The sequence below is a fragment of the Haemorhous mexicanus genome, chromosome 19 (genome assembly GCF_027477595.1).
Source record: "Haemorhous mexicanus isolate bHaeMex1 chromosome 19, bHaeMex1.pri, whole genome shotgun sequence".
NCBI lineage: Eukaryota > Metazoa > Chordata > Aves > Passeriformes > Fringillidae > Haemorhous > Haemorhous mexicanus.
The window spans coordinates 72,907-143,635 of record NC_082359.1 but is presented as its reverse complement, the minus strand read 5'-3'; the positions used below and the strand labels follow the sequence as shown (position 1 = coordinate 143,635).

Sequence of the window (70,729 nt, the reverse complement as noted above, 5' to 3'; positions counted from 1 at the left end):
ATGAGCACCCTTTGGGGTAATTGCCATTGCTTGGACTTTCCCAATTCCACTTACATGGACTACAAATACCCCTGTAATGGTTAAGCAATGGCCTTTAAAAAGGGAAAGTTTGCTACAAGCACATAAACTAGTGGAGGAGCAATTTCAACAAGGACATTTACAACTATCCACTAGTCCATGGAACACTCCTATTTTTGTGATTAAAAAGAAGTCAGGGAAATATCGCCTACTACATGACCTTCGAGCGGTTAATAAACAGATGGAAGCCATGGGGGCGCTACAACCTGGGCTTCCCAATCCCGCCATGCTTCCGCAAGATTGGCCATTATTAATTATTGACTTAAAGGATTGCTTTTTTACCATCGAATTGCACCCCCAAGATACTAAGAGATTTGCATTTACCCTGCCAGCCATTAATAGGGGCGGCCCAGACCAGCGGTTTGAATGGCGAGTTTTGCCCCAGGGAATGCGGAACTCACCTACGCTGTGCCAATTATATGTTGATGCAGCACTCCAGCCCTTGCGGGCGAGATGGCCTGATACCATTATTTACCATTATATGGACGATATCTTGTTCGCGCAAGCAACACCCTTTACACCACAGCAGCTGCAACAAATTCAGGCCACGTTAGCAGAATCGTCTCTTGTAATTGCTCAAGAGAAGATGCAACAGTCATCCCCTTGGAAATACCTGGGCTGGTCTATTACAAATCAAGCAGTACGTCCACAAAAGCTGCAATTGGCAACAAAACTTTCAACCCTTAATGAGGCTCAACGCCTTTTAGGGGACCTTCAATGGTTAAAACCTATAGTTGGAATCCCTAATTCATTGTTGGACTCTTTGCGGCCATTACTAAAGGGTACTGATCCAGCTACCCCAGTGACTGTTACTCCGTTGCAGGGTGCCGCCTTACGGGATATCTTGCGATGTGTTGAGAGTGGTTTTGTGTCTCGTCGTGAGCCCACCTTGAACATTGATCTTACGATATGGACCACACCTGATCATTTACTTGGGGCACTTACTCAACTTCAAAAGAAAACGGGGGAGCTAAGGGTATTGGAGTGGTTGTCCCTGCCCCTACAAGCCAAAAGGACAATTAGTACAAAAATTGAGCAAATAGCAACATTGCTTAAGAAGGGGCGCACTAGAATAGTGGAAGTTACTGGAGTAGAACCTGCTACCATTTATTTGCCAATAAAATAGGAGGTCCCTGTTACCTTGGCAAACTAACACTTTTTGCTCCCAGTATCACAATAGTTCAGAATAAGACACAGAGGGCCAGACGAGCTAGGCGTGCTGTACACCAACTGGGGCAGGAATGTGATGACGGGGTAGAACTGTGGGACAGACCAACAACTATCATTGCCTCATTATTGACACCAGGGGTAACTGCAGCACATGCAATCACACAATTGAAAAAATTGGCCTGTTGGACAGGAAAACAAATTAATATTACTTCTGAAATATTGGGTGAACTGGTGACTGATGTCGACAATGTGAGACATCAGCTACTACAAAATCGTGCCGCAATAGATTTTTTGCTTTTGGCCCATGGACACGGGTGCGAGGATTTTGAGGGCATGTGTTGCCTTAACTTATCCAGTCATTCAGAGTCAATTCATAAAAAGTTACAACTGTTGCACGACAACATGAAGAAACTTACTGTTAATTCAAATCCTTTTGACGCTTGGCTGAGCTCTTTAGGAATTGCTGGCTGGCTTAAGAGCTTAATTATGATGTTTGCAGGACCTTTGCTTATTATAATATGTGTTTTGCTTTTTGGGCCTTGTATATTGCAGTGCATATCAGCACGGATGAGAACACTCGCAGACAACCTTTTTGAAAAACATGCAACCCTTCTTGCCCAAAAAGAAAACGGGGGAAGTGTGGAGAGTTTTGTGCAGGGCTGGCTTGAAGAGAAGGGCCATAGCCAGGCTGACTTGATAGTGCTGAGAGATATTTAGGCCAAGGGTAGCTCCAAGGGCAAAGTTTCCCTTGAGAACAAAGAAGCTTTATAAGAATGTGCAAAAAGAGATGCGAACGCGGAACAGAAATTGTTACTTAACTACAGGAATGTAGAAGTTGTTAGTGATAACTCGCAATGACGAAAAATGCAGCCTAACCAATAAGGAGCTATGATTTTGCAATATGTATGAGCTGATTAACTAGTATATTTAATCATGAGAATAATGATAATAAATTGAGACTTGCTGATGGCCACCTGGTGTCCGAGTCTCCCTTCTCCGACACACCACAGCCTTGGCTTGTAGGAGTTAAAGCCCAGAAAAGTGAATCCATTTCCCTCTACTGACCTTTGGCTCCTGTCCTGCACAGAATCCCCCAAGGATCCTGAGAAGCGAGCACAGTCTGTCCCATTCCCTGCCCTGCCACAGGAGTCAGTGGGTCTATCCTTCAGCACCACATCCGCCACAGGAGCCTGGATATGCTCTTGCAGCAGTACCTCTGACACAGCCTGTTCCTACCTGGGCACCTCTTGGCCAAGAGTTTGCCTTGCCTGTGATGCAGGAAGGAGGGGAGAGGGAAACACTCTCAGTACCAGAACTGCAGAAGCCCAGGAGCCCAGGGCACTGCATAGCACCCCACAGTGCAGGATGCAGCCACAAGCCATGTCCACCAGAAACAGAGGGAGCTCACAGGCAGAGGCTGCCATGGAACTAGCATCTGGTCAGGACATGACTCCCCAGGCTGCAGCCTGTTCCCTGGCAGTGGGCCCAGATGACTAGAGTGCTTGAAAATTGTCAGGGCCTTGGTATCAGCATCTCCAGCAACCACAGGGCTGCCCGTCTGCAAAGAAGAGTGGGAACCTTCCTTCTCTGCTGTATGCTGGCATTTCCAGATGGATCTGTGCATGGCAACGTGTACCCAGGCTGAGCGCATGGTCCCTGTCCTGCTGCACGGCCACTGCTGCCAGGGCCTGCAGAGGCGCTCTGTGGCATCTGAACTTCCCATGGAACTGTGCCCCTGCTTAGATGGCACTGGTAGGCTGCAGAAGTTCCCCTCCAGCCTGCACAGACCTCCAAATGTCCCTTGTCTGACTGTCCTTCCTCTGAGGGGTTGTAACCCTCCCACCATGCTGACCCACAGGACTCTCATCCTGCTTTTCTCTGCACCTTGAGCAGTGGTAAGCAACAGGGTCCCAGGGGGACCTTAGCTCCTGGCCATGTCAGACACTCCACCTGACGCTGGAGAGAAATATCTTTGTGCTATCAGAACCAAGGGAGGCTCCAGCTCAGCTGCAGCTCTGGGATCTCACATGAAGCCCTGGCTGTGTGCTACGCGGGGGGAGGCTGCTTCAGTATTTCCACAGACAAGACATTCCTGACAGGTGACCTGACAGCAATCTTCCCTCCTGCCTTTCCAATTTCTCTGTCATACTGAATGAACGCAGCTCTTTTTTTTCCCTTTTTGAGACACCTCAAAAGCCCATAAATCAGTTGTTGAGATCTGCTGTGGCCAAGAAAGGAAGGATTTGAAAAAAGAACAGGGGTTCAGGAAAGATGCCACTACTGGTCACTTATCCCTAAAACCCAGGCTCCAGACATCTCCAAATACTGCTCAGCCTGAAGAAGAGAAGGCTCTAGGGAGACTTTCCAGTACTTAGTGGAGGCAGGTAGTGATAGGATAAGGGGAAATGGTTTAAAACTGACAGAGGAAAGATTTAGATAAGATATTAGGAAGAAATTTTTCCCTCTCAGGATGGTAAAGCACTGCACATTGCCCAGAGAAGCTGTGGCTACCCCATCTCTGTAGTTCTGGGCCAGGTTGGACAGGTCTTGGAGCAACATGAGATAATGGAAGATGCTTCTGCCCATGGCAGGGGAATGAAATGAAATGAGCTTTGAGGTCCCTTCCATACAGAACTATTTTGTGAAACACACCAACCCTTTCAGGGCTTTCTCAGAAGACTAGAGTAGGCATCTGCATCTCCAAGAATCCTGCCTGTCAGTTAGGAGTTAGGGGTTTTGACCACCAATACACTGGGAGGCAATCAAGGAATTTTTTTCCAGATTGCTCTAAAAAATGGCTTTATTTACAAGCTGTATATGAACAGCAAGATGACTCTTCTTGCAGGGATGGGTTTGGGGAAGGTCACCCAAATCACTGGGACTAGAGGCCAAAGTAGCACTACTGTGCCACAGGCAAGTGCCACTTGCCATAAATAAGGCCAAACAGACCTGGGTAGAGGTGGCCAAACCCCCTGGACTGCCCAAGTCTTCTCTGCAGCCTTGTGCCAAGGCAAACAGGGTGTCCTGGAGCTGTGACACTGCCTGCATGGAGGGAGACACAGCCTCAAGTGCAGGGTTCAGCATGGTCCACACTCACAGGCTGGCTGCAGGCAGCCCTGGCTACAGACACAATTTCACCTCCAGGACTGAGGATCTGGGGACAAATCTGCCTCAGCACTCAGAAGTTGCTCTCTTGTGGTCATTGGCAGCATTGAAACTGCATCACAGGCACCAGTGCTATATGACCCCAAGAAACCTGAAAGCTGTAATGTTATGGAGCACCTGTACATGACCAGACCTGCTATTTGCTAATGAGCCACATCACATGCTGACACAAGACAGCTGGGTGTGCTGCTCCCAATGGGTCATGTCCTACCAACAGGTGGAGGGCCTGGCTGTGTGTCACACCTCTGGGCTTTCTGCTGCCTGTGATGGCTGCCCCATGCTCCAGGACTACCATGTCCTAATGGATCAAGAGGATGAGGTTTCATCTGTTATTCTCTGGTGACAGGTCTATTTGCCTCTGCACCTGTCTCAGGCAGGGGCCCATTTACCATGTAAACTATTTCAAGACCAGACTCTTTTCTGAACATATTTTCTCCTTGTAGATGCTTGATCCTCCCCAGAACAATCACAAGGAATTAAGAAGACTTGGAAAAATATTCCTGAGTATATTCTTCAGGGCTGCTCCTCCCCAGGACCATCCTTCTCCTTTCCTGCAGCTCCATGCTGTGTCCTCTTGCACTACTCGAGTTTTGTGGGCTCACCATGAGGAGATATTTCTTGGCAATGCTGCACCTTCTGCGTGCAAAACATCAGATGTTTTCCTAGCTGTAATAAATCTCACTAGTTACTGTTATTTTCCATTATTTTTATAGTGGTTTGCAGACTTTTCTCTGGTGCATAGCTGGCTGCACTACCAACATCCTTTTTCTGTTCCCTCCCTGCTATGCACAAGCTCAGATATGAAAGCTGTAGACTGGAGACCATCTGTGTAGGGAGCAATACTCTCACACCAGGGCATTGCTTCTTCTTGTCTTTTTGTCTAGATGGCTTATGTAAGAAAGAACCCCCACCTGGTTGGGAGTCTTCCCTGCCCAGCTGTGATTCTGCCAACACTTGCATTGGACTCCTAATCCTTGCTGGTATGCCTAATATACAGCAGGCAAGCTGAGCTGTTGCATTAAAATGCCCTATCCATACACAATGAGATTCACAGAGCTTTTCACAGAATCACAGAATAGTCTGAGATGGAAGGGACCCAGAAGGATCACCAAGTCCAACTCTTAAGTGAATGGCCCATAGGAGGATCAAACCCACAGCCTTGGAGTTACTAGCACCATGCTAGTAACTGATCAACTGAGATTGCTAGTACTCTTTTCAGCATTTCATAGGTGGTCTCCAATTAATTTTGGAGATAGAGGATTAATTTATCCACTGCAAAGCCAGTATGAACAAGTATGCAGCAAAAACTCCCACCAGCATCCCATGATGCTCTGCGGGCTCCCCATGAAGTGCTTTCCCACCCTTCCGTTTTCTGAAGGTCATTCTCTTAAGTCCCAACTTCAGTCAGTCACTGAACTATGGTTAACTGCAGTTAGTATGGTGGTTAAAAACCAGCACTTTGCTCCTTTTGACTAATTTACAGCTGTCAGGTGCATTCCAATCCAGCTATCTCCTTCTTCAGTGCAATGATGGCACACAGAGAAATCTTAAAATAACCTTTCACAAAAATTCTGCCATTCCTCGCAAGTTGTGTCCGCATTTCAATGTCTCTTATGCTGTGTTTGGTTCCTCAAGAAGCTGCTCTGCCTGCCACCCAAACCATGCCCCATTCCTGTCCCTACTCCAGCAGCTATGATGCAGGACACAAAAACCAGCTGTCACAAAGCAAAGCTTCTTTTAATCACCTCACAGCATTTATGTTTTATTCTTAATGCCACACACCTTTAACATCCTGCATATCAGCAGATGGTGTTACAAGGCTCCTTCTCTTCTCCCAGTACCTGTTAAGATGTTCCTGCCCCCAGGTACACATGGTAAAGTGAACCAGCAGAATAATGAAAGATATCATCAACATCCACCAAGTTCATAAAATGGATCTCCATCTGATGTTACAAAAATTCCTCACATAATTCTTAAGATGCTCCTACAGTGGACTTCTCAACACACCCCATGGAAACACAGCAGGTACTGCCAGACTGGTCACTGAGGAAACACCACAGAACAAACTGTAACTGCCAAACTTCCCACCGAAAGCAAAAAGAGCAGGCAGCTTGTCCCACCAACTACCATGATTGACAGACAGCATTGCTTCAGGTTCCCTTGAACCCACATCCTATGCCTACTCTTGCGGCTCAGCCTCAGTGGCAGCAGGAGCATCCAGCTGGTCCAAAACCCATCAGCTACACCTCAGCATGAGGCTGGGGTGGTGGGCTCCCAGCTGAATGTGCTTCCCCGTGCTGGGCAGAACTTGCACCAACATGCTGCATGCTGTTACTTCTCTTGAATACCTTTGGCCTCCAGTCATCTCATTTTTCTCCATGTTTCAGGGAAGCACTTGCTCAAGAGACACCCAGCTCCTATCAGTTACTGGCATCCCAAAAGGAAGTTGGGCTTCACACATCTGCATACCTGGAAGCTGGTGCCTGCTCATTCCAACAGCTACAGCCCAGCAGCCTGACGTCAGCTCTGCCACAAATCTGAGAGAGGGGAGAGCGTGGCCAACCACTTGTGTGGTCCAATGGCAGTCATGCCAAGGTGCATCCCTCAGTGTAGGCTCACACTCCTTGCGGAATACAACTCCTCTCTGCCTAGTACTCTCCAGACCATGAATCCAGCAGACACTTGTGAACACTGCAGAGCCTTGGGTGCAGGGCAGGATGTTTCTCCACAGCAGGGACCATGTGGTGTGCCTAAAACCCTTTCCACACTATGAAACTGGGCAGCACCTTTGCCATGCAGTGGGAAGGCAAGTCCCTCAACAAGCAAAGGCTTTGGAGAACCTCAAGGAGGAGCAGGCAGGGACAAATTCCAGTTGTGGCACTTGACCCACACTGCCTGCTTTTCATCATGCTGTGAGCTCCAGGGATCTCACATGCTCTGAGATCCCATGGCCTCTCTTTCAAGGGCTCCCTATTCCTGGCAAGTGACCCCTTCTCTGCACAGCTGATGCAGGGGGGCAGGGAGGCTTGGTTTCTGCCTCCTAATTCTCCCATCCTCTTCCGATGTGCATTCTTTCATACTCCACATTCTAAGTGCATAAGTCAGATGGAAAACTCTTCCCAGGATTAACTAAGGATAAATTCTTTTCTCCCCCTTGCTATGACAGTGACTGGATTAAGACCTTACCTATATGTGAACAGTGGAGGGAAGCCCTCATCATGGCCAGAACCTGAGCCACACAATCAGCAAAGGATTAAATCTCTATGAGTCAGGGAAAGGAAGTACTGTCTTAGAGCAAAATATTTAGATTCTGTGGAATATTGGCTAATTACAATATTTTTCTTCAAAAAGAACATTTATAAGAACACTGAAACAAATATTTGAGAACACTACCAAAGACTCGAGTAATTCCTGATGCAAAAGTGCTCCCTCATTTTTCAGGCAGCTTCCCCATTTAGTGTTTGGAGTTGGGATGACTTCAGGTGGGACTGAGCTGCACTGACAGGTCTGGTGGCATGTATCCCTGCGGCCTGGAAATGGTGAATCCCTCCTGGCAAGGGTCACCTCCCAGTTTGAACCAAATGGTTGGGTGTGCTGGAGTGTGGGGTGTGCTGGAGTGTGAGATGTGCTGTCGACTTCAAAGACCCTGCCAGCCACAGCTTGGGAAAGGGCCTGCAGAACTCTTCCTGGGAAGTGGGAGGGCAGTTTATCACCTTCCTCTGTCTTTCAGTCCTGTCTGGAGAGCTGCAGAGGGATGTGGACACAAATGAGATTTCTTAAATGGCCTTTTCTGAGATTCTGATGAACTGAGCTACTAATTTAAGTCACAGCTGCCATGTCAGGAGAATCGTTCAGTGATGCTGGGGGTCACATACCATTACCATGGCTGCAGAAGCAAGGCAAACCCACCCACAGAACCCTAGCAGTTTTGGTGTCATGCTCCCAAGCTGATGCCCACCCTGGCCCCCAAGCAGCCCCATCACATGCTTTGCCTTCTATTTTGCCCCCGTTACCCCTACCTTATGAACAACCTAGCCCAGTTCTTTCTCTCTCAGGCTCAATTTCTCCTGATTTTGCACCCTTGTTCTGTGATTGTAGCCTTGGTGAGTGATCCCAGTCAGGCAGCACTGCTGATACTCACCCCTTTGTCTGGCTACTTCTTTCTCTTTGCTCAGCCTTTGGACAGGGCAGGCACCTCTTTGGCCTAGCAGTCATCTCTCCATTTGACCTCAGCCCAGAGCCAGACACCTCCTTTAAATTTTGCACTACTGTCATTAATGCTGGTATTTTCCTACATTTTAGCCAGTGCCACCTGATGCAACACCAAAACTGACTTTCAACAGAGGCTGGAGTCTCTTCATTGGCTTTCACATACCCATTAACCCACATGCCAGTAGGAAACAAGCCACCACGATACTCCTGGGAGCCTATGGATATTCTGCTCCTCCTTACATTAGGTGCAGCACGGTTAGGGAAGGAGTTTAGGAGAGGCACACAGGCAAAACCACTTTCACAAAACAAAATCCTTTGTCTTTTCAAAATATTATGCAGATTATGTATTATGCAGATCACCAACGCAGGACAAAGAAACAAGGCTTAAGATGTATTGAACAAGCAAGATGATATTACACATCTTCCAAATGGATGGGATTATAGGATTGATGAGGACTGGTCAAACCATCATGAGATGATCCAACTGTGCTGATAAAACATTTCCCGAGTTTGTTTCTCTTAAAGAAAATAACTAGGTTTGGATGGATAATCTGAGTGACAAGAACTAACTTCAGGGTGAAGCTGCTAAAAAAATGATACTGCCTCACAGATACTTTTTTTCGCCTCCCAACAACTTCCCAACTTCCTGATAGTCCTAGCTCAGGCTAGGGACCGTCACCAGAGCTGTCTACTGACAGAGTGCTGACAGCTTTTTCCTGCAGTACTTCTGCTCCTCACACCATCTCTTGACTGCCAGACTGACCAGCTTCTCACAAACCATGACATTCCAGGGAATATATTACACATCTGCAAAGTTCCCCTCATTCTCTCCCACCAAGACAGTCAGCTCTTCATGTTGATGTCAGATTCCTATGAGGCAGAAGGGCAGCCTGGGGTTCTTGTGCACCTAGCACTTGTCTAGAGCTAAAGCTAGGAGAGATGAATGCCTTTAGAGATGACAAAAGAAATTTGATCCATGGTGGCATTCCCAGCAAATGCTAGAAGAGCAGTTATCTAGTCACCACTCAGAGATGCTTTGATGGGAATGACTGGTAAAGCCCTCTCTGTAGCACTCCCCATGTGGGTTCTGTACCAGATGTAGTGATACATCTGTTCATCTCTTCATTGGTACCACAGCTCAATCTACTTGGATGCTGCTTCCATGAGATATCCAAGAGATTTCCATAAGCTTTTCATTATAAGAGTATATTTTTGGTTGCTTTCAAGTTGCCAGACTGAAATTACCTGAACTACCCATGTCAGGCACACATCCATCAGCCTGGGTTAAACAGACACTCTGAGTTGGACCAAACCCACAAGAAACACAGTCCACATATTTCAAATAATGAGAGAGGAAAAACTATTCATAAAAAGAATTGTACTAGTTAGTTACCTTGTTCAGAAGCCTGCACACCTTACATTGGTCAAAGCCACTACAAACATCATAGTTACAGTTCAGAGCAGAAAGCCTCTGGGCTCAGGTCCTTTGCAGCATCCCTGTGGACCAACATCGACCAAACTATTAATTTCTGACAATGACTTCATGCCATCCATAACTCAAGTTTGTGAGGAAAAGTCTTGTAAGACATCACGATCGCTCCTTTTCTACCATCTTCTCATAGGCTCTTCTGCCTGTCTTTCCTGCCAAGGCACAGAATGTTTTCTGCAGTAGGACTGAGGTGGTGACATAATGCTGTAACAGCTGTGACATTTTTTTTCATGTTATTATTTTATTATTCAAACCTGGGCTCAGGACACTGGGAGACTGACTGGCAGTAGAAGATCCTCTCTGTTCACCATCCTGCTGACAATTTACTCCAAGATGTCTCCCTACTCTCAATCACTCTCTTTCTACTCTTCAGCAAACTCATTTACAAAGTAATTTCTGACAAACAGTGTCTCCCTGAGAATGGTACCTAGAGTGAACTAACGAATTTAAATCCATGATGCGACATTCCCTGAAAACAAAACATCGAGAGAGTGACACCTGGCACTACAGAAAAGGTCTCTGAACTGCTATGCCAGTACATGTTTAGGTGCTCATCTTTGAACATCTTGCTCTGCATGTCTTGTAAGGACAGATACACAAGATACACAGACTGTTCATAGAACTACTGTTCCAGAGAAGAACTGCAGGATTTAGGCTTCCCAACATAGAGAGAAAGACACTTCAATGAAGAGAGGTCCAACTTCATGATACTTACATTTAGTCAGCAAATTGCTCTGTTACTTGATACAAACGATGGAGAAGCTGGGCAGCTTCTTGTGTATGACTCTGTTACTTGATGCAAATGATGGAGAAGCTGGGCAGCTTCTTGTGCAGCTTCTTGCCCTATATGACCTGGGGCAGCCCTGTTTCTTGTGTTAACTATGAACACAAGAAACAGGGCTGCCCCAGGCCATACAGGGAGTAAGTCCTTACTAGGAGAAGTCAGGAGGAAAACACTTCCTTCTAAACGTTTGACTTCAGGGTTGTATTCTTGGATTGTATTGAATTGACATGGAGATACAACTCATGCCCAAGAAAAGGAATGCTTCTGATGCTTTTTGACATAGCTCTTCTCTGTGAGTGAGACTGGCATACTCTGTCTAAAGGAGAACACCCCACGTTGGAAGGAGCAGCATTCTGTTTTCACGGCAGAAGTTCCCATTCTGTACTGGAAGACAATGAGAACTCATCACACAGCAGAGGCAGCATACGGCATGACATGAAAGAATGAACCAAAAAGCTGTGAGGCAACATGACTTCAGGCTCATTACAGGAAACTGCTTTGAAATTCTTTCTACAAACTCAGGGCAATGGAAAAGAGGTCCATGCCAATCTGATTACTGGGGCTTGCAACTGCCCCCAGTCTTCTTAGACGTACCAAGGTGATGTTCAGTAGAACAGCACTGACCTAGAACTTCAGCAGCTTCCGTCATGAGGTAGAGAGAGGACTTTGCATCCAAAGGCAATGCCATTTTTTCCTTCCAGAAAAACAAAGGATAAAGGCAGGACCAGTAAACACCTGGGGATTACTTGTGATGTCTCAGATTTATTTTTCACTGCCTGCTTATTTCACTCAGACACTGAAAACCTCATTTCTACAATGCAAAGTTTTACATTTTTTCATGTACATAAACACAGAATAAAGCTACAAACAGTTAACTTGGGAGACCTCACAGCTGTGTGAAAAAGACACTTTGCTGCACTCATGGCACTTGTCTGGTGCAGAATCTAGTACTTACCACTACGATGACTCCTGCATTAAGTATTGGCTTAGCAGGCTAGCTTCTTGAAAAATAGGGAGAAAAAGAACAGTTGTTGACTCAAGGCCCACACAGATGTAGAAGAAGTTACCTTCAACTTGCAGAACAATGGTCATATAAATAAACTCTTCAATGGCCTCAGGCTATGGCCTGGACTCCAGTGGAAAGAGGCTTAACAAAATACTGTGCCAGGGTAAGGCCCAGCAAACACTACATGGGACTGCATGGGAACTCACACCACAGCCTAGAAACATAGATTTTGAACAGTGTGGAATCAAAAGACTAGTTTAACAAGGGGACTTGGGGATTATTTCAGAGTAAGAAACTTAGCCTTAGGGTTAAAGAAGAGCAGTACAGTTTGCCCCAGGCTCCACTTGTACAGGCTGCACAAACCACCAACCCACAGGTAATTTATGAGGAAAGCTATGTGCACCAAACTGCTGCCTTCTACTGCAGTGGAGACTTCAAAAATGAAGGAGTACTGCCTGTGACACCTGAGCAGCCAGACTTGTTTTGCTCATTACTGTAAGTTGCAGAGATCCTAGGACTCTGGACACAGAAATTCAGGGAAATGGTGCTGGTAGCAGAAGAAAAAAAAAACACAAAAAGGGAGGTTGCCTGTCATAATCAGTATAACTGAAAGATCTAAAACTATTTAAACAAAGTTTAGGGAGAGAGTTTCCAAGGAAAAACAGCTGCCCCCAAAGAGGACAAAGGTGAATTTCCAGTGGGAAGACTTTAATCTCTAAAGTACTGAGAAATTCAGCAGTTTGCAGCAGTGGGACATAGGCCAAACAAGCCTATTATGTCTCTATCCATGGACAGAGAGGTTCCTATCAAAGCATGGCTCTGCTGTGGCCAAGGCAGAGCTGTGATGTAATCTAAATGCTGCTTTGCAAAAGGTGAATTCATTTCATTACACCTTGGGCCAATGTCTGGCAGCCGAGAGCACCAGCAAATGAAGGTATAAATCTTTCAAGACTTGAGCAAGAGAGACCAAAGAGCAGAAGTCAGAAACATGTCTGAAACCTACTGCAGAACAGCTAAAGAAAGTGTAAGAATTGTCACTTCACTTTTGTCAAATTGATCACCACCAACTGGTGAGATGGCAATGACCAATTTCCTACCTGGGCTGGCCAAATGAAATAGAACTGCATTTCTCTGGTCTTCTACCAAGGGCCAGATGAAAAGGACTGGCATCCAGCCAGCCCATGCACAGAACAGGTCAGTTTCCATAGGAGCAGCAGGAAGGTGCTCAACTGCTCTGTCCACAGTGCTGCAGTACTCAGACAATGTTGTTAATCTCTCCAATACCAGGAAAGAAACACTGGTTCCTTCCTGAAGATGAGACAAAGTTCCTGGTAGGTACAGAGACAGTCTGATTACCTAAGAGGACAAGGTTGATATGATGCAGAAGTTCAGGCTCATGTTCCTCAGGAACACACATTTGGGTAATTACCTTGCCCTTACACTGATAGGATTTATATTGCTTTTGAAGATCGGCTGCTGACATTGACTACAATGTAACAAAATAAAAACTGAGCACAACAGATGATGTAAAAGACTGTCTGTAATAGACTCATTGATTGTCATAAAGCTAATACACCTAAACACAGTTCTTGACAGTAATTTTCCTAATTCTTTCATGCAAGTCAATGACCTGCTGTGCACGGCTTTTCAGAGATAAGGCCTAAAAAAGCCACTGCACACACATGCACAGAGATTTTTTGATGCCTTCACAAGGCGTTTTCTCTAACACAGAGAAATCCCTGACAGGAGGAATGATACAACTTGCTAGCCTTAACATGCCAAACTGAGGATAAACAGAACTAAATGCTGTTCTGGGAAGTGAAGTTCTCAGGCCAAAGCTGCAGACTTGTTAGCTCAGGCTCATACACAACTGGGGATGGGGGTCAAACAACTCAAACATGAAACTCAGGTTTTAGCCATTTACCAATGAGTAACAGATTAAAATTAACTTTTCACCACATGTTTTGGATACCACAGAATCATGGAATGGTTTGGGATGGAACGGATCTTAAAACTCATCTAGTGATACCCCCTGCCATGGGCAGGGACACCTTCTACTAGGCTACGTTCCTTCAAAAGCCCTGTCCAACCTGGCCTTGCACACTTTGAGGGATGGAGCAGCAACAGCTTCTATGGGCACCCCGTGCCAGGGCCTTGCCACTCTCCCATGGAAGTTCTTCTCATTATTCCAATAACCCTGCCCTCTGGCAGTGGGAAGCCATTACCCCTTGTCTAAGGTCCCTCTCCAGTTTCCTCGGAGAACCCTGAGGTACTGAAAGACGGCAGTAAGGTCACCCTGGATGCTTCTCTTCCCCAGGCTGAATAATTCCAACTCCCATAGCCTTCTTTTTCTTTCTTCTAATGAATTAGATTCTATTGGAAAATTATCAGACAAAATTAAAGTGCTTCTCTTTTTTTTAACAAAACCTTTACCTTTTCCCTTTGGTGCCCTATAAATAAAGTATCAGATAATGTTTATCCTTTTTAAATCTGCAATCTTACGTGTTTCATTCTTGCTGGACATTCTTCAAGAAGAAATATACCACAATAATTTCTGCACAGACTGAATTCCTTCAGATTTTGGATATTAAGTTCAGATTCCTAGTATCCAAGACACAGCCATGCTGTTTCAGCGCCCATTTCAGAAGAATGATTGGAGTTGTTTTTCCATTGGACAAGTCAAATGCTCAGACAAGTATTCCTAGTCTTCAGGGCTCCCGTATTCAGGCTGCATTTCGCAGGGGTGGAAGGGAGGGAGAATGATGGGTGCAGGACAGAGGTAGGACAGCCCCTGAGCTGAATCCTTTCACATTTCAAGATGAACGAAAAGCACAGAATTGAAGCAAGAATATTTATGATTTTATATACCCTTTACATTAATGTTTTTTGTTAAGTACGGGCACTTTCAGGAGCTTCTCCTCGGTGACCTCGCAGAGCCTTCACCAGCGCAGCAGGACCAGCACCCGCCGAAATCCGCGCGGAACCTTCTAAGAGATCAGCGGCGGGATCCTTTCATCCAGATGGGTCCCGGAGCCACTCCCGCCGTTCGAGACCGGCGGGCCTCACACGCTCCAACCTGACACCCAGCAGTCACCGCCAGCTAGTACCCTCCGCTCACACCGCCGGCACCGCAGCGATCGGGCCCCCCGGCTCTGGCGAGGTCGGCAAAGGTCGGAGGGAGCTCCCGCTCCCAGGCCACCTCATCCTGCAGCCCGACCCCACCACAGCCGGTTCCCCGCCCTAGGAGGCCGCGGCGGCCGCTCCCGCGGCGCTGAGGCGCTCGGTTGCTGGTGGGACAAAGCCTGAGGGAAAAAGAGGATCCCGCGAAGGGTCCCGGAGCAGCCCCGCGCGCCGCACTCACCCACCTGCGCCGCTCCCACCCGGCCGCGCGCGTCCATCACGCGGCGGCGCAGAGCACGCATCGGCCGCGCCGAGGCACTTGCATCATGTGCCTCTTCTTGACCAATGGGGGGACAGCCGCGTGGCTCCGCCCCCCCCCCCCCCCCCCCCCCCCTCGCGGGGGCAGTTGCGGTGCCGGGTGCGATCCCCGAGCGGCGGAGACAAAGCAGGCCCGCACCGCACCGCACCGCACCGCACCGCACCGCACCGCACCGCACCGCACCGCACCGCACCGCACCGCACCGCACCGCACCGCACCGCACCGCACCGCACCGGCGGGGGGCGGCATAACGCAGTGCAGTGCAGCGCCAACCGGCAGGGGGCGGGGCGGGCTCGAGGCGCTCGCGGCCGCCGGTGCATGCGGCGTGGGCGCAGGCCCAGGCCCAGGCCCGATGGCGGCCACTGCCACCATGTCCCTGGGTAATTACAGCAGCCTGAACAGGGCCCAGCTTACCTTCGAATACCTGCACACCAACTCGTGAGTACCGGCTGGGGTGGGGCGGGCCCGCGGCATCTGACCTGCTCGGGACCCCGGCTCAGTGCGATGGGCCTGGCCTGGACGAAGCCCCGCGGGCCGGTGGGGCTGAGCAGCTCCCTATATCCGGCCCGAGCGCTTCGTGGTCCTTCGGGGGACCGGCTTTTGTACCGCGGACAGGTCCGCGGGTCACGGAGAGCCTGTGCGTGGGGACAAGAGGCCCCGGGAGGAACGGGTAGTCCCCTTGGGCACCCAAACCCACACGGTCGGCTCGGACCTCTGCAGAACAGTGTGTGTGCGCTGTCGTGCTGGCCACCATCCCTCTGCAGCATCTGGCTTTGTGTATGACTGAGTGTTTTGCAGGTTTATTTTTAACAGGATTATGATACTTTTATTCCGGTCAGATTTTTGCATGTCTCCAGTGAATTCCCCAAAATAACACCTCTTGAGAAAAGGCAAAGACATTCTTTAAGATGAATTTCTTGTGGGCGCATGTCTAGAAAATGAGGAGCACCATCAGGGAGCAGCACTTAAGCGTGGTCAGGCACCCATCAACACCTGCCTGCTGCTCCTGAGCCTTGTAATGGCATGTATAGAAGAGATGGAAGAACTTGTTCTGCCCGAACTGGAAGAACTCTCTGGAACCATTTGGCATTGCTTCATTTTGATCAGTCGGTCAGCAGCGTAAGATTGTCTGCTGATGTTCTGTGGAAGAGTTGACTTACTGTTATCCATCAATTGAAGAATAAATAAAGTGCAGGTTTGTATTTTTGTTGCCCTTTTCAACATGTGAAGGATCACAGTGGTCTACAGCAGTCTGAGGAAGGCACAGAAATATGGGCAGCTTGGTTTCAAAGGGTTTTTGTCTGGTTCTGTTGGTAATGCGATATACCTACAAGAGCAATGCAAGAACAGTTAAGACCAATCTCACATGTGCGAAGACCATTAGAATCCATTTATTTTTAGAATCAGGAAAGTAATGGGCTTTGAATAGGGAAATAAACCTAGTAATGGCTCCATGTCACATTTGGGTCTGCTCTTTAGCTTGGATGGTGGCAGTTGCATATGGAGTGAACAATCTGGTGTCTGAAGATGGACAATACTGAGTCATGTTGTGCTGCTGTTGTTGATTTGTGAAATTCTCATATTCAGCTCCCGAAGACAATCTTTCTTTATGGATAAGAAGACTGTGCAGATGATGGCAGTGCTCTTTCAGCAGCTTGTGTTTGCCTGCAAAGCTCCAGAACTCTGCCCATCTTCATAAGAAGATAAAGCCTCTGCTAAAGACTGAGTTGTTGCTGCAGCTCTCAAGTATATAGAAGCTACTTCATGTTGCCGTTGTGGTTACACTGCTCTCTGCTTGTGGTGTGCTGCATGTCTGCAGTGATACATGCACTACCAAATTCTTGGAAAGAGCTGTAAGCCAATGCTTGGATAAGCCCAAGCCAAAGCTCCTTGTCCATCGTGAGCAAAGAGCCTTTTGAGGTTATGGGAATCAGTGAATCAGTGCGTAAGTGAAATGCTTCCCTAAGAATGGCAATGGGAGTAATGGAAGTCATTGTGAAAACAAAGAAAGCAGCAAACTGACTCATAACAAACAACTTCTCCTGCTCTTCCAGGAAAAAAAAAAAAAAGAGCAAAAAAGAAAACAAGCTAATCCCCAAATCAAACCAAGGCCAGTATAGAGATTTTGATAGAGGAGACTGGTCTCCTCTGGACTGCTCTCTTGCTGAGGAAGACCATCCCATCTTAGATAAATTCTAGTTCAGTGCTAAGTGTGTTCTCATAATCAAGGAGGTGGAAATTCTTTAAATTGCAATGAAAGAGCAACCATCTGGCTGCTAGGGTGCAGAAGAAAACCGTGCCTTTTTATAAATTTTTTTTTTCCTCGTTCCTTTTTAAGACCTTCTTTCAGGAAAGTTTCCATATGTCTGACTCAGAGCACTCAGTCTGAAGTGCTCTACAGGAGACAGTTGATCAGGTCCCTGAGCTTGAGGACCTGCAGCAGATCTTTCCAATAATAGTTTATTGCTTACATGATGGTGCATGGAGTTGAGCCTCCAGCATCTACGTGAATAGATTCATTTGCCATACTTTTTAAAAGTAAAAATATTGCTGTGCTTTTCCAACTGCTTTACTTGATGACTAGTTGAGTGGAGACAGACTTTTTATTAAGTTTTGTAGCGATGAGACAGAGGGCAATGGCTTTAACCTAAGAGTGTAGATTCACACTGGATAGAAGGAAGACGTTCTTTCCTGTGTAGGTGGGGAGGCCCTGGAACAGGGTGCCCAGAGAAGCTGTGGCTGCCCCATCCCTCAAAATGTCCAAGGCCAGGTTGGATGAGGCTTGGAGCAACCTGGCCTAGTGGAAGATATTCCTGCTCATGGCTGGAAGTTGGACTACATGACCTTTAAAGGTGTTTTTCAACTCTTATGTTTCTATGTTAAAGTTCTTTTAAATTCTAGAATGAAAATCAGTGTGCATAAGCATATGAAAATTACATGTGCATTGTTTTATGACTTTCCAGCGTCACCTGCTTGCCTTTGCCTTGGTATTTTCCTTAACAATTAAATGCTGTTAAATTAAGATACTTCCAAAGTTGATTCATTGAGATGGTGCCAAAAATATAACAGACACCAGCCAATTTGTATTTGCATGTTTTGAATATTTTTTTAATAAAAAAATGGAATGATTTTATTAAAAGTTGAGGACCTGTAATTGTCTTCTGGCAGTAGATGACCTTTAGCTTGCAACTTGTGTGTTGTGTAACTGGAATTGTCCTGGTGAATACAGTTGGAGTGGAAGAAGGTCACTCAAATAGACTTCAAGATGACTAAATGATGGACTTGAGGAAAACTAGTAATAGCAGAACAACAATTATTTCCCTACCCCTCCCCACCCCCCGCCAAAATTCCCTCTTCATCTTATGCTTTTTGTCTATTTTGGCCTGAAACAGAGTGCATTATTTAGAGAATGGATGCTTTTCCTGATGCATGTGCCAAAATAAAACATTTTCCCAGATGTGCCCTCCTTCAGAAGAAAAGTGAAGTCCTAAAGTCTCTCATTACTGCAGGGTCTAGAGTCCACCTAGGTTCAAGCAGGAGGTTCCTGTAGGAACTTCTCACAAAACAAGTTTTTCTTCCCTTGGAACGTTACTCCAAATGATTCTTTGTAGAGGTGTTTGAAGTTAGACATGTTTTAGAGCCATCTGACTTGGCCTTTTGTCACCTATGTTTCGATAAATTACTAGTGTTGGACTCCCCTTTTAAGCCTCCAGTTCTGCGTGGAGCTGGCTCAAATGGAAGTGCGCATTGTGGGATGATCCAGGCCAGTCTTTGTCTACCCAGACGAGCTGTTGTTGACAGTATGGATTTTGATACTACTTTCCTTCCTTCTATTTGTTGTTTTACCCATTGTATGGCAGTAATAGTTGTATTTTGGGTACTCTGATGCAGGTTGTTGTGGCCTCTAATGATGCCTGTCTAAATTAAGCTCAGCTTGTTTGCAGGTTACTAGCAAGCTCTGATAGGCTTAATTTTGCCAACAGTTTGTCTTGTTTTTTTAAAGTTGTGCTGCAAGTAAAATAATCCCAAACTTTTTTGAGATGTGAGAAATGGTCACTGATTGATTATGATGGGTATGAAATATTTCAGGCACTTTTGACTGTAAGGCAAGACCAATGGGTTTGTTTAAGATTAGGTGATTAAATCAAGCCAAAGCACTTAATCTGACTTAAGTTAGATATTGACAAGTGTGTTCAAATTCATAAACTGAATAGAAGACTTTTATAGTATATATTCATTTCTGTTAGTGATAAATAGCTGGAGTGAATTTCATTGGTTGTAGCAAGGTTTCCCTTTGCTTGTGTCAGCACAAGAGGTTGTAGTTTTGGGAGATGGTCAAGATCAGTAGAGTCGGGCTATGTGGAGATGTTTTGTTTTGTCTTTCTTGTCATCTATAACTGTGCTATCAATTGTTTCGTTCCAGCATCTTTCTTTGGAAGTCCTTATTTTTATCTTATTTGCATCTTTTCTTTGAAGTATTCTTAAATTGTGCAGTAAAAAGTGCTCATAAAGTATCGTTACTAGTGCTAAAGCATGCATTTGCTTATGGGTTACTTCCTAAAGAGACTTTGGTGATGTTGATCTGCGGAGCTGAATAGACACTTGTAAACTCAAGAGAGCACTTGAAATGTGTAATCATCTTACATATCTGCTCACTCACCTCCTGAGTGGAATGGGGAGGTGAATGGTGTAAGGCTAAAATCCATGGGCTGAGATAAGAACATTTCAAATATTAGAGTGAAGAAACATATGATAATAATAGGAAAAAGAAAGAGAGAAATAAACCCCAAAAGTCAAGTGATGCTCAGTACAATTGCTCAGCACCCATTGACACATGCCCCACTTGTCCCCCAAGAGTGATTGGCCCCTCTTGGCCAGCTCCCCCGGTTTGTAGACTGAGAACATTCTGTGGTATGGAATATTCCTCTGGCCTGTTTGGGTCAGCTGTTTTGACCATGCTCCCCTCCAGCTTCTTGTGTAGCTGACTAGTGCAGGACAGTGAAAAGTCCTTGACTTAGGGTATGCCTGGCTTGGCACCAGACATTGGTGTGTTATCAATATTATACTCCCACTAAATCCAAAACACAACTCTTAACACCTACTGAGAAGAAAATTAACTCTATCCCTGCTGAAACCAGGACAGCAGGAAATCCTGTTCAAAGGAAGGAATTCCAAGATTGTGTTTCTGTGGAAGCTTTCTGATTGGGTAGATAGTCTTTCAAACACTGTTCCCATCAGTCTTGTCTCTGCAGGAGAGTGGAGGTATGGAAATCTCTGTTCCCATGGTTTTAGTGGTAACTTTAAAGCCTGATGTGTTTTCCTCTGACTGGAGCTCTTTTGATGGGTTCAGTGTGATCACCCTGAAGATGGCTATGAAAGCCTGTTTTGTGGTCATTAACAGTATGGACAGCTATATATTTTATGTGTGGGAAGTACCTATGTGTCTGTTCTAGGAAGGCTGAAAATATGAAGAAATATCTTCTTTTTGGTCACCTGTTAGCTGTATGTGAGGGTTTTGTGCAAACTGAAACGTGTTGATAAAACTGGTTTCTGAAGTCTTAGTCTCTTCATTGAACAACATATAGGAGTAACAAATTTCATCAACTGTTTCTCCAAATCTTTGCCGTTAACCTCTATGTTTGAAAAAATTGTTAGATTTTGAAGTTAGGTTGCCAGTTTGGGCATGAAGTGGAGATATGGCATTTATGTCAACAGACAATGTATTATAATGATTTTTATTAGCTGCTTAAGTTTTTCTCACTATCTGTTTCAATGTTGAGGCATATAACTAATGGCTTCCAAATGGGAGCTGCTTAAAAGAGGTGGCAGTTCAGAGTCTGGAAACTAAACGTATCTCTTGAGATTGTGCTGAAATGGTAGCTGGGTTCATTATTTTAGTGTTACTTTGGGAAGGTGGCTTGGTACAATGGTGTCAGAAGACTTTCTCTGGATTAGTAGCAGTTGCATCTGCTGGATGTTAGCCAGGATCTGGAAGCATTTTTCTGTCAAAAATAACTTCTGCAATGGGACTGCATGCACGGGGGACACTCACCTTGTTCATAACGTTGTTCATGTCTTGTTGTCCAGAGCGGCTGTGGCTACCACATCCCCAGAAGTGTTCAAGGCCAAGTTGGACAGGGCTTGGAGCAAGGTGTCCCTACCTATTGCAGGAGGACTGGAATGAAATTAGCTTTAAGGTCCCTTCCAACTCAAATTTTTGTGTGATTCTATGATAATCCTTATCTGCCCATATTTACTTATAGGCAGTATTTAGTTTCTGTGAAAAGACCTGTCACTGTGCTGTATAAGGACTTGCATGAACTGTTGACTGGGTCATAGGCTGGTTCATTGGATCATCATGTTCTCTATCATGTCTGTGTAGCTGCGATATGTTTTAGACCACAGTGAGCTGCAATTTGGGGCAGACTGGCTGCTGCATGGCTGCCTCTGGCAGACGGTAAATCATTTGTTCCTAGTCTGCTGTCAGCCAGACCATAGTGTTGTACCCATTTGACTGGATTTGATTTAAAATGTAGTTAAGATTCTAATTTATTTAAAGGTCTCTTATTTTTTTAAGTGTTGGTGTAACTCTGCTGATTTCTGTTTGATTGCAGAACTACACATGAGTTCTTGTTTGGTGCCCTTGCTGAACTTGTAGATAACGCCAGGTATGTACCTGAGACTGCCTAATTCCCAAGGTAACTTTGGTTAAGATTTAATTCACCTATGTATTAGTTGATCTTAAGCAATTTTCACTTCTAGTAGATTTTACAAGAAAATAGTAGTAGAAAAAAAGCTATGCACGCAAAAAAAAAAAACTAGTAGATTTTACAAGAAAATAAAATTAAATTTTATTAAAATAAAATTTAATTTAGTATGAATATTTCACTTATTCCTCTTACATTGCCACATCAGCCCCCTAAAAGAAAATAATTATTCCTGGAAAGACTGGTTTGAATGAATCCTGGAGCAACTCATATTGAAAGGAAATTCACAGCAGACACAAGAGAGATTTAAAGAAAAAACTAGTCTGCCTTTTTGTGTAAAGAAATTGCTAAAATAAATATTACAGGAGCTGTGACTCTTCTGATATCTAAAAAGTCATAGTATCAAACATGACAATGAAAATCAAATCAGAAGTGGGATGCTGAAAAATAGAGCAAGAACTGCTAAAGGAATTTTGACACTTCAGGAAATAGGGTCTTTGGAAATTGCAGGTGTTGGCCCACCTGTCTCACATCTGTGTGGAGGGAATCCCTGCTATAGAGGCCTCCCAAGCCTTGCATGCTTTTGTCTTGAGCTAGAGGAAGTACTGTCATGAAGCACTGTGGAAATATTTTTGGGATTATTTTCTCTCAAATGTGATTTGTCACAGCGTGCATTTTGTGATGTAAGGAGCTGAAACAGGCATTTTTGAGTTGGAAAGCTTCTGTTTAGGGAATCAGCTGTGTGTGTGTGTGCATGCATGCGAGCTGGTGCTGTGTTCATGGTTGCAACAAGGTAAGAAAAAGTAGGGTCTTTGGGGGTGGTTTTCCTTTCACCTCTTGATTCCCCTCTGGCTGTAGAGAGGTTGTCTTCTGGGAAGAAGTACCTACCTGGGCTGGATGTACAAAATTGAAACAAAGTGTCTGTGGCATTTGTCAAGTGGGGTTTTGTTACAGCTCTATAGTTCCACGCCTCTAGTCAGCAAACCAAGGTTGGTTTGGGAAGAGGGCAGTAGTGCGGTACATGCTGTACTTTCAAATACAGAGGAGGATGCAGTGTGTGAAGGGCCTTACTTCAGTGATCTTGTAATGACAGTTTCCTGCAACAATCTTGAATGTATTGGAATGAAGCTTTATGTTGAGTTACTAAACCTTTTGTTGGCAGCTCAATAAAAAAACTATAGGTGTTGTTTGTTTTGTACAGGAGGGAGCTCAGAAGTGTGTACTCATTTGATTCCCAGCCCCAGAATGACTTTTGTTAGAATGCTGGTGGTACTTCCTGTCACCAGAACTGTTTGTGTCTAGCAATATCTTATGCTGGAGTTTAGGTTCAAATAGACAAAGTGCAAGACAATGTTTTCTGTCACTGATGACTGTGGGGCCTCTGTGGACCTGGATCTATACTGCCAGTTATTTTGGAAATGACTGTGTGTGCCTGGATTTTTAGCTTCATTTCTGTTTAACGTTTGGATATCAATTGTGGTTTTATTTCTTTGTAGAGATGCAGATGCCACGAGAATAGACATTTATACTGGTAAGTCACTCATGCTTCTTTCTTGCATGTCAGCAATTACGCCAATAGTTAACTTGGATTTAGGCTGCAAATGTATGTTGTCCTTGATTGAATAAGAGCGAGAGTGCTTATGCCCAATCCTGGGGTCAGTACTGGGCCCCTCAAGACAAGAAAGATATTGAGGGGCTGGAGCATGTCCAGAGAAGGATAAGGGAGCTGAAGAAGGGGCTGAAGCACAAGTCTGATGAGAAGTGGCTAAGGAAGCTGGGGAGCTCAGCCTGGACAAAAGGAGGTTTGTGGGGGGTCTTCTTGCTCCTACAACTCCCTGACAGGAGAGTGCAGCCAGGTAGAGGTTGGGCTCTTCTCCCAGGTAACAAGAGACAGGAATAAGAGAAAACAGCCACAAGTTGTGCCAGGAGAGGTTTAGATTGGATATTAGGGAAAATTTCTTCACTGAAAGTGTAGTCAGACACTGCCCAGGGCAGTGGGAAAGTCGCTATCTACCCATATTTAAAAAAATGTGTAGATCTGGTGTTTAGGGACATAGTTGAGTGAACTCAGCTGTGTTACATTTGTGGTTGGACTTGATGATCTTAAGAGTGTTTTCCAACCTGAATTATTCTATTGTTCTACCATTTCTTATGTGCCATAGTGCCGGTTGTCTTTCAAAAAGGAGTATCTTTACAAATATTTGGGGAAGCAATTAAGTCAGCCTTCACCTGGGGTCAGGTGAAGTGAGTTGCTCTTTGTAGTGAATTCTAGAAAACTCCACTGACACAATACAGTTTTTTAGTGAAGAAGTTCTTAGTAATTCTGTAACAAAAATCTGGTGCTCTTTCTTACAGCTTAGCCATATTGCAGGTTTAAAAGTCCTATTTGTTGTGTTACTTTTGTTGTTAACACTGATCCCATTTTATGGAACTTCAAACTTCTGCTTATGGGAGCAGTGAATAACTCTTCTCTTGCAGAGAGACGAGAGGACCTACAAGGTGGATTCATGCTGTGTTTTTTGGATGACGGAACAGGAATGGATTCTAGTAAGTGACAGAAGGTTATACCTGCGTTTGCAAGCTGAAGTTTCATGTTATGGTTTAAGTTGAGTTAACAGCTTAGTTCCATTGAAAAGGACATGTTCCATGCCTGTTTCTGCCTCTCCACCTGCTCTTTCACACCATATTACATATCAAACCATTTACCTCTTCCATTGCAGAAAACTAATCTAGTCAAAAGAAAATTGTTTTGCTGCATTATAGAGTTGGGTCAGCCTGGCTTGAAGTTTCCCAGTACACTGAAGTTGGCCTTGGGGCTGAAGGGAGAATAGTGGAGCAAGAAGGGATACAACCACAAGGTTTGATGGCATAAGCCTTTTCCCCATCTGGCTGCCAGATGATCAGTGTATCTCAGCCCTAACCAGAAGGTGTGCCATGGCAGAAATTAAGGTTCTGCTTTGAAAACAGTTTGCCATTGTTTCATCATGGACATTGTGTTTGAGATCAATACTGGACAATATAAAACCTTAGTAATATGGGAATATAGCAAATGTATTTCTGCCTTGTAAGAATTGCTGTAAATTGGTGTTGTATCTAGCAGGAGAAAGCTAAAAGCTTTTCTGCTTTACTTTAGCACCAATGTACAGCACTGTCAGCCCACCTTTGAGTCCTGAGGACTGGTAAGTCATCCTGTGGGGAGTTCCATACAGGGCAGAAAAACTGGGTGAAACTGGGAGGTGAATTTGGAGAAGACAAAGGAAATGGGTAAATAAGCAACAACTAACATTTTTGCACTGATTCTTCAGTACTTTTAAGTTCCTCTTGTGATATTTTCATAGTTCAATCCTAGCTGGCAACTCAGTCCTACACAGCTGCTTACTGCATCTCCACTGGGATGGTGGAGAGAATCAGAAGGGTAAAATGTGAACACTTAATGGGTTGAAATAAAAACAGTGCAGTAGGGAAAACAAAAGCTGTGCACACAAGCACAGCAAACCAAGAAATTCATTCCCCACTTCCTGTGGGCAGGCAATTGTTCAGCCATGCCCAGGAGAGCATCATGTAAAACAGTGACCTGGGAAGGCGAATGCTGCAAGGCCTCATGTGCCCCTCTTCCTCCTGCTTCCCCAGCTTTATCTGGTGAGCTCTACACCAAGATGCATGAAGCTTGGAGCAGCCTGGTCTAGTGGCAGGTGTCCTTGCCCATGGCAGGGAGTGGAACCAGATGGTCTTCAAGGCCTGTTCTAGTCCAAACCATTCTGGGATTTTATGATACTGTCTGGAATTCCTTGGGTCAGCTGGGATCAGCCATCCCAGACTTGTCGCCTCCCAAGTCCTTGTGCAACCCAGACTGCTTGCTGGTGGTGTAATTTGAGAAGCAGAAAGGACCTTGATGCTGTGTAAGCTGTGTTCAGCACTAATGAAAACCGTTTATTAGCAACACTTCTCTAAAATACAGTCCCGTGCAAGTTAGCATGGAGAGATTGAACTCTATCCCAGCCCAAACTCATATAGATATGAAGCATTTCATTCAATTTAGTTTGGGCTTTGATACACAGATTTGTGACTTCCATAAAGGAATTTGGTTTGAACTCTAGATACCTTCTGTATATTCTTTGGAATACAATTAAGGATGCTAAACGGGTCTCCCAAGAATACTTTTCTGCCATCAGTCTAGCTGAAGGAAACAGTAAAGCCCCATCCACAAAATAAAAGCTCTGAGGTTGAAGTGTGGCCCTCTGATAGTCCTTAGGATCAGGGAGAGGAAAATACAACCTTCTCTGCCTGTGTTGAAAACTGCATGTTTCTCTGGAAGGTGCCAGATATCTGTTCTAATGCCACAAAATTTTGTGGCAGGTTTTATACAGTTATTGCTTCTGTAGTGCTGGTTTTGTGACAAAATGGGATTTAAGTATTGGCTATTGTCTTGATTTAAGACAATTTAAGGAGGATGCTCTGAAATGAGTTGTATCCCCTTAGTTTTAACCAATCCCTTTCCACAGGAAATAAATATGTCAAAATAAGTGAAAAAAATAACAGTTTACTAACAAGCAAAACAGCAACAGGCACAAACTAACAATAAATGATCACTAGATACAAAATTGCTAAATGTCATGGACTCCCTGGGAACAAAGAGAAACTCAAAATGGCAGTGACACCTTTCCCCAGGATGACACTTGCCATGGGCAACCATGTGGGGAAGACAAAGGGAGGCAGTCCTCCCTCTTATCTCTCTGGTGGCAACACTCCATCGGTGTATGCGACTGACACGCTCTGGTGACTGGTACTTGGTCAAGGACTAGAACCTGTGAAGGGCTTCACCTTCATCTTGGCAGAGGATAGCAGGGCAGCCAGCTAAGGTGGCTCAGACTCTGTCTTCTCGTGTCAGCTGGCTGCTGCTGGCAGCTGCAGCAGCTGCAGGGACTGGGGCCTCTTCACTTCTCCTAGCACCTTTCTACAGCTGCAGGCAGATATTGCAAAATTCACTCTGAAACAGTTTTTGATTATGACATGCAGGTCCCATTTTGTAGCAACAGTTGCTACTGTTGTGAGCACAGAAAACCTACCTGAAACAACCCCCTCTGGAGGTCAGAGAGAAACAGAGGAAAAAAAAACCCAAAGCAGAGCCTCTGCCTTGAGCAAAAGCTATGAGGGGAGAGACAACGATCTGCCTGAATGTCTTGACTTCAAAAAGCTTGACACTCGCCTGCCCCCATCCCCAATCCTGTGGTTCTGATTCTGGCTGCACCGCTGGGTCTTAAAGAGACTTTCAATTTTGAGCACAGATGGATATGAAATAAAATAATATTTGGGTTGCCTAGGACAGCTATTAAGTGGCTTCTTTTGACTAATCTTTCAGCTAAATGTTGAAGAATTTTATCCTGATAGCCTGAAATGCTCAGTAGAGAAGATTGGCAGATACTGTGCATTGCAGGGGTGTTTCACAGCGCTGTGCATTGAATATAGCAAATACCATTTCATTCAGGTCCTTTGACTGTCTTGATGCTTGACCAAGGGCAGCCACTTGGAAGCTCTGTGTGCTGCACCATTTGCCTATCAGCAGGGACAGAAGCAGCTGAGGAGAGTCTTCATTCATACTCCTGCATGGGGCACTCTGGTTTCATCCCTGGCTGTAGGGATGCAGGGTCTATCAGTTTTAAAGGTATCCTGAAGATCTCCTATCTGACTTTAAGAGATGTCAGCAGAAAACTTTTTATTGGACTTTTCTCCCTCAATACAGACTTTGCTTCAACAGAAATCTTGTATCTTGGGAGTGTTTTATTTTTGTGCATGATAGCTTCAATTAAAAATTGTTTTTATTGTACATAAAGCTGACATGTTAAAAAGAATACCTCCATGACTTGCTGTAGTGCTGTTGTAGCCCGTTCTAGTGTGGGATCTTCCCAAGTCACCTGAAAGGATGGCTTGGAAGGCTGGATGGGGCACCATCTGGGGATGATGAGTGAATAAACCCAGTTGCGTCTGGGCATTTCTAAATGGAGGGAAGAGCTGAAGGGCTCAAGTTAACTGTTCCAGTAACAGTTTGTGTTACTCTGTCTTGTTGCTGTTCTCTTTGGTCTTGTTCTGTCTTGGGCAATTCTAGATTTTTCTGGCAGGCTCTGAAAACAGAAGTGTATAGTGAGGCAGTTGGTCAGATTTGAGTGCTCTGTCTGATAGTTTCTGATTAGGAAGCCAAATAAAAAACTCCTCATTTCTAAAAATTAGGGGTGTTTGTCAAGTGATTCCTGCTGCAGTTGCATTCAGTACTCACTGCATTAGCTCTCTTAATGATCACTCTGGGTTTTGTGGTCTCAAGCTGGAAACATCTCACATTGTAGTCATGAGTTATCATAAGGTCCGAGGATTCAGTGATGTTACAGGACAGCTCTTTTCAAAGGAACAATCATATCCTGCAGAGAGGTATCAGAATTATAGAATCTTCTGAGTTGGAAGGATGGGATTTTGGGATGTCCTGTGCCTGAGAGAGTTGTCCAAATGCTCCTGGGCCTCTGTCAGGCTTGAGACCATGACTACTGCCCTGAGAAGTCTGTTCCAGTGCCTGACCACCCTTTTGGTGAAGAACCTTTTTCTGATTTCCAATATTAATAAAAATATTATTATCCAGTAAATACCCTCTGCCCCCAACACAGAATAATAGTACTGGTCCAAAACTTTGGCTCTTTTGTAAGGAACTACATAGGAGTCCATAGGAAACCAAATAATAGATCTCATGCAGCACATCACATTTCTCATACTATCTGTGAAATCACTAGTCAGGCTTGAAATTTTACCTAATGCCTGGCTCTGGATGTGCTGCGTGAATTTAAGGAATCAAAATACAGGTTGAATGATTCAACGAATCAACTTGTAGGTTGATTCGTAGGAGGAAGTATAACAACTAGTTTAGGAAGTGACTGTAGTTTTATTCTTAAGCAATTGAAGAAAATAAGTCTCTACCTGTCATTTTCATCACTGAAGTGCTCAGGTTGGAAAGTACCTCAAAGATTATTTGTTCCAGTCTTTCATGGGAAAGGGAATAGATGATCTAGCACCCTGTCTCTCCAGTGATGGGGGACTCCATCACACACCTGGGGAGGTTGTTCTAGTGATTGATTAAGTGACTGATTGATCGCTAAAAAATTTCTTACTTATTTTAAGAAGAAACCTCTTCTAGTGCAACTTCTATCTATTGCCTCTTTTTCATGTGGCTCCTAGGGAAGGGTAGCCTTTGTAGCTACCCTTCAAGTACTGTAATACTATGATGAGATAGTCAAGTGATACCTGGGCCCTCTCTTCTCAAGGAAGGAGACCTAGTTCTTCTCAGAAGGCAGTTTCTGCAGCCCTCTGATCATCTCCTTTGCATCCTGTTGAGTCTGTCTGCATCTTTCCTGAATTGGGGAGACAGAACTGGACACAGTACAGCAGGTGGGGCCTGACAAACACAAAGTTGAGTGGGCTAATCACATTTCCATCTCTTTGGCAATGTCCCTGTTGATACAGTCGAGGATCCTGTTTGCCTCAGTTGCTGTTGTGGGACACTGCTGGATCATTCTCAGCTTGTTGTCCTCCAGGATCCTTCCAGCAAGGCTGTTCTTCCCAACCTGCAGGTTCCAGTTTGTGCTGGGCTCTTGGGTTATTTAATCCCAGGTGCTGGACTACAGTTCCCTTGAACTTCAGACACAATCTTGCTTGCCCACTATTTCAGCCAGCCCAGGTGTCTATAAAGCATTCCAGTTTACCCCCATCAAGGAAGTTGGTGAGAATTCAAAAGCACCCCACTGTCCAGATCCTGTATGGAGATGTTGAGCAGTGTGGGGCCCAGCGTCAGTCCCTGGGGTCTCTGCTTGTGACAGCCTGTCAGCTGGAGTGAAAACCATTGATGATCACTTCTGAGTATGACCCATGAGCCAGTTCCCTGCTTGTTTTGTATACCGCTTGCCTGGTCTGTGTCTCCCAAGTTTCTCCAGGAACAGGCTGTGTTAAACTGTGTCCAACACTTCGTTGAAGTCCAGCCAAACAACACCCACTGCTCTCTCTATAGGGACAGAAAGTGCTGCCTTGTAGAAGGTGACCAAATCAGTCAGGTGTGACTTGCCTTTGTAAATCTCTGCAGACTTAGCCCAGTTACCTGCCTTGTCTGGCTTCTAATACTTCTTAAAAGGGCTTGTTCCATTGCTTTTTGAGAGATTGAAGCAAATATATCAAGTCTTTTTTTTTTTTTCCAACTGTATTTTTGAAGTTTGGAACCTCAAAACAGCTTTTGTTTTAATGGAAGCAGTTAATTAAGTAGTAGTATGTTGGTTGCTTTATTAGTATTTTAGTATTTAGTATTTGCTCTTTAGTAGTTTAGTAGTTGCTTTATTTGTATTTAAAAAATAGTGTTTATCCAAGGCTCACAATGGTGAGGAACAATGTTTAACTGCAACTCCAACTCCTACTTTAGAGTGTGTACACACTTGTGTGTGTGGACAGTGACTCTTGGGGGCCACTTTTAGGGGAGCAGTCTACAAAATTCTTAGGAGAAAATGTCTCTTTAACCTTGTTTAAGATTAAGTCTTTAACCTAAATATTGATGTTTCCTCTAAAGTTAACAGATTTTTAAAACAAATTACAGGAACATGTATCAAAGGGATTTGTCAGTCACTGTCTGTTTCCAGTCATTGCCCCATGTGGGGTTGGTGTCCTGTGTTTGTTACAGTGACCAAGGACCTCACAGCTTTTCCCTTGTTCCCCTATCCTCAGGAAAGTTCAACTTGGCTTTAGGCTAATTTCCCCCAGGTAATGAATTAAATCCTGCCATCTTGACCATCTTGAGTGAGTTTTTTCAGCTTGTTTTTTCTCTTCTTTGTTTTGCAGAGATCTTCCTTCTCTATTTTTCTTGCTGGGGAGTTTGGCTTTTTTAAATCCAGTAACTCTGAGGCACAACAAAACAAAAATAGTGTGACTAAAATAGTCTTAAGTGAAAACACTGTCCAGAGCCTATAAAGAACTGGAAAAAAAAAAAAAAGTTGTGTCTTGATTCTTGGGAGGATATAAATATTAAATCTCTCCTAAGGACAGCCTGGAGAGAGTCATTACCTCACATTCCCCTCTGCTCAGCATCACCTTCATCCCTCTGACCTGAAAGAGGAGTCATAATAGGGTGGTTTCAGACATTCAGCATTGAGTGATAAACCATCTGGTCACCTTTCCTGAGAGGGGAAGTGCTTTGGATAATTACTCTTTACCCTTTTTAGGCTTTCTAAAATAGTAACTATTTTTCAGTAACTATTTCTTAAAATAGTTACTGAAAAACATTTGTGGACCAAAAAGGTTCTGATAGTCCTTCTCTTTTTAATATCCTGTATCTACTTTCCTTACCAGGCATTTAAAATAACACAGTAATAGTAGTTAGAGTAATAATAATTGGATGATGATGATCATCATCATCACCAACATCCTTACCCAGATCTCAAATACAAGACATTCCAGTGTTTTCTTTCTTTGGCTAGAAAATATTACAGTAGGCTGAAGGGAAGACAGAGGTTCCCTTATCCAGTCCGAAGCTGTTTCTGGAATAGCTGTGGAGTTCCATTGAGAACAGCTGCAGTTGAGGCAGCAAGGTGTTTGCACAGTTGTTCTTGTGGGAGGGTGATTGTAGAGAGTGATCTTGTCCCCCAGTGAGTTGCAGCTGGACCAGTTGCTGAAGACTGGAGGCAGGCCTGATCTTGACAGGCCACACCTGTAACCAACAAGAACTAGTGATATATATAAGAGTAAGGAAAGAGGAGTCAGATTACTACTGCAAGTAACTGGAACAGTCAGTGTGTAGAGGAGCTGCCTGTGAGGAACATCAAGACGGTATGAAGCTCTGATAATATGAAATCCTTGTGCTACGATGAGGCCAGAACACGTGATAACTAAGACAACATTCTTGAGTATTTGTGTCTTTAAATCTGAATATAGTTTCAACTAAAAATGGTGTTCTGACACTAGCTCAGTGATGTCATGTCAGACAATGGTTTTAGTACTGAATATTTTATTGTAAAACTGGTCAATGCTGATAGGCCTGTGTGTCTCCTGCATGCTGAAATCTAGCTTGTCCATGGGCTCAGAGTCCCCATAGTTGCCTGGTGGGGTGAGTGATGTCTTGTGCTCCCTTATAGCTTGTGTATGCATTTGTTTTTAACCCTCACAGTAAGGCCCTTTCTGTTCCTTGTCTCTGGAATTAAACTTTTTTTCTCCCAGTAAACTCTGGTGAAATGATTACTATCTCTTGGGGGAAGGGAAAGGAATCATTCTGTCCTAGGGATGATGTTAAAAGTCTTATCTCTTGAACAATAAAAAGGCTAGAACTAAAAATGACAGACCCTCTTAGCTGTAAAGCCATTGTATCCTTTCATTTTCTGCTATGCTAATGAAATCCTCTGCTAATTGCTGTAGGACCTGCTTGTGTTGACTTTCTGCCCAGCTGTCCTGCTGCCAGGGGTCCAGCAATCTATTGCCAAAGTTAGCTTGTGTCCTACTAGTGCTTTAATTAACAAGAGTGTTCAGTTCATCACTGTGAAGAAATAGCAGTGTTTATTCTGGGTTCCTGACCTTTTTAATAGTCCTGACTTGTGTTCTCAAGTGTGTGGTGTCAGTGGGACATGGGATACAACAGACCTGCTGAATCCTAGGGTCTTAATTTATAAGAATTGACAGCTGTGATGGACAAAGTAGATAATTTTTGTGGGGGTGTTTTTTTTTTTTTTTTTTTTTTTTTTTTACAAAGAGGAAGGTCTTCATGCAGTTCAGATGGGACAGTGAAGTAGACTGAAACCTAAAATTTCTGTCAGCATCATGGCACCTTTACAGATCTTCTGGTAACATCAGTGCCTTCAAGTAGCATGTATCTTACAGGGCTCTGTGGTACAGCTTCAGAATGCAGCTTCAGCTTGGGTTCTGGCCCTATTTCCAGTGGTGAAGGAGTTACCTTCCTTCTTTATCTAAAAGATGTGTCTGTGTGTGTCTGTACACTGAAATAAGCCTTTTCTGTTTCCTGTCTCTTGTTGCAGATGAAGCTGCCAGTGTTATCCAGTTTGGTAAATCAGCCAAGCGATCACCTGAGTCCACTCAAATCGGACAGTACGGGAATGGCTTGAAATCGTAGGTACAACAAGAGCCAGCCTCCTGAGGTTGGGGAGGTCATAGTCCAGGTGATCGATGTACTTTTTACTCAGAGGTGTATAGCTTTTTTCCCAGGAAAAAAAAAAAAGCAGATGAACTCTAAGATCCCATGGTTTGATAGACTGGAGCTCTCTCAACATCTGCTGTAGTTTTCCAGTGGCCAAGAAGGCTCTGTATTGCTGACAACAGTGATTTGGGACTATGTTTGCATAAGGCAGAGGGTACAGGTAGGAGCTTGGTGGAAATAATGGAAGAGCTTGGGGAAAATAATGGAAGAGCTGGAAACAAAATGGTCATCTCCCTGTTACAGTCAGATAGTAAAATTTGAGCAAAATAGTGCTTCAGTCTCCCAACAGGAAAGTTATCTGGTGCAAGGCAGATGGACTTAAACCATTTCTTTTTGTTCTTAAACCAAACAAATGCAGGGAGAAGGCAGATGATGGAAGCAATGAGAGGAGGGGTAGTATTAAGTGCAGAGGAGCACATATGGGAAAGGAATCCTACCAGTTGGAGTGGATTTGCTAGGAAAGACGGAGAAGTTTGCTCTGTCTTTGGAAAAAGTTACAGGGTTTTGTGACTTACTCTGGCTGTTCTGCTTTGTGTTCACCCATGTGGCTTGATTATTTGCATCCTATTGGGAAATCTGGCACTCAGTAACCTGGGAGGAAAAATTAGGGCATCTTGAGACACTGTCGGTTCAGCTGCAGTGCAGGACAGATCCCAGATCCTGACTGTATGCTTCCAGGACAGATCTCTGTCCTTTCTTAACCTTGAGCAAGAGGTGTACTTTATTACATCAGAGAAATGCTGCCTGAAGCCCCAGCGTAAAGGTAGGTTGTGGAATTGCTGTGGTATGGACTTAAGGCAGTCTGAAGAGAAATGTGCTGACATAACACCAATACGTCTTTCGATGCAATGTTAATTGTTACCTGTTAAGGTGTTTTGGATCAGCTTGTTAACAGGATAACTTAGGAGAGTGGGGAGAAAGAAGGGACCATCCCTTTTTGTTACAACAAGCTGCTAAGCTGCCTTAGCTGAAGTGTCAGTAAGGCTTTAGTTAGGTTAGGAAATGAATTTTCTGTCTCCAGATTGCTGCACTTGATTATGGGTACAGTGAAATGAGGAATGTGCTTGCTTTCTCACTGACATTTCTGCTCAGAGATTTGAAGGTTATTGTCACATCTCACTTCAGTTGTCTTTTAAATTTTTAAAAATTTTTTTGTTTAAACCTTCTATGTAGCATGAGTCTGCAATGCTGTGGACCTTTTAATTGTGACTGGTGTTAAATGTTTTGAAACATTGTGAAAATGCCCAGATTGATATGCCTTCTAAAAGGAATGAGATGTTTAGAGAGAAATAATAGTTGCTGTTTCAGCTCTTCTGCCTAACCTGGTTTTGGCATCTCATAACTGAACATAATGGAAGAAAGCTCAGTAATGTCGCCTGCATTCTGAACAGTATGGTGCATCAGGTATAACACACAGTTTGACCTCTGCCTACAGGGGTTCCATGCGGATTGGGAAGGATTTTATCCTGTTCACAAAGAAAGATAACACCATGACTTGCCTCCTCTTATCGCGGACATTCCATGAGGAAGAAGGCATCGATGAGGTTTGCATGTGCTTCTTGTAATGAAGTAATATAGTGAATGCTGCCTCATCTGAACTTGCCCAGCTCTCACAAAGAGTCTGTGTCAGGGCTGTTTATGACTGTGGTGGGATCAGTGTATGGTTTTCTTTTGGCATTATGCTGTAGGGCTTCTGCAAAGTCAACAATTTTTTTTTACCTTTTGGTTTTAATTCTAATTCAGAAGTCTCTCTAGAGAGTAGAGCAAGTTTGGAGGGCTTATTTCAGTCACTTAAAGGTGTGCTTATGCTAAGTTCAGGACATGCCCAGACATCTTGCATTTTCCTTTTCCCACAAAATTTGAGTTTGATATGTATTTAATTTTACTGCGCTGATTTGGTTTTGTGTAGAGAATTAAAGGTATTTGAAGTTGCTACCCATGGGTCATTAACTGCAGATGTGTCTTCTTACAGATATTTTTGATTTTTAATAAAAAGTCAGTGTAGTTCTACCTATGAAAAACTTGTATATTTTAATAGATAACTCAGGCATTGTTGTTCCAGGCAAGGTCGATAATTTAGATTTGCACTGGGCTGGTATCCCAGATAGCATCTTCTAGTATGAGGGAAGGGTTGAAGGGACATGTGCAGAGAAGCTGGGGAGGGACAGTGCATGCTGGTAGCCAGCCCATGACTGAAGCAGGTTGGGAAGAGTAAAGTAAGTCTAATTCCCACAGCAGCTCTGTCTACTTTTTTGGCTTGACCATAATTCTGGAATGGGATTTGTGTCCTTGATGTGCAGCTGCAGTTTATGATTCTATCTATATTTTTACTCTAAATGGCAGAAACCACCTTGCTAGCATCCTTTAAAAAAATCAAAGACTGAGATCAGGATAAATATGAGTGAAAGATATCTGAATTCAAGAGAGGAATTAAGCCAGAGTGGTTTTTTTAGTATTATTAAAGTTACTACATGACAAGGGGAAAAAAGCCATTGAGTGTGTGAGTAGCCAGTACCATACATGTGACTTAGGAATGGTTCACTCTGATACTGGTATTTTAAGAAGGCAGCTCACAGGCTTGCAAAGAGGGTCTGTGAGCATTTGACAGACATGCAAACTACTGAAGAGCTGGAAAGGGCTCTCATGGTGACTTAGGGGGCTGTCAGTTAGGGGTAAGTCACTGGACCATGACCTGCAGGAGGGGCTGACTGGAATGAGAGAGCCTGAGTCACTCTCACTCTCAATACAATGGGATTTGCAGGTCATTGTTCCCCTACCCACCTGGAACGCATGGAGCCGTGAACCCGTGACGGACAACATGGAGAAATTTGCTATCGAGACGGAGCTCATTTACAAATATTCCCCTTTCAAATCAGAATGGGAAGTGATGGACCAGTTCAATAAGATACGTGGTGAGAAAGGTACATGTGGATGGTGCAGGTCACAAGTGAGGTGTTTGGGGTTTGGTTGCGATTCACCTGGTTGACTTGTTACTTTCTCAGGCACTCTGGTGATCATCTTTAACCTCAAACTAATGGATAATGGAGAGCCAGAGCTGGATGTGACTTCTGACCCCCAAGATATTCAGATGGCAGAAACACCCCCAGAGGGGACGTAAGTGTGACTGGTGTAGCAGGCCCTGATCAAATTGGGTGTAGGGTTTGGCTATATACTGTGTGCATGGGGCTTTTTTAAGATTCTCTTTTTGTAGTGAATTAGAGAATTTAGAAGATCTGTAGTTTGTTCTTAAGCTATTTGGGGTACATGTGTGTGTCAACCCATGGGTGTTGTGGCTGTGTTTGGGGTGAATGCCTGCAATGGCTGATCTCAGCTTAGCCAAAGCAGAAGACTCGGTGTCCTTTAGGCACCATAAAAAAAAAGGAGCCCTAAGCTTTATGTTTAATTTTGTACACCTATCAAAGATGTTTTCATCAGAATGAGAGCTGGTTGTGAGTCAGTGCTGCTCCCAAATTGCTGTTCAGTTTTGTGGCAAAACATGAGGTGTTGCGCAGGTCAGCCTCTAGGGGTGGATAGTATGGAAGACAGGTGGGGTGTATCATCACATCTGTCAGGGAGCAAGGGAGGACTTCTTCCTGCAGAGGGCAAGAAGGATGTGCTCAGTGGGCAGCTGGAAGAGCACAGGCCCCTGTTTAGAGTGAGCTGAGTGTTTGCTGAGTTGATCACCGGAAGGCTTGAAAACAAAAAACTGAGCTGAAATGAGCCAAGTGCTTGGTTAAGTCCCAGAGCTCCATGGGCACACCTGGCAAGCTTTACCTTTTTGATGAGATTACATTCTTCTTCTCTGCAGTGCTTGAATTTTCCTTAGGAAATTTCAGACCCTGTAAAGCATCTCTATATTGTCTATGTATTAGAGTGATGTTACTGAGCAAATTCCTTGGGGCCCTCCAAAGGATCTCAGTATCTTTAATGCCTGTTTGTAAGGCAGGCGTGATTGCCACTGATCACTGTTTCTTCTTTCTGATATTGTGGTACCATGTGTGTCAGTGAGTAGTGCAGGTTCTGAGGCAGTGTACCAGTGACTCACTGAAGGGTGGAAACGCTCTGGTAGGTGGGCACACCTTTAGTGTTAAATAGGCCAGTTTATAGCTTTGGCCATTATTTTCCAAATGTATGCAAACTCCCTCTTCAGGTTACAATATCATGAGTATCAGTGTCTTTTAGCAGTAGTTATGATGTACAGCTCAACAAAGAGTTTGGAGAAAACATAGGTTAAAAAAAAAATTAAAGAAAAGCTTTACTTAATATAGCTTCATGGTAATTAAAACAGAAAGACCTTCGTTTTCACCTGTGTGTTTTGCTAAGGGTATCTCTTGGGCATATTCTCAAGTAGATGGCTCTCTTGCAGCAAGCCGGAGCGCCGCTCCTTCCGTGCCTATGCTGCTGTACTTTATATTGATCCCAGGATGAGGATCTTCATCAATGGACACAAAGTACAAACCAAACGACTCTCATGCTGCCTCTACAAGCCAAGGTAAATGTTGGATCCAAGATCTGCGGGTGTGTGGGGCTATTTGGAGTTAGAGAAAAGGTGTAGTGTTTTCTCTCCAGGTGTATCTTGCAAAATTCCATTCCTAACGCCACAGAATCAAGCCATAAGAGAATGGCATGTGCTGTTGACATCATGGGAAGAGAGATACATAGTGGAAAATCGAATGCCTTTGAAAATTGCATGAGTCATTGGTGCAATTTGGCTACCTTTCATAGCAAACAAAGAAATTAAGATCCTGGTTGTATGAAATACCATATTCATACAAAACTGTTGAGTAACTATGTTGTTGTTGTTGAGCAGAAGAAGGAAATATATCCGGTGGGTGTTAGGATTATTTCCAAAAAGAAACTAGACCAAGTGCTTTGAAACTTTTATATGAGTTGCTTTTATATGTAACTAATCCAGGTTTGAATAGAGATTGAGAAAAAGCTTTCCCTATATTCCTTTTAGATTTCTTTAAACAAAATATGTGACTGTGAGCTGGGGTGCACTGTCAGTTGACTGAAGGGAGACTGGAAAAGGTTACTGGGATGGGAGGGGAAAAGGAAATACAAGCAGACTGAAATACAGGGAAACCTGTATTTCAGTCTGCTTGAGGCAGACTCTCTCTGGGAGCACGCAGTCTGCATTCTAGATACCCTGGCATAATTTATTTGAATCAAATAGTCGTAATTTTGTAGAGTATTTGTGGATTTTTTAGTATAGCATTTTGGGCTCACTCTTAGCCTACTAAGCACTGTTAGCAGCCACAGGCCAGTGTCACACCACTGACAGTGCCTGAAGAGCCTGGCTAGTTTTTACCTTAGGCTTTCTCAGCTCCTTACATAAGACTGTGTGAAATGGTATCAGAAACCTGACCAAAATGAAAGAATCTTACACACCCACTGCTCCTCATGCTATCCAGGCCAGTTGTTTCCCTGCGGAAGGCAGGGAACTTGCCACTGTATATCCTGATTTATTGGATAGAGAATCTCTGGATTTCTGTATTTCTGACTGTGTTTTATCTACATGTGAGGGCTTTGTACTGATTTTGCTTGTGCTGTAGTCCATCAAAAGTACTAGGGAGAGAAACCAGGGAAGGACACAGATTTTTATCTCATCAGAGACAAGCTTCTTGCAAGACTCATAGGCAGGATGCCATCATTGTAGGTGATGCTGCCAGTGTCATGACAATATTAGGTGTCCCAGGTCACCCCAGATGTTCATCTGCCTCAGTGTCTTCTTCTTCAAGTGGTCAGTAGTCTATTCTAAGGAGCCCCAAGCTAATGTGTGCTGGTGGCAGGTGTATTTCACAGATCTGCTTGTGCCACATCTGAGCAGACTCCTGTAGATCTGCTTATAGTGATAGGCCAGTACAAATTCCTGAACATTGTAAAGACGTTTACATTTAAAATCCCCATTCCTGCAACAGAGCAGTAAAGACTGCAAGGCTTTCCTGCAGAGCACAGTGTAAATCTTCTCAGTCTTGTGGCAATTATTGTGACTTTACTGGGCCTCTATGGAGAGTGTCCAGACTGCTCCCTTCTGGCTGGACTTCCTAATGCCAGCTTTGGGCTCTAGAAGCTGCTTTGCCATCAGGACAAGCCATCAAAGCCTTTACTGTGGGTTCTGAGAGCCAGCACTGCTCTTGGGGTAGATGCCATGCTGTGGGCATGTTGAGGAAGCTGTCTTTTTCCTCAGGAGAGCTCAAGTCTGCCTTGGATGGCTCTTTCTAAAGGGAAAACCAGTAAATCAGTCCATTCTGAAAGTGGTTACTTTGCTTTTACTGCCGTAGGTGTGTGGTTTTTTTACATTTTTCTCCCCGAACCTGCTGAAAAGGGTCACTTATGCCCTCACTTTCCCTTTAGAGCTGAAGCCAGCGCTCACCATCCCCATTTATCTACTAGGCTTTGAGTGCTCCGCATTGTAATACTGGGTTAATCCCTTGCATTTGTGCTGGCACTGTTTTTTGTGTGGGTGCACGGGGGAAGTGACCTCCATTATGGTGTTCCTTTGGGGTCAGCTGATGTAGCCGTGATGCTCAGCTCTTTAGCATGGCTGTGTTTCTGGTCCAGTAGCCTGGGCCAGGTAAATCCTGAGCCTTCCTGGTCAAGCAAAGGGATGGGGAACAGACAGTGGAGGTGCTGCTGCCTTACAGCCTGAATAGCTGGTGTGCTTGTCTGGGACATCTGAAGGGCTCATTTCTTTCAGAGCGGGCTCCCTCCTGCTGTCAGTCAGGTTGCCTTTATCTCTGAAGGAAAAGCCTGCACAGCAGCCTGTCTGCAGGTTCCAGTGTTGGTGTTAGTGGACAATGAATGGAAATCCACTGTGGATTTAGGGTATGTAAGTGCCTTTGCTGAAAAAAGGTTTTGCACCCCTTGCACTGTTTTTCAGGAATAACAGTGCATATCCTGAGCAGGACACTTGTTTTCTGTTTGTTACCACCCATGTTTCTGTGGGAGAGGCTTCTCCTCACCTTTCTGGAGCAGATAATATCCTGGTGACAGGGACTGGCTGGTTTTGTACAGATCCTTCACCAGCCTTTGCAGTTGTGTTGCCACGTTCCCAGCTTCCCTGGGAGTTGCCTGTGTCTCCTGAAGGATTGCTTCCATCTCTTCCCCCGTAGCTGTTGGAGCTTTTATAGCAATATGGGCTGTGCAGGTAGAAATAGCCATGCCATGTGCAAGGCCTGTGCCTCCACAAGGACACTCCAGGGCAGTTGAAATGAGTGTCTTGAAGGTCATGATGGTTCACGGTGCCATCATCTAGGACATCCGACAGTTGCTTACAGTGTTCCCTACAGCAAAGGAGTGCTGTGTCTGTGGTCCCCCCTAGTGCTGCCCTGTCCACTGGGCTGGGCATGGGGGGATGATTCAGCTTCACTCTGCTTCTCTGTCTTTTTATTTTCCCCTTAGAAGTGAGGCAGGTGTGGGTGAAGTAATGTAGTTATGCCAACATGTTGAAAGCTGCCTGGCTTTCAGTGTGTGCTGTCTCCTGGGCCCAGATAGCTTTCATCAACCTTACATAGGTTAGAGATGACGCCACTTAAAAATCCTGACTCTTTAGCTCCTGACATGATGAATTCACCAGCTGTGATTTCTGGTAGTCTTAGCACCAGCCTGCTTTTTCCCCAGGGAGGAAATCCTTAAAAATAGCAGAAGATGAGTTTAGCAAAATGTATTTCCGGGAACTGTGCTTGTGGTATTAATTTTCTAGATTTGGGAGCGAGGGATTCCTGTTGGTGAGATTATGTGTGATGTCAGTACCATGTGTGCTCACCCACAGAAACAAACCTAAACAAAACTTTTCATAAGTGCAGGGTTGTTTCTCGTGAATCCCGACAGTTTATCTGCTGTTTGGGGGGAATTTTGTCTCTCATTAGGATCTAAGTGTGATTCTAGTCAGTTGGTCAGTCAAGTGTTGCATCCCCACGTGTTTTTGCCTCTCTGTAAAAACAGCATTTCTAGTGGTTTTTGCTTTAGCTAAATACTGGAAAAGTTAATCCCATCCATTTGGGATGGGATTTTCCTCTTGGTACATCCAAATCCTCACGTCTTAAGGTGATCTGCAGGCTCTGCTTGTCCTAGGTGTCATCTTTCCTTGTGATGTGCTTGGAGGTCATACACATTCATGAGCTTCTGCCTCACGAACACCAATCTCTCACTCTGCAGCAGTCAGTGAATTTGGATCTGTTTGGCATGTTAGCATAAGGGAAGGTGAAACAAGCTGCTCCATCTCCAGCACAGTTTACAAGGTTGTGAGTCAGATACAAAACACACAGAAGTGTCCTGAAACTTGAAGTTCTTATCAAATTGTTGTTCTACTTTGAGATAGCCCTGTGTGAGATGGACCTGTCAGACTGCACCTGTGGACAGCTGTTCACAGGAAAGATTATTTAGTTCTGGTGGGAGGGTTTTGAGAAGCTTTCCCTATATATTCGCTCCTCCTTTTCACTTCTGAAGAAATTATTTCTCTAAGTCTAGAGATTTGCTACAAGAATATGGTAATATTTCACCCCCACTGGTTAATGCAGAAGAAGAGAGGATATTGTGGTTGGAACTACTACTAAAGTATCTCTGACTTAAAGATTTTGCTTAGCTTCATCCAAAAATGTCCAGTTCATGATATGTAAACCTCCTCCATTTATTGAATCGGTTGGGAGGAGTAGAGTAACATGTGGGGACCTTGTTCTCTTGTGCAGTGATGAAATTTTGGTTTGACCTTACTGCTGAGTTTGCTGATTAATAAATTTTGATCGACACAGGATGTACAAATACACTTCAAACCGTTTCAAGACCCGTGCAGAGCAAGAGGTGAAGAAAGCAGAGCACATGGCCAGGATAGGTGAGTTGTCAGGTGTATGCATTCGTCTGTTGCTAAGGGGAGGACTAAGCCCTTGATTGATGGGACCTGGGTTTGGCTGCCTCTGGGATCACTGGAATTGCTCAGGAACTGAATTATTGCAGCAACTGCAGATGACACAGACTTACGTTCATGCAATGGAAGGAATGTAAATTGTTCCCAGAGACCGTTTCATCATCTGAGTAACAGAAGTACCGGATAACCCTTGGAGTCCCAGCAGTTTGCCCTCACTCCAGCAGAAGCCTGGCTGAGCCCTGTCCTCCTACAGTTCTTCTCTCACTTTTAAGATATTATGAGCTTTTGGTTGTGCTTTCATTCTGCACCTTTCCTGTTAAGGCAGTTTAAAAAGTAGTTTTTTATTCTGTCACTTAATATGGGGATTGGTCTGGGTGTTCAAGGGAGCCCTGGTTTGTTTGGTTTTAACCCTTCCAGGCATACCTTTTGCCCATCTAATCTTCCTTTCCTGTTAAGTCCTGTAATCCTCAGGGAGAACTCAGTTTGTCATAATTGGATATTCAGCTTATAGAAATCACACAAGCATATAAATACAGCATTAAACTGTATAATAACTGCATTAAATCTCCAGAAATTTAACACAAAAAGCAGCGCTCCTCCCTAACCCTTGATGCAAAAATACTGTAGTGAAGGAAGAATCTTCGAAGTTGTGATTTATATGTGACCTGTATCTTCTGGTAGGTTTCATAAATCAACTACATAAATCACTTGGAAACATGTGTCCTTTGTCCCTGTGTCAGAGGTGCTTTAGACATGTCTGCATATGGCTGCAGGTCATATATACAAGGGATGGTGCTGCATTCAGCCTGTGCAGCATCTCAGAGGGCAGTGTGATTGTGACCCTGCCCCAAAGAAAAGCAGCAGAGTGAAATTGTGTGAATTGCCATGTTCCCTGTTCCTCCTTTAGGAAGTACAGCCTGGCAAGATAGACTTGGTAAGATGAAACTTAGATTTTGTGTGCCTCAGTCCTCATAGGTGAATTTATTTTTGCATTGAGCCCTATAGCCAGGGCAGGTTTTGAGCACATGCTCCCATTGCTTTTCAAGAAGATGCAAAGAGCAGGATTTAGAGAAGCTTCTTCCCTGAAGTAGTCTATGAGGCTTTCATGACACTTAAAAGTGCAGTTCAGTGTATGGCATTGAAAAATGGTGTCCATTGTTGTCCCAGTGCTGACAGCAGGTCCCATTGGCCCTAAAATGTCACACATTTCCATCACCAAACCAGCCTGATGCCTTTGGGTGTGCGGGGATCACTGGACCTGCAGTGTGCCCAGGGGGCCAAGAAGGCCAATGACATCCTGGCTTGTGCTAGAAATAGCGTGGCCAGTAAGACCAGGGAAGTGATTCTTGCCCCTGGCCTGGTACTCAGCACTGGTGAGGCAACACCTCAAGTATTGTGTCCAGTTCTGGGCCCCTCAGTTCAAGAAGGACATTGAGGTGTTAATAGGGAGTCCAGAGAAGGGCAACAGAGCTGGTGAAGGGTCTGGAGTGCATGTCCTATGAGGAGAGCTGGGGTGGTTTAGCTTCGAGAGAAGGAGACTCAAATAAAACTACCTGAAAGGATGCTGTAGCTGGGTGGGGATAGGTCTCTGCTCCCAGGCAAGTAGTCACAGGATGAGAAGACATAGTCTGAAGGTGCCCCAGGAGAGGTATAAGTTGGACATTAGGATTAATTCTTCACAGAAGGGGTCATAAGATATTGGAATGGACTGCCCAGGAAGGTGGTGGAGTCACCATCCCTGGAGGTGTTTAAGGAAGGACTGGATGTGGCTCTTAGTGCTGTCGTCCAGTTGGCATGATGGTGTTGGTCACAGGTTGGACTCCATGATCTCAGAGGTCTTTTCCAACCTAATTGATTCTGTGATTCTGTGAACCAGCCCAGTGCTTTTGGTGTGCAGGGATCACCAAACCAGCCCAGTGCTTCAGGTAGTGCAGGGATCGCTGAATGGGCCTGGTGCCTCTGGGAGAAAGGGTACTGAGCAAAGGGCTTAGGACACTGTGGTGAAAACTCCCACCTGACCTCAGACTGCTGCTGCAAGATTGGAGCACACATGGAGCCTCCAGGGCTAAAACATGCTCAGGTTATTATCTTCTGGGGCCTACATCTTTACTTTGCTTTACTTGTAGGAAAATAGATTTAATCTGTAGCACCAAGCTTTTTTGTTCTCCTGCTGGTAGAAATGATTAATTTCTCATGGTCTCCAGTACTCCAGAGGGATCATCACCCAGGAGTTATTTGCGGTTTGCTCTTTTAAACCCAGGAGTACTTTGTGACAAATGGTGGGTCTCAGCTGAGCAAACAGCAGTTCCAGAATGCCAGAGATACCTGCCTACAGGGAATGTGTTGGAATCAGTCAGACTGAGAGACTGCCGAGTCTCTGGAAGTAGCTTATGAGCTTGTGGAATCAAAACAGGATAACCAAAAAATAGCTGAATGGGCAAGATGTATGAGCAGCAGTGAGTATTGGTGGCATGGCTTTGGCATATCTAAAAAGAGCTATGGCTCAGGAGTGAAGACATACATATATTTAAGATGAGGAAAAGCCACTTTTCATTCCCCAGGAACTAACTAACTTCGTGCCTTATACAAAAAGTTGTAGTATCCAGATTCCTGAGTGGGTAGACCTAGGAGGAAACTACCGTTCCTAGGCAAGGTGGCTGTGAAAAACCATCACCTGCTGTCTGTGTTCTTTTGAACTGAGGCTGAGTACTGCACTGAGGCACCTTGGCATTGCTATTGCCTCATTTCTGGAAATCCTCTTCCAAAGTTGGGAAGGCAAACAAATGAAGAGGTGAGGAGTCGTGGAGGTGTCAAGTACTGGAAGCTAACAGCTCTGTGCTGCTCTAGGTATTATTTCAGATTATTTTGATGTGTCCAGTGACGTGCTTGGCAGTGCCGTGGGTACACCATATCTGTTGTCCCCTGGGAGAATGTGTATATGGGTTTCAGTTGCTGTGTGCTCACTGTCTTGCATAGGACACCCATCTTTATGCCTTGGGGCCTCAGCCCTGTAACTGTATCGGTCCCTGTCAGCTGTCTCAGTTGTCACTGCATTAGTGGAGCAGGTTTGACCTGTGCCCTTCTGAGTTACCACTGTGTTCTTTCCACTAGCCACAAATATGTTTAGCCCACCAGCTACTTCCCTACAAGCTCTGATTGAAGTGGACCAAGTGCTTTAGGCAGCCTCCTGTTGGCTTGATTTAGCCAGACTGTCTCTTGATGATGGCTAGTCACACAGCACAGTCTTTGGTAAGCAGCTGTGAACCCCAGAGCATGCTGCTGTGGGAATGAGGGGAACAAAACTCCAATGGGACAATGCATAGAAAGGAAAAGAGATTTGTGTTGTAGTCGTCTAAGTGAACTGACTGGCTACAGACTCCAGTTTCCTTCTGGCTGGCGCCCGAGTGCTGCTTTTTGGAGAGATACTGGTAATCCTTAGGAGCCAATTGCTAGCCTGTCATCTTCTTGCTTACCTCATCCTATGTAAATCTTAGGCAAGGTCGTTCCTCCACTGGTGTGTTTCCTTGTTCTGAGTGTCTCACAGCCACTCACAGTCTCACAGTCTATCTCCCTGTGATGAGGGCAGGGAAGGAAATGGCTTTTGGGTGTGCTGTAACCAGGCTGCTGCACCCGCAGGTGTGGGGATGCAGGCGTTGTTTGCCTTGGTGTGAGCTATGCCATCCCTCAGCATGCACCCTTTGTATTGCCAAATTACAGAATCACAGGATGACTTGTATTGGAAGGGATCTTAAAGCTCTTTTTGTCTAAAGTCTCCCTGAAGCCTTCTCCAGGCTGAACACTCCCAGCTTTCCCAGCCTGTCTCCAGAGCAGAGGTGCTGCAACCCTTGGAGCATCTCCATGGCCTCCTCTAGGCGCTCTCCAGCAGCTCCAGGTCCTTCCTGTGCTGGGCCCCAGGGCTGAAGGCAGCTCTGCAAGTGGGGTCTCATCTGGATGGGGCACAGGGGCAGAATCTCCCCCTCCCCTGCTGCACATGCTGTGGGATCAGCCCAGGGCATGGAAAGTTTCTGAGGGCCAGAGCAAACAATTGGGACAGGTCCAGCTCTCATCCACCAGCACCCCCAATTCCTTCTTACTCAGGACTGCTCTCAGTCCATTCTCCTTGCAGAAAATGAGATTTATTGAATGAATCTTAAATAATACAAGGGTAATATGTGCCTATTGTCAGCATTCCTGTTTGTCTAGGAGAGAGGCAAAAAGGGCAGTTCCTTTTACATGGTTAAGTTTCTTGCATCCGAGGATCACGTGCAGGGTAGGTTTTCCGAATGCTGGGTCCTATGTAATGTGTAGCACAGATTTGTGTTTTTTCCAGTCAAAATTTGGCAATTATTAGAGAAAAAAGTATTTCTGAGAGTAGTCCTTTCCTTTAATCTTTGCAAGAAAATTACCTCTTTAGAACTCCTTTTCAAGCCTGAATTTAGTCTTGGTTTTGTGAGAACCTTTCTCTGAATCACACTACCAAGCAGAGCAGACAGGGCCACAGGCATCATTAGACTTTCCAGTTCCTTGTTGTCTTCCTCACAGATTCTTCCTTCAAATGTGCTTTTGCACATTTTATCCCTGCTATTGTGTCAGTGTTGACTGTGACCTCTGAGCATGTCAGTGGGACCCTCTCATGTTAGGTTTGATTTTTTTGTACTTTTTTGTGTTTCCTTTGTACCCTTGTACACATCAGTGCAGCAAAGGCTCTCTGGAATTGCTCTCTTTGGGTGAATGCCTGATGATGTCTGTCTGTACCAAATGGCTGACAGCATCCTTGTCCCTGTATGTTTCAGCGGAGGAGAAGGCTCGTGAGGCGGAGAGCAAAGCCCGTGCCCTCGAGCTACGCCTTGGAGGGGATCTCACGCGGGAGTCCAGGGTGAGCCTTGTGCTTTTGGCAGCATGTCGTGTTTTGAGCACCAGTGGATGTTCGGAGCACTGGCAGTGGAGTGATGCTGACTGGGCAGCACCCCATGGCAGCATGCCTGTGCTGGTTAAGCAGATGGTGGCTCCAGTCAGCAATGGACTTCCAGCAACATTTGGGCATCTCCATGTCTTCATCACCACTGGCTGTCTTTCACCATCTTCAGATGGTGTGCAACCCAAGTGAGAAATGTGCTGGCATTCCCCTGCCTACACACTCAATATATCCTGCGTGGGAAGGTGACCTCCTCCGGGTGCTGTTTGCTGACAGCCTCTGTGGACATGGCCTGGGGAACAGATCTAGAGCTACAGGCTTTTTGGCTGTTCCCTGCTGCCTGTGCAGCTGTCTCTGTGGCATTTGGGCAGGGGCTTTTGGGGAGGGCCTCTTTGATTCCTTCCAGTGGGACTGTGGCTTTGAGGGGCAAGGCTGAGCCCTGGCACCAGGAGTTGGGAGGAGGGCTGGCAGGGACACCAGGAAGGTCAGCAAGTAACACCAGTTGAAAATCACTGAGCTTCCTTTTGGTATGTCATGGAAACAATAGTATCCAAGTGCCCTGGATGTTTCCTTGTGCTCCATTGCCACTGTTTTCAATTTCCTTAATCCTTTTTTTACACGTGGACATTTTCCTCCAAGCAGCTGTGTAGCTGCTTAAACAATCTAGCATAAGTTTGCCCTGCATGTGGAGTCACACTGGTTGTCACTGTCTACCAGTTGTGACTTCTTTACATTTAAAACATTTCGCAGCTCTGCCTGAAAGAGCAGAAAATCATAAATGGAGTGAATTTTATGAATTTCCCAGCTTGACTATGCAATGCCTGTTTGCAGGTGACGTTGCGTCAGGTCCAGAACTCGGCCATCACCATGCGGCGGGAGGCTGATGTCAAGAAAAGGATTAAGGACGCAAAGCAGCGGTGAGTGCAGGGGTTTCCAAACTCTGGAGTACCTAGGCTGTTTTCTCCAGGTGTTCATATAGCTCTCCTGTTTTGCATGTATTTTTGGTTCAGCTCAAAGCTTAAATATCCATGGGCGTCTTATATGCCTGGGCTGTTAAATTGAGCAGCTGGGGTACTATTCTGGTTACCTCTGTTATTCCCCTCTAACCTGCTGAAAGACATGTGGTCTCTGGATTGGGTTGTTTGCTGTAAATATTTACCTGGTTTTCACATCAGTTTTTTTCACTCTTGCGTTTTCAGTTGCAGATAAGATTCAGGCTGATGAACAAATGTTTGCAAGTTACAGTGAAACAGCTTTGGGAATTTTAGGGATGCTTTCTAAAAAAGGCCGAGTTTTGGTGTAGTCAGTACTGTGAAATCCGAAGGCATTCTTCTAGCTTAGCTCTGGTGACAATTAACTTTGGTTTTTGATGTACTCACAGGAATATTTCACTCTTCATATATGTTTGTTTTGCATTTCTCAAATGAAGTTAAAACCAGAAACAAATGCTCTTAAATGCTAAGTTTGAGGAAGTTGGGGATTTGGATCCAGAACATCTACATTCCCACGTATGTGTATGCATGCCCATTTACATGGCTGCCTAGGTCAGAACTATCCCAGACTTGTTGCCAGAGATAGATCTAATGCATCTTAAGATGCTGAAAAGAAATAAATAAATACAGCTTTAAGTTGAAAGTGCTAGAGCTAGGATCTGAATGATGCAGAAGTTTGTGAGAAAATCTGTTTCCTTCAGCTTCCACATATTTTCCATCTGCACCTTTGTTTTATAATTCTTGGGTTTGATGACATTAGTGTGCACTGAAAAATTTTGTGAATAGTCTTCTGCCCTTCCTGCCCATGGGCAAAATACTTCTTCCTGTTACTAAGCTGATCAGCAAAAAGCTGCTCTGGGCAGATACATGGCTTTCCCTATGTCCCTGCATTCATCACTGGTAATCAGAAGCAGTTCAGAGGATTATGCTTTTCCACAGCATTGTACTTCATTCAGAAAACAAAAAAAAAGTCCTGAAAGATGTGTATAATAGGATAGTTTCTGTACTGACCAATCCGTTTTGTCTTTTGGAAAATTCTTGAGTTACAGAGGATGTCCTAGGACAGTTTTCTGCTGTTTCCCTGATGCTGGGTGCATCAATGAAAGAAGTGCTTTCTGGTTTCCAAAGGCTGTGTAAGGTCAGGTTGGCTCTGAATCCAGACAGTAGGACAGTACTAAATTTCTAGTAATTAAATCCCTGGCTTTTGACCCACCACTTCATTTTCCACGGTTTGGATGATAATTTTACTTCCTGTCCTCTCTGATAAAAATGAGATGTCCTTTTTGTTTTGTAGGTGAGTACATGCTATTTCTTGAAGTATAAGGCTCTACATTCTTTTCTAGAAGTCAGGAAAAGAAAATTAATCCCTGAGATGGGTGTTTTGCCACACTGGCTCATGCTCTTGAATCATGGTTTTCTGCCTCAGTGAGCTGAGACCAAAGGGTCACATTCCAGCTCAGCAGTTGGCAGTGTTCAAAACTCCTCTTGGCAAAGGTTTTGATTTGAAATTACTGAAAGCTGCTATTTCAGGTGTTTTCCTAGGAATGTACTACAGTCACCTGTTTTAAATGAAGTTGTGTCACAGGGTACCATTGCATCTGTGTGAGGGACGATGGCCTTAAACAAACAATAAATATTAATTTTATTTATTTTTGTATTTATTTTGAAGTTTCACCATTAAGACAGGCTCAGATCTCATACCTGCAGGTGATCATTGTGTAGGGCTCATGCGTGTATGGTTCAGGTCTTCCTAATATTTGATATTAGTAGACAGTCAACAGAACATTTTAAAGAATTCCACTATCTTCAGCTAACCATTCAAGCAGAAGTCAAATTCCTCATTAAGATAAGGTACATAATTGCAAAGGACTTGATGGGGGCAGTTGGGGGGGAATATAAAGCAGGTTAAAATTGAGAGGGGTGGGCAGGACCATGGTATAGGCTCTGCCTTGCAGTAGTTACTGGTTTGGACCTCACATTTGAGGATACTTTCATCCTGAGACTGAGGATCCTTCTTATGAAAAATCCTCAGCATGGGTATCAGGGAAGCTGTGGAACCTAATTAATTTAGTATGTTGAAGAGCAGGAATTGTTTGTGAGACACAGGGATTTTGTTTGATTCGTAGCACAAAGAGATGAAAATCTCAAGGCTTTTGGCCTTAATGGAGATAGAATTCCTGGTAACCAAAGATTCAGATTGAGAAATCCCTATGGGCTCACAAACATACTCAAGGCTAACTTTCGTTGGAGTCATCTGCTGCATAGATGAGGGAGAAATCATGCAAATTGATATCCTGACATTCCAGAAAAAAAAGCTCTGCTTGGGCATGAGTATGTTGAATCCTCCAGCTGTTGAACTTAAGGGGCAGTCTTGTGAAATTTGGAATTAGGATAACCTTCCAGAATCAGAATATCAAGGCTGTAGTTTTGTATTGAAATCTGAATTTCCATGCTTTATCTAGAAAGAGATATATAACTGGAAAATACAAACCAAAATACTATGGAGTAGGACCAGTCTGGATGCAACAGTGCTCTCATAAAACTAATTCACTGAATAAAAACATCTGAAGTAAAAACCAGAATCTGTTCTGAAGGAGGAAACATATTCAAATGAAAAATTATCTGTCCAGCCTAAATTAGTATTTCTATTGCGAAGTTTTTGTATTTTGTTCATATTAGGTTGTGATGCTCTTTCAGCAAATGATTTGTATTTTTCAGAAGTAGCAGTTTAATGCTTAAGGGTGCTGGATTTCCATGCCCTCTCTCTGACACCAGCGAATAGTATGCTTTATTTCCAGCATCCCTAGAGGCTCTGTTTTGTCCCCTACAGGGCGCTGAAGGAACCCAAGGAGCTGAATTTTATCTTTGGGGTGAACATTGAGCAGCGTGAGCTGGATGGCATGTTCATTTATAACTGCAGTCGGCTGATCAAGATGTATGAGAAGGTGGGCCCACAGCTGGAGGGTGGCATGTGAGTCCTGAAGATTTTTCTGCAATCTTTGCTTAAGCTTGGCACATTTCTGTATCTGACGTGGGCTGTGCAATAACCATGTTTTGCATTAATCATTCTTCATGAGCCTGAGGCCTGCTCATTTTGTCAGCCTCCAATTTGCATTCTGACAAATAAATTATATTTAATACTGCCGCATATTTCCCTGGTTTCTTGATAGAGAGTTCTTTACACAAATTTTAGTCAACCCTGCAGCAGTATGAGGTGCTTGGCATTTGGTGCTGATGAGTGCTGGTAGTACTAGTGCCTCATTCCAGAGACAGGCAAAATAGGTCTTGATAGCAAGTACAAGTATTTGAGCCCATCTTACATTTTGCATGACAGTTCAGATTGCCAGCCTGTCAGTTTAATCTGTGTCCCTCTGTGTCACTCTGTGTCCCTTTTCCAGGGCATGTGGAGGAGTGGTAGGTGTGGTGGATGTGCCCTATTTGGTTCTGGAGCCAACCCATAATAAACAAGACTTTGCTGATGCCAAGGAGTATCGACACTTGCTGAAGGCCATGGGAGAGCATTTGGCTCAGTATTGGAAGGATGTTGCAATAGGTAATGAAGCTTCACAATTACCAGAGTCTGGAAGGAGAAATTTGGTTGGCTGGAGGTCAGCTGAAAGTGCAAATGGTGATTTTGTGATAATGGCTCCATATTGAGCAGGATGTGGTTTGTTTTCCAGCCCAGAGAGGTATCATCAAGTTCTGGGATGAATTTGGTTATTTATCAGCAAACTGGAACCAGCCTCCGTCTAATGAACTGCGCTACAAGCGCAGGAGAGCCATGGAGATCCCCACCACAATTCAGTGCGGTGCGTCTGATCCAGCTGCTTCTCTCTGGGGAAGGGGGGGACGCTCCTGGCTGCAGATGGGGACAGTTGAATGCATAGGAGATTTGGGATGGACTGTCATCCCTTCCTAGGGCCTGTCTCCTCTGCAGTTTACCTTTGTCTGCACTCAGTGGTATTCTGTGACATCCAGGCATAAAGCTCCTTTCCTGCACAGTTCACTAACTGATCTTCATAACTGATCTTCTGACAGAGCAGGGCACGTATGGCCAGTAGCAGTGTTGAGAGCAGGCTTGGAAATGTCATATGAACTGGAACTCACCAAAGGCACCCATCCCAGCACCAGAATAAGATCTGAAACATCCTCACAGGCAATGAGAAGTGGCCAAGTAATTTGTACCCTGATGCACTGGCCTGCACTGTGTCAGCACAGAGGGAACCTTTTACAGTTACCTTGGAATTTAATGCAAGTTCTCTTCTGTGCACCTCTAAACAGCTCTGGCTAAGCCCTTGCTAGAAGCTCCACACCATCACTTTGTCACTTGGTAGAGGGACAGCAAACTCCCTTATTTTTTCCCCAGGACTTGAGGGATATGGTTGTAGGAAGGAATGTGAAGCCATTCTTGTGGAATTATTTGTTAGGCTCTTCTGCCTTGATGGTTGTCTCAGTCTTTTAAGGGTTCTTCTGAAGGAGGAGGGGCTTTACTCTCCTTCTTCTGGTCTTCCTTTGTTGATATCCTTCCAGAGCCTGATTTAAAGACATTTGGATTTTCTTGGCAGAACTTGATTTTGTGAAGCCGTTGGTTTCCTGGTAGGCTAGCAATACTCTGGAAGACAAATTTGTGTTCCTGGTTCATCAAAAATTTAGTAGAATTTTTTTAAAGTGTTTTAAGTGCATATGTCTGTGATTTGTGTTACTTTGGTATCATTGAGAGACAGCCTGACTGCTGAGCTGAGCTGTGATGTCTGGACTGGCTGTTCAATTCAGTTTGTATATGTCATAGTTGCAGCAGGAGTGTGAGGTCCTCTGGTGTTGGTTGGTGCCAGGCTTCATTGCATTCTTGTTAGAGTTGTCTTTGAGGGTTTCATTCAAGTGTTTTGTGAGCACAAAGAAATAATTGACTCAGTATATTCTGTGACTGTCTCACTTTTTTTTTTTTTTGCCACTAGTCTTACTGTTGTTGGATACACTTTGGTGTGGTCCTTGGACATTAAATGGGCTATGGGAAAAAATGATGTGTCTCAGGTTGTGTATTTCTGACTTGCAAAGTGTCTGTCTGACAGATGTCTGTCTGAAGTGGCGGACTCTCCCATTCCAGCTGAGCTCAGTGGAGAAGAACTACCCTGACAGCTGGGTGTGTTCCATGAACCCTGATCCTGAACAAGACAGGTAAGAATCAGTTAATATTAAGGCTTTTCTGCAAGGTGCTTTATCTGCACATTTGGAACTTTTTTCTGGTTGTCTCTTCTTTGAAAACAGTTGGAGGTATTCTGTACCTTTAAGTTGTACTCACAGCCAATGAAAAGGCAGCAATGGCAATTGTATAGGGAGCTGAGTGGGCATTTGCAATGTGCAATTTGCAGAGGACAAACTCAGCAAGTGACAGGTGACACCAAACTGGGAGGAGCAGCTGACAAACCAGGCAGTCACAGATCCCTCCAGAGGGACCTGCAGGTTGCAGAAATTGGCCAGCAGAAACCTATCCTGACATTCAACTAGGAAAATGCAAAGTCCTGTCCTTGGGGAGGACAGCCCCACCACTGATGTGTGCTGTCCATCCCAGAGCTGATCAGCCTCAGGGTGTTCTCATCAATGTATAGAAACATATAAAGGCAGGCTGCAAAGGGGACAGAGCCTGGCTCTTCCCAGTGGTGCCCAGTGGCAGGACCGGACACCAGGAGCACAAACTGGAAAGCTGGAGGGTCCCTCTGCACATCAGAATCACTTTTCCCCATGAGGGTGACCAAATCCTGGCCCAGGTGTCTCAGGGAGATTGTGCAGTCTCCAATCCTTGGAGACATTCCAGGATGTGGTCCTGGCTCCTGGTCCTGGGTGGCCCTGCCTGAGCAGGGTGGAACCAGGTAGACCCCAGAGCTGCCTCTAGCCTAGCAACCTAGTGATATGGTGAAATTTGAATCATTGGTTGTTTTTCTGCACTGGCACTGGAAATACTATTATAGGTTTAGATTATATTAATTTTGCCATGCGCAGGATAGATGGCAGTTGGAGAACTGTCATGGTGCAGGCCGGGAGTTAGGTGAGTTCAGGGGGGCTTTGCAATTGTCTTTATTGTTCTTACTGCTCCCACCCATCAAACACCAAACTGCAGCAATTCCACTTGGTTGGGATGAACCCAGGAGGGACATTTTGCATGCTTGAGGAAGCAGCACAATGGTTCACTTTCCAGTGATGTGTGTTACAGTCAGAAAATTGAGTGAGGAAAATGATTGCCTAGGTTGCTTCTCTGTGGAAAGCAGCACTGCTGGAAGCCAGTTCTTGTCTGTATTGTGTAAGGAAGGGAAGCTGCTCCTCTGTAACTCAGGTCCCTTGGCTCAGGGCTTAAAGACAAAGGATATGAATCCAGGCAGTAACTTTTGATTGGAATAAAAAATTTAACATCTATGCCTGAAAATTTTACAGAATATTGATGCTATTTCAAAGTACTGACTTTCTGGGTTCTTCCTTTTGGTACCTCCCAGTGGAAGAATGCCTGTGTTGACTACTCTATCTGTTCCATGTGTACGTAGAGCTCCTGCTGTAGAGCTCTGAGGAGTGTGGCAGTGCTGAGGATGTTCCTGGACAAAATGCTGGGGCAGGGCTGAGCCTGAACCTAAGGGGCTGGCACATCCCCAGCCCTTCAGGTGGAAGGAGTAGCGAGGTTCGGAAGATGGTGCTTGTAGGCACACACAAACACAGACAGACCATGTAGGTACACACATCCAGCCCCACAGATAGCACAAGTGGGCATGTGCAATGCTCCCACAGACCATACCAGCAGCTTCATCCTTTTCCCTCTTGGCTCGTCAGGATGAAGGACCACTAGTGGAAATACTCATGTCCGTACCTGGCCTTCAGATCCCGTGCCTCTGGTTACTTCCACTGGGATGCATGGGCCCTGAGGCCTGCAGTCCCAGGGTGGAGGTGTACAGACCTCCTTCTGTGGTTACACATAGCACACACACACACTCCAGACCTCCCAGTGTCTCACACTGAGGATCTCTTTGTCATGATTGGATTGGGATCCTTGCTCTTCCCCATTTGCTTTCTGCCTAGAGACACCCACAGTTCTGCCTACACCCCTATACCCATCTCCATCAGCTGGGAGACTCACCCATGTCTCCAGTGATCAGCTCCTGTGGGTCACCCTTCAACATCCCCTCCTCTGCTCCCAGGTAGGCTTCTGGTTAGCTCCTCTGCCCTGATGTTCCTGTGGCTCATGTTCATTCACTTGCCTGGAGTCACAGCAGCTGGTGGCACTCAGGCATATGAGTCACTGGGACTGGTGGTCCCTCTCCAGCTGCTGACACTTGCACCCCAGTACACAGGTGCGCATGCAGAACAGAGGCCCTTGCCTAGAAAAGGGGGAGATGTGGAGGTTAGTACACAGAGGTGTTCTGACCAGTCAAAGGTTTATGTACAATTGGCCCTTGTTATAGTGTATTTTTCCCATATTTGTTCTTCCCAAATAATCTCAGTCCTTTACTTGCTTTTGGTTCCTCGTGTTGGTCCAAAAGATGTTTCAGAGGGCTGCCCCCATTGACCAGACACCGGAGCTGAGGCAGCTGTAGGACAGTCTTGGCAGGACCCCAAAAGGGGTTTCTGTTTCTCTGAACATATTTGCAATCCACAATTCCCAACAAGCCCAGTTCACATCCCCTGAGCTGCTTTTCTGAAATGGACCCTAGATAGGCTGGTAGCTTCTGAGATGGCAGTTCCTGGGATGGCCTGAGGGTAGCCATGGAAGGGTGTTATTCAGGTCCCCTCACCTGCCATTATATTTGTGCGCTTTTGTCTGCAGAAGTGGGGGTCTTTATTGTATCACCTACCAGGAACTTGATTTACTGATGAAAGAATTCAGATTTTTTTATTTGTAATACCTTGAAAATTGGGGGTTGGTGGCTGCTTTTCACATTGAGGTGTTTGTAGTGAGTCCGAGTACCTCTGCAGTGCATGCTGTGCCATCCTACATCCCTCATGCAGGAAGCTGGGAAAGGGTAGGTGGGGCACTTGGCACTGGTGAGCCAAAATTCTCGTCATTTTAGATTTGAAAGGGATCTCAGGAGTCTTACTCTGGGAGAATAAATAACTCCAGGACATTTCTTGATTAAGTAGGCTTACATGTGCTTTCCAGTCCTTTACATGAAGTAGAAGTTTCTCCAGCACTCCTGTCTTTTGGCTGGGGCACATTCCAGGTGCTGCACTGTTGAGTCCATGTGCAGAGTTTGGACACCTTCACATCTGTGTCCTGACCATTACAGGTATTTGTAGTATCTGATGGATGACAGGATTTGAGAAGCACATGGGTGTCATCCTTGAGCTTGTGTACTGTGAGGCTCTGTGCAGGGTCTCATGCAGCCAAATTGGAAATGAAGCAATGTCAAGTGTTGAGACTCTTCTGGCATCAGAGGTCATATGGTAGTTTTGGGTACCTCAGCACAGTGTCTGTTGGCACTGAGCTGTTCCCTGCCCTTGTGGTTTGTCCACCTACACTTCAGTGGCTGCTCGTGGCATGGTGTTCCAGATCATGGGAGCTGAATGCCCTTCTCAGTCTGTGTCATGAGAAGCAGTCACTCCCTCCAGTGCCACTGTCTCTGCTGAGGTCAGCACCAGGTGCCACTATTGCTCACTTTGTTGCAGAGAAGGCAGTGTCCCTGTTTCACACTGTGAAATGATGTCAAGCTTGCTTGCCTCTATTCTCCTGTCTGACATCCAGCTGGATCACAAATGTCGTTTGTATGGGTGGCTGAAGCAGCAGCTGAAGATGACTGTGTGTCTCAAAGCTCTTTGAGCACTATCAGAGTCTTGCTTTTAGTCCATTCTGACTACCAAGATAATACATTTGTTCTGATTTGCTGCCTCCAGTGATGCATTCCCTGGGTTTGGATGCCATAAGTAGTCTGAATTTTTCTTGTCACAGAACTCAAGGTGCTTTTGTTCTTTACTGTGCTGTATGACACAGTTTGGCAATGCTTACAGCCTTGCCATGAGCTGGAAGATGCATTTCTGTGCTGGGAAACCTGTTTATGGTGCCACTTGTTCAGCTTTATCTTTGGGAACTGCAGGTTTCCTGTTGTAGGCAGTCATTTTGCAATGATGACACAGACTTCCTTAGCCAGGGAAGTAACCATTCTGGAAAGTGCTTCAGCAGGGAAGAGGCTGATGGAGAAACTGCTGCTTGTGTTCCTTCTCACTCACAAAGCTGATCAGAGTGTATCTGGTAGATAGAGATCTTGATAGAATAATCTCTCCCCAGCTTCTTTGAGCTTTGAGTGCTCTACAGTGAGAGGAGGGCTCTCCCTTTACTAGTAAGACTTAGATCTGCAGGTTACCAGCTTGGTTCCAGTGCCCAGTGAGATCTGCTGGATCTCTTGTGTTGTAAAAGGGCTGTCTGCTGCTTTCCTGGTTCAAATCATTCTTCCATGACTTTACCCCAGCAGTACTGATCCTCATCTGTCTTTCCATGACTCTGGTGATAGGAGATGAGCCTGAGCTCAGTTCCTCTTCCTCCTCTGGCAGTGCTCCTGAGGGCCAGCTGCTCATCCAGCACTTCAAAGGTGATACCAGGTGACGCCAGTCCATTTGAGAGAGTTCTTCCTACCTCTGTTTGCCTTCTCTCTCAAGGACTCTTCCAGGATTCTGCACCTGAGAGGACCTGGGAGAGCAGGATACTCACCACTGTTGTAGGCCATGTGTTTTGCAGAGATAAACAAAACTCCACAACTTTTGTGAAAGTTGTGAAGCCCGTATGTTTATTACAGCGCTGGACCATGTGGGAGTCCTTCCCCTAAAATGACATAAGTACTTCTGAGAACTTCAGGTCCCTTTTTATCTCCCTCTCAAATACATATGCATGCAATTTCACAATAGGTTCATACATATTCATTCCACTGATTTCAATGACACTTGCTACTAATTCTTCAGAAAGAACTCCTGGGTCAGGTTGCCTTGCTCTGTCTGCCCCCCCACCCTTATCTCTTGCCTTTAGGCTAAAGCAGTCCTTAGTCCTTCCAAGCACAGTCTCTTCAAGAGAACAGACAGTCAGACTAAACAGCAAGCTACAGACAACTCAAAAATGTACATTTTACCTAAATCAAAATGGATTTCTACCCTGGAAAATTTCCACTCTGCCTCATTTGGGCTGAACAGCTACAGGAAAGCAAAGGACAAAGCAAATAGCTACAGGATGTTGCAAAGGACAGTGCCTGGCCTTGAATGGCAAGGCAGAAGGCATCTGAGACTGGAAGGCTTGTGGTAACATCTTAGTCATGGGTTTCTGGTACTGTGCTTTCCTTTATGAAGGGAAAGAAGCCTGTAGAAAGAAGAGCTGATATGGAGAAATAAGCTGATAGGAAGGAAAACTGCTGAAAAAGTCTGGAGTACAGTTGCAGTACAGAAGCTGTCACAACTGTCACAGTTCCTGGGCTCTGAATTGGTGATTTCCAGCATAAATGCCTTTTTATTAGCAACTATGCTTTTGATCCTCAATTCATATCTCTTTTCCAAGATGAAAACCACTGCTTTTGAGATTGTGACTACTGCAGAAAGGCAAGTGGCTTTCCTGCTGCATTTGGAATGGGATGTTGGGATAATCCTGCATGATATGATACAGGTTCTGCTGTTCTTGCTGAGGTCGTCTTGAATTCCCTCCATTCTAGATGTGAGGCTGCAGAGCAGAAGCAGAAGGTACCACTGGGAACTCTAAAAAAAGACTTGAAATCAAATGAGGAAAAGCAGAAACAGCTGACAGAGAAAATCCGCCAGCAGCAGAAAAAGCTGGAAGCTCTACAGGTTAGTCTGGAGGTCTCCAGCTAAGCAGAGCAGGTGTGATGGACTTCCCTGTGCAAAGGGCTGCTGCTGAGTCTGAAACCATCTATGCTCCTTCATAGGGCTGGGGCTGTTGTAATAACAGAAATTCACCACCTCAGCTTGCATTTTCTGTTGGGAAAATGGAAATGACAGCTGAAGGGATGTCTCTTGAAGAACACAGAACACACCATGTAATTGTTTGATTTAGCCTGGAAAACTGCTTAGGATGGGTTCAGGCAGCCCCTGGCAGCTTGTAAACATGAACTTTCTGATTTTTTGTTGTTGTTGTTTTGTTTGGTTTTGGATTTTTGTTTTTGTTTGGTTGGTTTTGTGATTTGGTTTTTGTTTTGTTTTTTTGTTGTTGTTTTTTTTTGTAGAAAACCACTCCAATTCTGTCTCAGGCTGACTTAAAGAAACTGCCTCTGGAAGTGACTACACGGCCTTCAAGGGAGGTAAATGGGATCCTGCTGTAGCCTTTTCACTCTTTTGTGCTTCCTTAGCTGTTCTGAACAGCAGTTCCCCACTCTTATACCCTTCCTCTCTTTCTACCCTCCTTTGTTTCAGCACACCCGAACTCAGCGCCCACGATCTCCTCCTCTGCCTGATGTAATCAAGAATGCTCCCAGCAGGCCACCAGGATCTTCACCTCCTCACAAGTCCTGCACTCAGCTGAAAAAGAGCTCTTCAGATCGTCCAAATACCAGCTCCTCCAAGCTAGCCAGCATGCTCTTCAAGGAGGAGGCCAGCACTTCCAGAACACACCATCACACTGTGACAGCTGGGAAGTCTAACAGCACTTTAAAAACTCTTGCCAAACCAGGTACAAGCATGAAGTCACTCTCTGGCCAACAGAGCCCCAAAAGCTCACGTGAGACACCCAATCCAAAAGCAGCCAAGGTGCCAGCAGTAAGGAAATCTGCCTCTGGCAGATGTGTACAGGTAAGAATCAATGGGATGAAACCCCTCAGCTCCTCACCGACTGTCCTATAGGCCTGTCTGTTCTGTATTGTGATATGTGCACTGTGGGCACTGCACAGGACAGGATAACTTCTACTTTACTCTTGGGTTTGGGTGCCATTTACACCCCTTAAGAAGACTGTTCTCATCTCTTTCCTGTTAGACCAGATTGTTTCCCCAGGGTAAAAAAAGTGTGTGGAGTGGTGAGGTGAGTGTTTGCATGATGGTGTAGCACCTCTAAAACCTTCCAGAAAAGCTCATTAACTACCAAATTAAATACTGGATGTTGGGTTTTTTTTTGGGGGGGGTGGGGGGTGGGATTTTTTGTGTTTTTTAACTTGGCTGCAAGAAGGTTTTGGTTGGAAGCAGGCTGGAATTAATAGCTAGAGCCTGTTTGCTTCCTTCAGGCCTCCAGCACTCGAAAGCGGGCCTTGAATATCCCAGAGGATGGGTCTGAGGAGGAGGGTGAGCCCAAAAAGGAGAGGGCAAAACGAGGAAAATTTTTGGCAGTGAAAGAAGAGAAGGATTCCAGTGAGGTCGTGGTTGAGGTAAGAGTGCTGGTTTACCCAGCAGAAGGTATTTTTCAGGTGTTTATAATGTTTGGTGGGAGGTGACTAATTAGAGCTCTCTCTGCTCACAGCTCACAGACAGTGCTGGAGAGGAAGAGTTGTTGGAACTGAAGAAAGCACAGAAAGGTGAGAAATGAGCCCTTGGGCTGCCAGTATCTGACGTAAAAAAGAACTGTTGTACCAGTTCAACGTGTACTTTCATTAATGAGATTTTAAAATAAAATATAGTGTAGATTTGAATTCCAAACCCCAAGATTACTCTAACTTGCATGAAAAATTTTGGCTGATAATCCTTTGATTAGACCAGTGGCAATTGTGCCATGGAAAGGTCTGTGATCAATGGTTGTGTCATGTTGTCAAGGGTGGGGCTGGGCTGCAGGGTGTAGCTGACGGCATGTTCACCCATCCTGAGTGGATCATGTGGCCATGCCAGCTGGAAAATGCTCAGGACTGTATCCAGATCTGCACTGCTGTGAGAGAAGAGTGACTGGGAGATCCAAGGAAAGGTGATAGCTGGGGTGGTACTGCACTGTCTGCCAGAGCAGGGCGTCTTTTTAGCATGCCTCCAGGGAGCTGTCTGGAAAGTGGCCCACTAGGGACATGTGGCAAATTGTCCCTGTCATGAGCACATCATGAGGCTAAAATGCCAATGTCAAACAGCTTGGAGTACAGGAGAAACCTTCCATCTGGAATTGCCAGCTCATTTCCATGCGTCTTCATGTTTCTCAGCAGGAGCTAACCTGTGTGCCCATTGTGTTTTGATGGTGTCCAAACTGTTTGAGGGCATTGTCACAGGTTCAGGTGTGCTCCTTGCTGAGGTGCCTGAATCTCTAGAGCTCCTGTAGAGTGACCTTTCCAGCAGCTGAATGTTTACAAACACCTTTGCTTCCCCGTCACAGATAAGGGGCTGCACGTGGAAGTGCGTGTGAACAAAGAATGGTTCACAGGCCGTGTCACAGCTGTGGAAAGGGTCAGGCATGCAATCCGGTGGAAGGTGAAGTTTGATTATGTCCCTACAGACACCACACCAAGGGATCGCTGGTAACTATCTCGAGCTACTGAATTTTGGAGGCTTGTTTTTTTTGGGGGGGAGGAAGGGCCTGTTTTATTGCCATAAATCCTGAAGACAAATACGCTGCTGTCATGTCAGGAAACATGTGAGGTCAAGACTGTCCAGGGCTTCATAAGGAGTGGGTATGACAGACTCCATCCGTCTGTTACTCTGATGCCTGCCCTGGAGGCAGCTGTTGTGTGTCTAGAGGTACTGTGTGACACTTGGGTGCAGGTTCTGATGTTTCAGGTGTTTCAGGTATGTCCAATGCAAAAAAAGATTCCTGACATTCCCTTAATACTTTTTCTCAGGGTAGAGAAGGGCAGTGAGGATGTAAGGCTTATGAAGCCTCCCTCTCCTGAGTACCAGGCTCCAGACACACAGCAGGAAGAGGAGGTGGTCATAGCTGAACCTTCTACCTCGGATTGCATCAGAATCGAGCCTGACACCACTGGTCCCAGCAGCAGCCAAGAAACAGTTGATTTATTAGTCCAGATGCTTCGGTAGGTTCACTGCAGAGCTTGTGAGCTTTGCAGTCTGATTGCTTCAGTCTGTTAAACTCCCAGCTCTGGCTTTGCATTTTGTTTTCCTGCACAGGAATTGTTTGCGATACTTCTTGCCTCCAAGTTTTCCAATCTCCAAGAATGAGCTGAGTTCCATGAGCTCAGAAGGGTTGTTGGCATTTCCCTTGGTGAGTTCAGTACTTCTAGAAAAGTAAGTTTATGTGTTTTCCCCACACATATTCCATTCTTATGGCAAATGTGCGTCTTGCTAATGCAGTAGCACACTCTTGAAAAACTAATTTGGATCCTTGACAGACTAAGATAGCTGAGGAAAAGAATGAGAGCTCTGAGAGATGCCTTGAATCTTGTAAGAGTTGTCTGAGGATTTTTCTAATTACCATGCATGTGTGTGGGAATGCTGTTGGCTGCTACTATCTTAAATTCTTAACCATTGCTATTAAACTTCTAAAAAAGAGAGACCAGGTTACAGGTTTGTAGAAGCAAGAGGTAGACATATCTGCTTGTTTTGCTCCCAGCCTTAAAACTTACCTGGAGACAATCTTAAAAATTATAAATAATAACAAATAATTATCCCCAGATTCACAGAATATTCTGATTTGGAAGGAAGCCACAAGGATCATTGAGTCGAACTCTTAGGTAAATGGCCCATACAGGGTTTGAGCCCACAACGTTAGTGTGGATTCAGTCCCTTTATGGGCCATTTACTTTAGTGTGAGAGAACATGGAACTAAACCCCTTCCCACTTCCGCGGGAGAGCAGGTTGACTGGCAGTAAGTCAGATGCTCACTATAAGACTTTTGACCTCTGTTTATTTGAGCACAGGACAGGTGGGACTGAGCTTCCACCAGCAGCCTGCTACTGGGAGAAATGTTACCTGGTACCAGCGCTGGCTGGAATGCAGGACAAGGGAACTGGCCTCTCTTATTTTTCCTTCTCCAACATACCACCAAGAGAGACCTTTCCAAGGAGGCACATGTAAAAAGCCACCTGCAGATGAGCAGATGACCAAAGCCAGTTCTGTTTTGCACTCCCAGACTTGCAGTGCATGTATTGGCTTTCTCGTCTCCTCCCCTTCTCTTAACTCAGGCATCTGTTGCCATTTGCTGGAGTTACTATTCCTGCTTCTTCCACAGGACACCTTGGTTATGTCTGGGGCTTTTGGTTAGTGTAGCCATCCCTACCTTGCAGCGAGAGGCTGTGATGTCTGGGTGATCTGTACCAAGGATACTCACAGTTCACAGGAGATATCAGGCCTGCAGCACACCTGTGGGTTCATGCTTTTTAAAGTACACTGCACCTTTAATCCAAATTCAGGCAGCTTTGAGGGCAGTTCTGGTATTGGAAGAACGTGAAAAGCTGTGTAAATTCTGTGCTGGCTGGTGTAGGCAAATCAGATGTAAATACGAGCGTGGGCAGAGTGTGCAGGGGCACACTGCAGGGAGGATTTGATCATGGGGGCCAGGACTTTGGATCTTCTACAGCCTGTGAGTGCTCATGTTTTAGTGATGCTTGATGCTTTCTCTTAATGTGATAACTGTTGTATTTTGTCTACTACAGAAAGAATATTTTAAGCAGTATGAGGTGGGTCTGCAGAACCTGTGCAATTCATATCAGACACGTGCCGATGCCCGGGCCAAAGCCTGTGAGGAAAACCTCCGGAACTTAGAAAGGAAGCTGAGGGAAACAGAGGAGAAATTGCAGAAGTTGAGGACTAATATCATGGCCCTTCTGCAGAAAGTGCAGGAGGTGGGTAAGGAGTAGCAGCAAACCTGGAGCTGTCTTAGAGTAGCCGCCTGGCTCATCCCCTCCAGGCATTAAAGTGTTTCACTCCAGAGTCTCACTGGGCTCCTACTTCCTCAGTTGGGAACGGCTTGGCTGTCACTGCCCACACTTGGGATCCAGGCCCTGAGAGTCTGATATGTGTTAATTCTCACAGAATGATTTCTCACGGTGTGTATGTAATGCACAGGTTCTGTTTGTTCTCTGCTGTGAGGCTGCTTGAGAATTTCCCCAGGCATAGGCAGTGCTTATCAGGAAATTTTTGCCACGTTCTTGGGCAGATTCTGAACTCCACATATAGAAATGCAAACCTTTAAACAAACAATATAAAAAAGTATTCTGGTGAAATTGATATATTAGTTATACTATTAAATTAAAATAGAAAATATTTAATTCAAACATTTAAATAAATAAACTAACTCTAAACTAGAAAACTAATAAAATCAGGATCAACCTGGAAAGGCTACTGAAAGCATCTGGAAGCAGTTTCACCCTGTTAGGAAAGCATATTAAAAGAACCCCAACAAATCTGCCTTGACCAAAATCAGTACAGTAAATCCATCACTTGAGTGTGTTGTTTGAGCGTCAGGTGCTGATGGGTTTCCTATGTTGTCTTTGGGATGCTGGCAGGGAAATCTAGGGGTGCTGTCACTGCAAGCTGTTAGCAGCTGGAGGGTGCTGGAGGTTGGAGCATGGAGGTTGAGCAGGCCAGATGTAACAGAGAGTGCTAAGCTGCTCTGGCTCCTCTTTTCTTGTGCTGTTTCTCAGTATTCACTTCTCACTTGTATTCCTTGTTGCTTTGGTTTCAGGACATTGATATTAATACAGATGATGAACTGGATGCATATATTGAGGACTTGATCATGAAAGGAGACTGAGCAGCTCCAGTACAAGTCATGGAAGAACTGGCTGCTGCAAAGGGAGATGTGGATCTCTGTGCAGGTGGACTGAGGCAGCTGATGAGGAGAGAGTTTTTTAGACAGTGCTCATGTTGGTGTACAACTTGTTCCTGTGACTGTACATGAGAAACATTTGTGCTGTTGGCAGGAAAAATTTTAACTTTGTAGTTCTCTGAATCTCTTCCTTTTGTTTATAAATATTTATTTTTAAAAAAAATGGGAACTGTGCCTGATACAATGGGTGTTTTTAGTGATGTAGAAGTGTGAGTACCCCTTTTGCAACTCAAGTATATTCATATGCTATACCTGGGAGCTCGGAGCACCCTGCTTATCTTACCGGTTCTCCAGCAAGAACCTGGCAGTAATTAAAAAATAAGCCTTGGGTTGTGGCAGAGGGGGTCAGGCTTTTTTTGTGGAAGATACTGAACTTGAGGTAGAGAAAGGCAAGCCATGAATTGAAGCTATAGAAAGGAGATGTCCTTGTATGAGTGTGAATAGAAGGGATGGAACATTGGTGGAACTCAGAAATTTGGCACTGGCACCTGCAGTGAGCTTCCTGAACAGGAGGTTTCTGCAAGTGGGTGAAACTGCCTCTGTGGTTACAGCTAAGAGGCTGAGGTCCTTCTAGAAGAGGATCACCTCCTGGACTGCTTACAGTGCGCTGTGAGCATCAGACGAAGAATGCTGGTGTTTGGGTTCTCTGCTTGCAGTCGCTTTATCACTCACTTCTGCTGCTGTTTCTTTGAGACATAACTACAGCATCAGAAGAACTCCTCGTCCACCTGACAATAAAGTGACCCCTGTTCTATTTTCACCCCCTCAGTTTTGTGTTGCTTTGATCAATTTGCTCTACCAGGTAATTTTATTATTAGAGATTTCTAATTATTAGAGAGGGGCTCTTTGGAGCCTTTGGAGCCCTACACTGCTAATTGGCATCTGGCCCTGTGCCTGCAGCAAGGAAAACAACTGTCCCTTATTCTTCAGCTGCAGCCAACTCCAGGTAGGCAACTTGTGGCCAAGGGGACTCAATCAGAGCTTGTCATCTGGCCAGCAGCTTCTCAGGTCTGCTAGGACAAAGTGTCTGTGTACTCATGTTTGGAAACTGAAGTCCCCTGCAAAGCCAGATGGTTGTAAACATGGTGTAAAGCAAGAGGTACCCACTACCAGGGAAGTCAGGTGGGATGGACCCTGGGGATTGACACCTGGATGTGTAATAGATGTTTTGCAGCAAACCCTTCCAAATTAAATATCTTGCACCAAAAATCTTTGGCACTAATTGTTTATAATCCTGGAGAACTCCCAAGTTTCTACGCAACACAGAAGAGGGGGAAGGCTTTTGCTTATTACCTGAATTCCAGGTGCTTGTCACAGCACATGGTGAGACTGCTTCCATCCAGAATCTGGGCCTGACATCCCACATGAAAGGTACGGAGTATTCCCCTCTCCTCATACACCTTCTTGCACAAAGGGGCAGCATTCCTTAAGCAAAGGAACAGACTCCACCAGTCTCCATTTCCTCACACATACTGGAGGTTTATTAGTTGTGATGATACACTACAGTTTCTGATGAAAATAATCTGGAGAAGATGCATTTTTTTATTAAGGTGAAGGAAGTCTTTGTCCTTCCCAGGAGACAGCAGACATTCTAAAGAAGGAGATTTTGTTATATTGCAGTTCAGAGCTGCTGCTGCACACAGGCTTTAATTTCTGACATCCAGCGGGCACCAGTATGGGGCTAACTGTTCTTACATAGTTCTTGAGCTTCTTGGCAGAGTTTGATTTCCTACTTCTCCCATGTTAGGAAAGTGCAATTGTTTTGAGGTTTGGTTTTTTCCCCTCTGTTCTGTGGAACTTCTCATTTCCAATTTTAACTCTTGTTTTTTAATGCATTTAATTTTTTTTATCTTCTACTAAGGTTTTTTGCTAGGAAGAGAAAACCAAGAACTTTTAAGTGCCAGTAAAAAAAAAATTTCATTCTCAATCTCTTTTGGACAATGCTCTGCAGCTGCTTTTTTGTTTTTCTTGATTTTGTTTCTGTAAATTTGTTAAGCAAGTCTGTGTGTAACATCAGGTTTTAGTAACACCTCTAAAACCCATAGTCTCAGAATACCTCCAGAGGGGATCCAAACTCCTGGCTCCAAGGGGGGTATACTCCAAAGCTTTATCAAGTGGTTCAGGGCATTCCTGTTGAGCTCTTAAAATCAGAGGTGGAGATCAGGGGTGGAGACTGCCCCACAGCTCTGCACCACACACCACTCTCATGGGTGTTCTTCCCCGGTATCACACAGGGATGTCCCTATCACATCTTGAAGGTCGTTCCAGCTGCCATGAAAAACCTGTCCCCTGCCTGTAACCCTGTCATGACACCTCCGTCCTGCATTTAAGCCTCTTGATGCCTCAGATGTTCCCCTAAATCTTCCTCTTCAGTTTCAGCTGTTTCTTACAGCATAAATAAGGACATGAGTTTCATTTTGCACAACGTTCCCCTCCCCCTCGTTATGGCCAGCCTAATCCCTTCTTTATACATTCCATAGTTGAAATTTCTCCCAGAGCTGTCAGCTGGATACTTCATGTCAGCTCACTTCTTCTGGGGAGCCTGTATTTTTCCTTCAAGCTCTCTGCCACATTCCCTTTGCATCTGCTTCTGAGAGCAGCGGGAACAGCAGATGACTGATGTTCTTGCCTGTAGGAAAGTAAAGACGAGGGTCACTCCTGAGAGAAACCAAGTGAGTCTGGAAAATTTGCCAGTTCTTGGTAGTTGCTGTGGACTAAGATGCTGTGGAAATGGAGAGGATGTCCTGTGTGCACAGCTCTGCAGAGGTGTAACACTGATCTTTTTTAGAAATGGAGAAAGCTGAGGGGTGTGTGTGTGCAGTTTTGGAGGTGTTCATTGTCTCTAAGAGTTCCTCAGTGCCCAGAGTTGCTTCTTACCAAGGAAATGAGGAGGACTGTGTGGTTCCTGTCCTTTTGGAGCACTTCTTGAAGCACTTTTTGTGTCTCAACCAGAGCTTTCACCTTGTCTTGGTTTGAAAGACAAGTGTCTGCCTTGGTGTCTGCCAAGGAAGGCAGGAACATCCCTTGGAATGGAGACTGTCACCCCCTTCCCTCGGAATTATTTTAACTTTGACATTAAGGGGCTTTCGGGCAAAGATGTGGGAAAAGGAATAGCAGCTCTTTACTAGTATGTACACCAAGGCAAACAGCACTGTGGCATTAACAACAAGCAGAGCCAGAGCCCCAGTGCCAGCCTCCCTCGGCCGCAGCCATTTATTTCCCTTTTGGTGCAGTCCAGGGCACAGCCGGCAGGGGCGCTGCTGGCTCCGGGCCGGGCAGGGGCGCTGTGATGCGGGAATTGGTCATGTCTCTCACATTGTAATGGCTGACATGCTGGTGGAAGGGATGGAAAAAGGGCGTGCTCCACAAACCTACAGGGGCAGCTGATCCCAGTGTTCAGCAGGAACCTTGGAAGTGGCAAGCTGAAATGGCAGGAACAAGCTCACCTGGGATAGCAAGCAAGAGGCAGCTGTAGCAGGAGCTGCTATGTGTCCTGGCAGGCAGGGGGTGTGGGGTTACGGTCTTGCAAAAAAAACCCTGGAGCAGTAGTGGAGGCACAGCAGGAGCTGAGCAGCAGCAGACTGGCTCCCAAACTGGGCCTGGAGAGGCTCCCTTGGAGGAGCAAGGGGCTCAGGTATCCCGGGGTTTCCCCTGAAGCACCTCAGCAGTTGGTGAAGGGTCCTGTGTTTGCTGAGGAAGGGTGCTAATAAGGTCCCAGTGCAACAGCCATTCTTATGAGCAGAGCTCCACTCATGGTAGGAGGGAGCAGGAGACTGAACCCCGTGGTGGTCGCAAATTCTTCCCACAGCAACTGCAGCCTCTTTCCCCTCTGAAAGCTGAGAAAGCAAGAGAGCTATTTTCCCCAGCCCAATTCTCTCGGTATCTCTGGCCCTCTGAGAGAAACCCTCTCGGAGTAGAGGGTAAGAGAAGTGCAGCCAGGTGCTCTTCGCTCCTGAGTTTGGTAACTTCTTTTGTCTCTCTTAAGTACCAATCATATTTTCTTAGAGACAGATGGGACAAAATTCCATGAGAGAAAGAAACAAAAGGAAAAAATACTAAACCCAAACACTTCCCCATTAAAGTTGCAAGCAAGTTTCATCACACAGAGCATCTCCTGTGAGTACCAGTCTCAGTTTGGACACAAATTCTGGGAGAAAAATATTCTAAAATGACTGTTTTTCTCTAAAGAGAGAGGGCTTCAATTGACACATGGAAAGAGACTCTAAAACTCAAAATGAGTTTTAAAGTAGGTATGTTTTTATTTGGCCAGATGCATGGGGATATCTCTACAAAGACATGCTTACCCCTTGCAGACACAGTTTTCTTTTATCCCCTAGAATGTCACATATGCATCAAGTTTCACAATAGATTGTTTCCTGGCTTCCCTCCCTCTCTGCTTCATATGCTAATCATCTTATCAGTCCTTTGCGGGTGCACAGTTGTCTCTGGTGGTGGTCTCAGGGGTCATAGGGGATGAAGTAAAGTTGTCTTCCTCAAGGCTGACTTTTTGACCCTGCTGCCTTGCACATGCTTACTGATTTTTTGGCCACTGTCCAAGCCAGGAGTCCAGATTCATCTGGTTTCAGGGGCCCAAGGAGCCTTGTTATCTCAGTATCCTTGCATATTGTATCCTGTTCTTGATAAACATCCTTCTCCTTATCAGGCATCCTTGCATTCTTTCATGCTGATTTGCACGTATTCCTTTCCTGTATTCCTTTTCTTTCTCACACAATTAAGGATGCAGCAAATATTAAACAATGTCCATCATCTATGTGCCTATTCTTAATCAACACCTTCTAATTTCTGTGATTAATATATATCCTCTAGTTTCTGACCCCATGCTTCAGTCCCCCATTTTTAATAAAGTAGTAAATTCTTTTACTTAGTATAAATTCCAATCCTTATGGTATGTGTCTTTTTAATGCTTTACCATGTACTTGGGATAAAGAGGTTAATATTGCTATTTGTTTTTACAGTCTCCAATTCCAAATAAGTATTACAAAAGACAGTGTTAAACTTATACCAATTAGTAAAACAATGATGGGGTGACATAATGTATTTAGGATCCCAGTTGCAGTGGGCGACCATCCGAAAAATGAATCCCACCAATTGTGACTTACATCTTGTTTTACTCTTTGCAGAACCTTGTTTATTTCCTTTGTGTCACAATGGACAGTAATTAAAGTTTTCTCTCCAGTTTTCTGAATATCCTTTAGAATTTTGACAAGGTCCTGATGCTTAATTAATTTTCTAATTAGAGTGATGTTCATTCCAATAGGTGTGGGTGACAACCTGTGATACATCTTATTGTCAGACTTAATTTGCTGGTGAGATACAACTGGTGCCAAATACAGAAAGTCACACCCTAAAATTTCAACAAAGTTACAAATACAAAGGTGAAAATGATTCTCACTAGGCAAAGTTCATTGTTCTTGTCTATTTATACAAAAGTGCATGCAGTTCCCAAACACAGGCAACCTTGACCAATATATACAAGCACAGTCTTTTGACTAGTATTCAGATGAATTTCAAAAAGACAAACACCCTGTTCAGTATCAAGACATATATCTTGAGCATTGCTTGTGTTACGCTCACAAATGAACCCCTGTTGTTCCCAGGTAATGCAAGATTCTAGATTCACAGATTGCCATTTTTCATTTACTCTTCATGCCCATGTCTTGTGTTCTGAAGGGTAGAGCACTGATTTAGTCCTAATGTTATAATGGGATGAATAACATAAACTGTGGTGTTGTGTACAGTGAGCACAAAAGCATTAGCTATGTTATCACTTGAGTCATAGGTGAAGCTTAGTAAAGTCCACCGAGATTGAAATTTATTTTCAAAATCCATAGCATTGTCCCAAACGGCTTTTCGAATCTCAATCGGAAAAGCTCCTTTACTTCCTTCTCTTATAATTGAAGCTGTTGATTGCAACCATAATTGTGCCTTTATAGAACTAAAAGCTGGAGACATTATCTTGAACCATAGCAAGTGCATCTATAATTAATCCATGGTCTTGGTCTTCCGCTTTTTTCAAACTTGGTAA

General features: G+C 44.8%; 1 protein-coding gene and 1 long non-coding RNA gene across 7 annotated transcripts; one reads left to right on the top strand and one right to left on the bottom strand.

Annotated features, from left to right (window-relative positions):
- Positions 1–14,741: 14,741 nt before the first annotated feature.
- Positions 14,742–15,367, bottom strand: LOC132336048 (uncharacterized). Its single transcript, XR_009488797.1, has 2 exons — positions 15,270–15,367; positions 14,742–15,056 (listed from the first exon to the last, which is right to left on the bottom strand). It is a non-coding gene; the product is annotated as an uncharacterized LOC132336048 (long non-coding RNA).
- Positions 15,368–15,425: 58 nt separating this feature from the next.
- On the top strand, positions 15,426–65,892 carry MORC2 (MORC family CW-type zinc finger 2). 6 transcript variants are annotated; one of them, XM_059863101.1, is made up of 27 exons: positions 15,650–15,781; positions 16,183–16,538; positions 21,958–22,011; positions 23,547–23,581; positions 24,529–24,597; positions 33,087–33,177; positions 34,701–34,809; positions 36,027–36,186; positions 36,268–36,379; positions 37,632–37,757; positions 42,019–42,098; positions 46,925–47,007; positions 47,878–47,963; positions 50,869–51,009; positions 51,437–51,591; positions 51,719–51,847; positions 53,108–53,213; positions 58,700–58,832; positions 59,228–59,302; positions 59,415–59,789; positions 60,215–60,355; positions 60,448–60,502; positions 61,276–61,417; positions 61,739–61,930; positions 62,025–62,118; positions 63,509–63,697; positions 64,540–65,892. In XM_059863101.1, exons 5-27 carry the CDS (start codon positions 24,558–24,560, stop codon positions 64,606–64,608), a joined length of 2,883 nt encoding a protein of 960 aa, XP_059719084.1. In that variant the 5' UTR covers positions 15,650–15,781; positions 16,183–16,538; positions 21,958–22,011; positions 23,547–23,581; positions 24,529–24,557; the 3' UTR covers positions 64,609–65,892. The 6 variants fall into 6 exon arrangements, 5 of the variants coding, with proteins under 5 accessions (XP_059719082.1, XP_059719081.1, XP_059719083.1 ...); XR_009488791.1 differs by lacking the exon at positions 16,183–16,538 and having other exon boundaries at positions 15,426–15,781; positions 62,025–62,141; XM_059863099.1 differs by lacking the exon at positions 16,183–16,538 and having other exon boundaries at positions 15,426–15,781; positions 36,027–36,177.
- The last annotated feature ends 4,837 nt before the right edge of the window (positions 65,893–70,729 follow it).

Excerpts from the sequence above, each read along its gene's own strand:
- MORC2 (XM_059863098.1), top strand. The coding sequence starts at position 15,696 with ATGGCGGCCACTGCCACCATGTCCCTGGGTAATTACAGCAGCCTGAAC. Across the intron at positions 59,790-60,214 it reads CCTCTGGCAGATGTGTACAG|GCCTCCAGCACTCGAAAGCG; the intron begins GTAAGAATCAAT and ends TGCTTCCTTCAG. Across the intron at positions 61,931-62,024 it reads TTATTAGTCCAGATGCTTCG|GAATTGTTTGCGATACTTCT; the intron begins GTAGGTTCACTG and ends TTTCCTGCACAG.